The sequence below is a fragment of the Miscanthus floridulus genome, chromosome 10 (genome assembly GCF_019320115.1).
Source record: "Miscanthus floridulus cultivar M001 chromosome 10, ASM1932011v1, whole genome shotgun sequence".
NCBI classification, from domain to species: Eukaryota; Viridiplantae; Streptophyta; class Magnoliopsida; order Poales; family Poaceae; genus Miscanthus; species Miscanthus floridulus.
The window spans coordinates 87314178-87386266 of record NC_089589.1 but is presented as its reverse complement, the minus strand read 5'-3'; the positions used below and the strand labels follow the sequence as shown (position 1 = coordinate 87386266).

General features: G+C 42.9%; 2 protein-coding genes, 2 non-coding genes and 1 pseudogene across 4 annotated transcripts; 2 read left to right on the top strand and 3 right to left on the bottom strand.

Annotated features, from left to right (window-relative positions):
* Positions 1-21779: 21779 nt before the first annotated feature.
* Positions 21780-21886, bottom strand: LOC136490469 (small nucleolar RNA R71). Its single transcript, XR_010767748.1, has one exon. It is a non-coding gene; the product is annotated as a small nucleolar RNA R71 (small nucleolar RNA).
* Positions 21887-26656: 4770 nt separating this feature from the next.
* LOC136490456 (small nucleolar RNA R71) lies at positions 26657-26763 on the top strand. Its single transcript, XR_010767737.1, has one exon. It is a non-coding gene; the product is annotated as a small nucleolar RNA R71 (small nucleolar RNA).
* Positions 26764-31368: 4605 nt separating this feature from the next.
* On the top strand, positions 31369-40810 carry LOC136488993 (uncharacterized; annotated as a pseudogene).
* Positions 40811-44893: 4083 nt separating this feature from the next.
* LOC136485021 (HVA22-like protein e) lies at positions 44894-45713 on the bottom strand. The gene is made up of 3 exons (XM_066481971.1): positions 45631-45713; positions 45387-45509; positions 44894-45244 (listed from the first exon to the last, which is right to left on the bottom strand). Exons 2-3 carry the CDS (start codon positions 45488-45490, stop codon positions 44977-44979), a joined length of 372 nt encoding a protein of 123 aa, XP_066338068.1. The 5' UTR covers positions 45491-45509; positions 45631-45713; the 3' UTR covers positions 44894-44976.
* An 845-nt stretch (positions 45714-46558) lies between these two features.
* Positions 46559-47744, bottom strand: LOC136485020 (HVA22-like protein e). The gene is made up of 4 exons (XM_066481970.1): positions 47533-47744; positions 47239-47388; positions 46893-47127; positions 46559-46770 (listed from the first exon to the last, which is right to left on the bottom strand). Exons 1-4 carry the CDS (start codon positions 47577-47579, stop codon positions 46753-46755), a joined length of 450 nt encoding a protein of 149 aa, XP_066338067.1. The 5' UTR covers positions 47580-47744; the 3' UTR covers positions 46559-46752.
* Positions 47745-72089: the final 24345 nt, after the last annotated feature.

The window sequence follows — 72089 nt, the reverse complement described above, 5'->3', positions numbered from 1 at the left end:
CCAAACTGTATATTTCATATTTTTATCAAATAGTACACTTCATGATGAATCCAAAAAAATTTATATCACCTCATTTGGACACTCCTAACTCCAGATATGATTTTTTCAAGTTTGCTACGAAAATAAGGAAAACAAAAATCAAAATCCATCTAGGGAGCTACAGTTAGGTGCACCTAGTAGATACACCCACGATGACTGACAGCAGGGGCCCGTAGGTCAACCAGTCACACGTGATAGAGGAACAGAGGCAGGGGATGGCTTTGACCGGTGACAACTCACTAACAGCGAGGTCACCACTGTTAGACTCAACTTGCCCTTGCGCATCGACTGGTGGTTTTGGTTGGCCGGGAGGCTCGCCGAAGCTACCTCGCCGGTGACCAAGGCGGCTCGACAAGGGTGCACGGCGGTGGGCTCGTTGTCTCGGGTGATGGCATGGCTAGGCGAGCATGGCTATAGCTTCAGGGAACCTCAGCAGAGATCTAGGGCTAGGTCTAGGTCATGGTGGTGTGCTCTGGTCACATGCATGGCGGCACGGCGGCGCACGGCGCACGGTGGCAATGCTTGCCGTTCAGACAAGATGGCTACCAGTGGCAAGCCTCCATCTTAGGGTAAGGCACTAGAGCTCATGGCGGTGCAGAAACACAAGCTAGAGGGATAAAAGGGAGACCAGTTAGGGCTAGCCATGACAAGCTCAAGCTTGGTAGCGTACCGCAACTATGGCGATGATGGTGATGGCATAATGTGGCCTTACCCGTGCTCAAACAATGGCATTAGCAGTTCGGGGAGGTGGAGAAGGTGGTGGTGAAGCTATGGGCGAGGTGAATTGGGTGGTGGTGCTGCATGGATAGCGTGCGAGCAATGCAGAGGTGCAGCGGTGATGGTACGGTGCTTTGCTTTGCTTCAGCAAGCATGAGAGAGGCAGAGCGAGGGTGAGAGAGTGAGAATGGGAGGGAGCAGCGGCGTCACCTCCCTCTTCACTCCCCTTTGGCCTGACTGGTGGGCCCACCACCGGCATACAGCCACTAGGTGGCGGCCATGGCCTGCGAGTGGTCGGCCATCGAACCCGACCGATTTGAATCATGAAGCCGATTCAGTCGACTGAAACCGCCATCGTCCCTCTCCTCTATCTACTAATCTATGGTGAATTTGTGAAAACTTTAGTAATACAAAGTGTAGAGCTACATGAGTACTACAAGATTGCTTAAAGGACTTTTGTCTAATTCATCTTGGTTTTCAAAATGCAAAGCTCCAAAATGTGCTACATCGAAACTGTAATCAGCTAATGACTTAGCAAAAATTTTAAGTCCCTAAACAACATTTGATTGCTACTTTGGAGCTGTTTTTGACTATGTTAGGCATTGAATTAGCTGATGATCTTTAAATAAAGTTTGTTACCCATGTCAAGAACTACAACTTTTATTAAGGGTGTACTGCCATGCAAATACTCTATGCTATAGTTCAACTTTGATCAAATTAGGATCATGAAAAATGACATCATGAGTAAACTAGGACTTAGAAGCAAAATTGGCCCATATCAAGAATACAAACATTGTTCCATTTACCATCCTAGATATGTCTAAGGTGTTTTTGTGACCCCACAACCATGTATTACATTGGTCACACCTAATCACAAGCATATGTAAGTATATAAGCAACATCACATGTGATAAAGACAAGGTGAATGAAATGAAACTTCATATGCTCATGCTCATGAATACTTGGATGATGCTTGTGCTCATGAAATGCAAGTGCCAAATGCATGCTTAACACTAGGGTGTTACAACTGAGGCCAATAATGTTTAAGCTGCACATGTTGCTACTAATGCCAATGATGATCACTACCACTTGTTCACTAACATTCTACTTGTGAAAACTGAGCAAGCTCCATTAACAGCTGAAATTGTAATAGTTATAGCTCCATTAACTGCAACACTAGTTTGAATTATATATATCTATATGGTGCTTATCGGGGCAGAAAGTGACCAACACGTAAATATTTGTAGTTTTGTTGTATGTTGTGATCGGAGGTGGCCTAGCACTCAATGACACAGGGTTTATACTAGTTCAGGTTGCATGCCCTACGTCTAGTTTGAGTCGGTCAGTGACTTTATTCCTGAGCCCAGGTGCTTGAAGTTTGCAGTGGGGTTACAAACGACAAGGAGAAAGATGGGGGTACAAGAGGTCTGGTCGGACTCTGGTCTGAAGGGCCAAGAGTGATGGGAGCCTCGCTATGTGCTAAGTGTTCGAGCGTGTGCTCGGTATAACTTTAGAGTGTCTAAAGTTATAGAGGGTGAATCAACATAAGTGAACCGATCAATCTCTCTATTAGGAGAGAGCGCATCCCCTTTTATAGATGAAGGCGATGGCCTAATAAGTGAGAGGGAGAGAGTACGTATGCTGCTAAGTCTTACTGCCCATGCCGGCGGGTACAAGATGATGGTAGGTGCCCACAATACTATTTAATGTCAGATGCACATGGGAGGTGCTAGGGGGAGATGCGGCTGGGATAGAGCCAGAACACCCATCGGTGGCCCATGAAACCGAGGTGGTGGAGATCCCCTCCGACAATGAAGCAGATGATGAGGTGGAGCCACCGGTGTTGTCATGGGAGCTGGCGATGGTCTGATCGGAGACTAGGCCCTCCAATGGGCTAGTGGAGATTGACCTAGTGTGGCCCTACCCTGAGGACCCAGTGAGGGTTCGGTTCATCCTTCGGGATTCGTAAGAGTGTCAGCTCTGGGACATCCTTGGGGGGAGAGGACACGCCACGGAGTTTGATCTTGCCAAGCTATCGGTGAAGCTTGAGGATGCCCAGGAGCGGGTTAAGTCCGTCTAGCGGTTGGTCAAGGTCGACCTATGCCACGCCACGGAGGTGAGTTTCCTGCGCTTATCCTTGACCCCTTGGTCTCTCATTGGTTGCCTCAGCATGCTCTCTTCTTGTTTTTACAGGGTCTGCAGGAGATGTTGTGCCACAAGTCCTATATCCTTCGGATCGAGCATGCCTGGATGGCTAAGTTTGAGCGCCAGTTGAAGTCTGCCTGCCACGAGTCCTAGGACCAGGCGGTGGAGGTGACCGAGGTGCGGGTGGTGGAGTAGCTTGCGGCAGAGCTGGTGACCGCCGCCGAGCAGGGGCTTGAGGCGGTGAAGGCCCACCATGCGGAGACTGAGGTGATGCTTTGGAAGTCTCTGGCAGACACTAAGGTGGTGCTCTGAGGTACCCTGGAGACCTTGGAGATGGAGCGGAGCACCCTAGCGTCAGAGCAGAAGGCCCGGTCAGAGGCTGACCAAGAAGTGCTCGCGCTTCGAGGCCAGGTGATGGGGACGGAGGAGGCGAATGCCCAGCTGTGTGAGCAGGTGATCGAGCAGGCAGAGGGACTCTTAATCCTTGAGAACTCCCACCTCGGTACATACCTTTTCTGTTTTTCATCGTGTTGGTTTCTTCCTTTAGCTTGCTTCTGAGCTTGTCACCCTTCTTCCAAAGCTGGGCAGAAAGGTGGAGTCATTAGAGTGGGACCTGGAGATGGTCAAGGCGATGTTTGGCCATAATGCAGAGGCACTGGCCAAGTCCCTTGAAGAACGATGTGCTCTCAAGGGGGAACTTGACCAGGTCTGCAATGTTGCCTAGCTTGTCATCTCGGAGGTCTTTGGGTCGGCACCAAGTACCAGTGCACCTGCTATCCGGCTGGTGGATGTTCCGGATGAGGTCCGGGCCCTCGTCACTGATGGGCTATGCTACAGAGCATCAGGGGTGTTGACTTCAGTGGCAATGTTCCACTTGGACCTAGACTTTGCCACCATCTATAGTGGGTATGCTAATGGCTTGAGCATGGAGGACATCTAATCGCTCGGGGAGAGCTTGCTGCCACACATAAGGTTGGTGGCCGAGCAAGTCTCCGCGCAGTGGGTGATGGATGTTCGCCATGTGGACATGGCTAGAAGCACACGTCAGGAGGACGTTGCCTAGCCTACAGATGGCATGGAGCCTGGGTCAGAAGTGGACATCACCCTACCTTCAACCGAGCTAAATGTCATCTAGCCGAGGAGCGAGCAGCCCGTGCCTTCGCCGGTCGCACCGACAATAGATGCCGCTAGGCAGCCGTAATAGCTTGTAAAGTATAAGTAGTTTAGCAGATGAAAAAGTTAAGTTCGTGGGGGAGCCCCCATGTAAACATTCTTGTGTACTCAATGAATACAATCAGTTTCTTTTTTTTGTGATGGTATCACTCAGTTCAGGGAAGCTTGTCCCATTCGTTCCTTAGTTTTACCTTAGCATAATTTTTTTTATTCTTTCTTTTTTGCACTTGCCCATTCATCCGATAGGCTGCAACCTTAGGAGCCCAGGCACGGCCCGTGAGGCTCAGCTGCTCGTAACCGTAGGTAGAGGCGGTGTGCGATCAGTCAGAATATTTAAAGCAAAGCTATGTAAGGTAATTTAAAGGAACAAACTACCCTTTTGTTTGGGTAGGAAGGAGTTTTACCATATGTTAGTAAATGAAAAGACAGGTGGTAGTGCACCCCATGGAGACCCCGAGTGACCTAGGCCGAAAGTGTTCAGGTTGGCGCGCTTTTATAGGAGCAAACGTTAAGTAAACAATGGTAAGACTGAATTTTTAGAGGGGAGAAATGACATAGCTGTTTGTTGTTCCAAGTATTGGTGAGAATGTTGCCATTGTTGTCTTTCAGTGAGTAGGCATCCGGTCGAATCACCTCGGTCACTATGTAGGGGGACCTTCAGTCATCTAGATCCTTGTCCGCTATGCCCCCTTTCTTGGTTGCTGCTTCTTTGCCTTTTCCTTCCTTTGGCCTGCCGGCCTATCGCAGAAGGCGCTTAAGGAGCTCATAGTCCTTGTAGTGTTGTTTGATGGGGTAGGAGTGGTTGGTGCATGGGCTCTCCATGAGCCCATTGAAGTGTGGGGGCTTCCTGCCCATGTGATAAGCCGTGGCGACCAACGTAGAGTTGGCCAGTCGGCGATGATTTTTCTTGTTCTTTTTGCCCGTCTGCGTGGATGGGCCCTCGTCCTGATCCTCATGCTTGTCCTTGCCTTTGTCCCGGACTCCATTGAAGCACTGAGGGAATGGTGCTCTCTGGATGCATCAGCTAAAGGCCTGTGGTCCCAGGCCATCCGGGCTAGGACTCTGGGCGTCTAGCCAGCGACCGCGCCTAGGGCGCATTTCACCACTCCCCATGATGGTTCAGCCAAGGTCTGTGTCACCTACCATCCTTGCCGCTCGATGGGTGTCACCATCATGCTAGGACTAATGCCGGTTGTTGATGATGTTGTGAGCATCTTGGTTTGCCCTGAGCCACTTGCGCATAGGGGACCGGTGTGAAGTGGGCACCAGGTTAGGCTAGGGCGCAGATGCGGCCTCCTATGCTATGCTCGACGACTATAGCAGTGGGTAGGTGGAGCAATTCGTCTGGCGTGTCCCCACTCCCCTAGTAGGGAGAGAGGCCACGAGTTAGTGTCGCGATGTGGAGCTCTTTGTCTGTTGAATGGTGGCGGTTTCCACCAGTGTCCAAAGGTTCCAGTGGATCACCTATTCCTAGGGGTCATTCAGCTTAGGAAGGTCGCGTAGAAGCATTGCCGCAGAGGTGATGTTTTGGTCTACCTGAGCAAATTGTGGGGATCGTTCCCCCCATCCATGATGTTGCGCTAGACCTAGCAGGCACGATCCCAAGCGCCGCTCACCGGTTTATGCGCATGGGGCATAGTGTGGTGTGCCGAGCATGCCAGCACGGGTGGTGGCTGGTTCTGTCGCCATTGTCGTAGCTCCTCGCCGTGCTCTTTGCTGAGTGTGAGGGTCCTGCATGAGGGTCCGAAGGGGTGTGAATCTGCAAGGACTCTGCTTCCACCGGCGGCTGTCCTAGAGCGTCTGCCATAGCACACTCCTAGGATGGATGGTGGCTAGGCACCATGTCACCAATGCTGGAGCCGTCACTCTCAACATCATCATCCATGAGGTTGAGGAAACAGGTGGGGGCATAGCTCGCCATCCCCATGAATTCAGACAAGAGAGGGGGTGGCGCTGGCATCCTTCGAATCCCCAAACATACGCATCCATGGGGGACGTGAGGCTATAGGGGAACCGGTCGCATGGCGGTCACAGCAGGGACAACGGGGTCCCTCTATATAATCGGCGGAGGATAGTAAATAGCGAGTAAATAACAGTATGCACATTACTCACAGCAGGGTTTGAGCAGAGAGTTTGCTCAGAATGAAGCATAGGCGCCTTGTTGTTGAAGTCATTGTGCATCCCAGAGCCAATGGAGGGTGCCCCCTCGACGGGCACTGGGATGGTTGCCTCCTCGTGGAGGTGTAGTACGCCGAGCCGGTCGGTGACAAAGTCCAGGCTTCCAAAGAGGAAGGCCTAGGATGGATCGAAGACAGTTGGGACCCACATCCCAATAGGTGGGAGTGTGGGAAACTCTAATGAGCCGAAGTGAGTCATATTGCTTGAGCCCGCCATGGCGAAGGTGGCAGAAAAGTGGACCATCTGATGACCAAAAAGTGTTGAACGTACAACGTCTTCCCCACGGACGGTGCCAACTATTGGTGTAGAAAGTGGCCAACATGTAAATATTTGTAGTTTCATTGTATGTTGTGATCGGAGGTGGCCTAGCACTCAATGACATAGGGTTTATACTGGTTTAGGCAATGTGCCCTACGTCTAGTTTGAGTCGGTCGGTGACTTTATTCCTGAGCCTAGGTGCTCAAAGTTTGCAGTGGGGTTACAAACGAGAAGGAGAAAGATGGAGGGTACAAGAGGTTCGGTCGGACTCTGGTCTAAAGGGCCAAGAGTGATGGGAGCCCCGCTATGTGCTAAGTGTTCGAGCGTGTGCTCGGTATAACTTTAGAGTGTCTAAAGTTATAGAGGGTGAATCAATGTAAGTGAACTGATCGATCTCTCTATTGGGAGAGATTGCATCCCCTTTTATAGATGAAGGGGATGGCCTTACAAGTGATAGGGAGAGAGTACGTATGCTGCTAAGTCTTGCTGCCCATGCCGGTTGGTACAAGATGATGGTAGGCGCCCACAATACTGTTTATTGTTAGATGCACGTGGGAGGTTGCATCGTCTTCTTCAGGTATGGCAGACATCGGTGCCTGCCATATTGTTGATACCCAGAGGCATGTAAGGGGTTTTACCATGTTTGTGTAGTATGGTAAATGCTGGCGCCCACAACACTGTTGATGCCTCAAAGGCACGTGGGGGAGCCTTACCATATTGGTCTGGTATGGGAGTTGATGGCGCCTACAACACTATAGGGGAAAATGTCGGTGCCTACAACACTACTTGCGTTCTGTCATGCTAGGGAGTTCACAGGGTACTATCCTACAGGTGTACAGGGTATGGCCCTTGCTATTGCGGTTAACTTTGAGTGTGCTGTGTTACTCTCTCTGTCTGTTTCCTGGTCCTTACCGAGCGGGCGTTCTTGGTCGGTTAGTCCCAGTCAGCTCTGAATGCGCCAGTTGGAGAAGATCAGTGAGCAGGGGTTTGGTGCATCCCCAGTCGGAGGCACGGGTCGAAGTCGGAAGTGGTGTTTAGCTAGGCCTTCTGGTCAGAGAGACCATCTAGAGGTGGGCTAGTGTTGAAAGCGAGTGTTGTTCTTTCTTCGTGAGGCCTTCTAGTCTGAGAGGTGGGCTAGAGTTAGAAGCGGACGCCGTTCCTCCTCGGCCAGGCCTTCTGGTTAGAGATTGGATTGTCCTTCTAGCCTATCATTTAGGTGTTTTTGGGCTGGCCCATGAGTTGCACGATGCTCGCAATGTTTGTCTGTTGGGCTGAGCCTTTGTTGGGAAGCTGATCCATAAAGGACCCTAGGTTTATGAACCTAACAGTGCTACTCTAAATTTAGATGAGGTCATACCATAAAAATTGTTAATGATTATTAAAGTTGCACTTTGTTATGAGTTGTGGACTTCATAGATGGATCTTTGTTGGATTATTTTCCTCTTCAATGATGTCATTACTGAGGAAGCTCTCATCGTTCTGTACACTGACAAAATGGAGGAGGCCCCCAACAAGAGGAACGCACTGGCCAGTCTCACGGAGGATGTCATTTTAGAGATCCTCCACCACCTCCTCACCCACTCCTTGTTTGGCTGCAAATGTCTGTCGTTCCTATAAATGCCTCATCTCGGACCCCGACAACCATAAGAATCTGCCCCAGACAATAGCCAGCTTCTTCTATTACAGTGAGAACAACAATCAACATTTCACCAGCGTCCCTGGTGTATGCACCCCTCCTTGGAAATCTAGCCCTCAACATTAACAATGTAGCTATCTCAGATTGCTGTAGTGGCCTCATCCTATGCTAGTACCTTGGGGCTAATGGATACCGCTATGTCATCTGCAATCCAATGACCGAGAAGTTTAATATACTACCACCTAATACCCATGATGTTGGCCATTCTATTGGTGAGGTTCACTTGGGGTTTGATCCAATAGGCTCCTCGCACTTCCATATGATGTCGACACTATGTGCGTAGGTGTAGAAATTTACTCATCTGAACTGCAGCATGGATCTATAAGAAATCTGAATGGGGCAAGCATACTGATGTGACATTTTACAGATCACCAAGTGTGTTTCTTAATGGTTGTCTGCACATTATGGGACACTCTAGGGGGGTACTCTATGATACTTGTTGTGGATATGGAGGGAAACACATGGAGGAAAATTGATAGGCCTAATGGTCTTCAACACTCCATGCATGAAGCTCAGGGTCACTTGTGTGTATGTACTGTTGCTGGTCCCAATGATTTCAAGCTTTCAATCTAGATCCTTGAAGACTATGGTACTAATAATTGGACATTGAAGCATATGCTCAGCATGTGGATCCTGTTTGGAAGGATTAATATTAGATTTGGTTACATGGATTGTGTTGAAAACTACACAGTGATGACAGTTCACCCATAATGGAATTTGATTTTGTTTGCTAGGGAGGATGGAACAATCATCGCATATGACATGGACCACATAAGAGTTCATGTCATCCATGCCCATGTCTTTTGGTATGCTAGATGTAGCATTAAAAAATAGTTTATCTATAAACCATTCTATCTTCTTTATGTTCCCTTGTTCTTGGATTCATTAGCAGAGTAGTAAATAAAGCTGCATTTGATGTATCTTTCTGTCATGTATTTTGAATGGACTAATGTTGTTTGCTTGTCTATGGACATGTTAATTTCCTCAATGATAGATGTTGTCATTATTTTAGCTAAACTAGTGTGCCATCTTTGTTTTGTTTGCAAATTAAATTATTTGTTTGGTGCACACATGTTTACCGTGGTGTTACCGCTCCCGTCGCCGTTTCATCCGTTAATTAAGTTGTAGTAGAATACTTATATTGATTTCTGATGTCATGGGTACATGGGGTATGCTGATGAGGGCACTCCAAAATACACAAAAATGACACTTCAAAAACACTACAATACACCCGCCATATTGTACTACTAGGCTATGCTACTATTAAGTTAGCTAAACTTAAAATTGTAAACGACACAGTAACAAGCATCATAGAAAAATGAGGAAAACTATGGTGGATACTATTATACGCGTTCAAATGTACATAGGTCGGACTTTCTTACATGTGCAATAACATTTCAACATTAATGGCTCCTCTGCTCTACATTAGACAGAGGCGAAACATGCTACTCACTGCAAGGTTCTTAAAAGTTCAACAAAGATTAACAAAGACACCAAGGCAACAAAAAATAAATAGAAACCAAATGACCTGAGCTACTCCATGCTCAACAAATTGTAACTACGAGACTTGCTCTTAGTGCTGATATTGCAATGGTTGTCACATGTACATTCTTCAGATTTGTTTCCTTAGGGAGCCACATAGCTATTAAAATTTCCTATGCACGCAAGAAAGTCCGAGCATTATAAATTTGACCAGGCCAGATACATCTCACATTATACAGAGAAACCTATTTTATACGAGTACTTTTGTTGAATCCCTAAAACAAATTAACTTGAAACAAAACAATAGAAAATCAAAAGCAAAAACAATATTCTAGACTTGCTCAGATGAACTCCTCACTTCATGGTTCTTTCAAGTTCAATGCTCCTCGGTTATGGAGACTCAACTCACTGTTCATCATCGTAGTTAATAAATGAAACTTGAGTTGGATTTGAGAAAGAGTTTGATATGAAGTTCATGATCTCACTACGGATCATGGTAGATTAATATATGGTATTTATGATGAATTAAATGTTGAAAGAATCTTGTTATAGAGCTTTTACGCAAGAGAACTGTGTTTTTGCTAAAGCCTTACCTTGAATCCCTGAGCCTGCATTTCTGAGTCTTATCAGATTTTATTCTGGTTAAGTCTTGCTGAGTACTTTTGTACTTAGGGTTTGTTAAACCCTTGTTGCAGGTGAGTCTCATGCGTAGGTCTGCTTTGGATCATGTTTCATGACTGTTGTTCAAATCGATGATGATAAGTAATTGTGTGACCCTTGGGCAGGGTACTTAAATTGTGTGTTTTGTTTTATGTTACTAATGCCACTCCACTACTATGGTTTGTAATAATAATCATACTTAGTTTGTGAAACAACTATTTTGTAACTAAGTTATTATAAGACTTCTGCTATTTTACTCTGATGTATATTAATGAATAAACGGTTGTAATACTGCAATGACTCTGTAATGGGATCCTGCTCGGAAAATCGTGGATGATTCGGGGTTCTTCGAGGACACCCGATAGTCTTCTTAAGTTACTGGGAACATATGCATAGCCATCAGAGGTCATTGGACAGTGATAGGTGCATATGGGCCCTATAATTTAGGAGGTTCTGCCATAGAGTGGTATCAGAGCACCATTACAAAGTTTTTGTAGTATTGTTTTACAAAAACTTCAAAATGGTTTGGGGCAAATAGATTTAATCTGTTAATTTGGCCCAAATTGCTTCTGACTTATCTTAATTCATTCTCGCCATTCCTAATTTGATTAAAAAGGTTTTATTTGGTGGAGTAGTAATCTTATTATGCCCTATATAACAAGAACTATTGTTTATGTACAATATGAGTTTTGATGTTTAAGTTTCGTAAGGCCGATTCATGCATCTTGATTAATCCACTTGTTACTTACTTTCCCTCTAAGTCTGGGTTGAGTAGTGAGTCTGGGTTGAGTTGTGTAATCCATCCTTGCTGCTTTTGAGACTTTTATCAGATCATCTTACTGTTTTGAAATCTTGCTTTCTACAGTATGGCTCGTACCAAGATAACGCCCTGTAAGTCCGTTGGACCCAAAGGAGTTCCTCGTCACTAGCTTGCCCCTAGGAGTGATGGTGCTAGCAGTAGCAGCTTTAGACCTGATCCCCAGGCTAAGATATAGAGGCTTTTAGCAGAATTAGCATAGGCTACTAGAGATAGAACCTTGGATGCCATCCAGGTGGGCAAGTTGAAGGATCAATTGAGGTGTCGCACCACTACTCATAAGAACTGTGAGCGTATGTTAGTTCGTATGGTGGAAGGAAGAAATGAAGCTTGGCATAGAGAAGATGTAGCTAGAGCCCGAGCTCATGAGTTAGAGTTCTATGTAGAAGACTTAAAAGAATATTATACCAATCTGCGTGAAGAAGTCCATAGGCTGAACAATCTCCTGAATCCAAATCATGAGCCCTAGGCAGATGTAATGGACCCAGGTGTCATCATAGCAGATAATGATGAACCAGAAGAGGAAGAAGAAGATCCAGAAGAAGTAGTGATGGTCAACAAAAGTGATAATGAAGGTGGAAATATTTCGGGAATGGATACTGATCCAAGGTTTGATGTGATCGAGGAGAAGAGTAGAGTTGTAATATAGCGAGTTCTAGTCTAGTTGGGTAGTCTTGCTTAAGTGAAGGCTTGTGTATAAATAAGTGAGCCCAGTGTAATGTGTTTGTAGCAAGCTCTTTTAACAGTTCAATAAATGTTTATGAATAAAGTTTGGTTTATCATGAACAGATGTGTCATACTTGGGGTTCGAATGTTCCTGGTTCTTCGCAAGACGAGGATGGTATTCCTAATCCACCACCAGTTCCACCAAATTTGGCTGATGCTATCGCAGCACTAGTCAATGTGACTGTAGATAATGCTCGATTGCTTCGGGAGTTAGCTCAAAGCAATCAGAATATGATGCAAGGGAACCATGGTCGTAATCATCACAGGCAAGAAGCTACATATGTTGACTTCACGGGTACACGACCACTAGTATTTACCAAGGCTGATGAGCCACTTGAAGCTGATGATTGGCTTCATACCATGGAGCAGAAGTTTGACCTCATTCCATGCACTGAGTTTCAAAAGCCTATTTTTGTGGCCCAACAGCTTAGAGGTGCAGCAGGTGCTTGGTGGGCAAACTTGTGGCTATGCAACCAGTAGGTATTCAGTTAACTTGGGTCGAGTTCTACACTACTTTCCGTGCCCATTATATTCCGGAGGGAGTTATGGCCATGAAGCTTGATGAGTTTCTTGCTTTAAAGCAAGGTGATCAAACAGTCATGTAGTATGTGGGCAAGTTCAATCACCTTTCACAGTATGCACATGAGCATGTTAACACCGATGCCAAGAAAAAGAAGTGGTTCATGCATGGCCTAAATACCAAACTTTAGACCATGATGACTATCTGCACCAATGTCACATATCATGAGGCGGTCAACATTGCTATTGCATCCAAGGAGAAATATCGGCAACATAAGGAGATTAAAAAGAAAAAGAGTGTGCCATCTGGGTTTTTCAGTGGCAATCAAAAGAGATAGAAGATAATCTATCATCTAGTGAATCACTATCGTCCTCCTTATCACCTGCCGCAGTTCCAAGCCGGTCAACAACCAAATGTTCGTCCTGCCATGACTCATCCAAACTCACAACAGTCAAATGTTCCTGGTGTTCGTGCTCCAACACCCCAAGGCCACCATTACCCATGTTTCAATTATGGGAGGTCAGGTCATTTCTCGAGGGAATGTCCGTATCCTAAGCAGTATAATCCAAATTTCCAGAAGGCTCCTAGAAATCAACAACAGGGTCAAGCTTAGGACAAGAACAACAACCAAAATGCTCAGAAGGGCAAAAATGAAAAGAAGACGGGGCATGTTTTCTATATTCAAGCTGGGGAGATTCTAGAAGGGGAACCTATGATGCTGGGTATGTTTCCTATCGCCGATCATCCTGCAGTTATGCTTTTTGATTCTGGTGCATCTCATACATTCATCAATAGAACCTTTGTCATAAAGCATGAAATTCTAATTGGGGAAACAAAGGAAAGTTTCTATATACAGTCGTCCGGGGGATGTCTGTGTACTAAGAAAATGATGTACCAGGTACCTATAAACCTAGGTGGGCACATTTTTCCCACCACCATGATTATTCTAAAGGATCAGGACATAGATGTGATCGTGGGAATGAACTGGATGTGTCAGCATAAAGCTTTTGTAGATACTCTGAATAGGACAATAAGGGTGAGTTTGCCAGATAGTAATTCTCAGCTTCTTATCCAACTTCCAATCTTAAAGAGATTAGTGGAAAAAGTTTGTGCACCTTCTGTCAAGGAGATTAGAGATATCCCTGTAGTTGGTGAATTTCTAGGTGTTTTTCCTAAAGATTTACCCGGTCTACCACCTGATAGGGATGTTCAGTTTAACATCGATCTAAAACCCAGAACAACTCTGATCTCTAGGAGAGCTTATAGGATGCCTCCTAAGGAATTAGTCGAGTTGAAGACTCAGTTGTAAGAGTTGATTAATAAAGGGTTTATCCAACCTAGTTCATCACCTTGGGGATGTCCTGCAATTTTTGTGAAAAAGAAAGATGAGACCCTAAGATTGTGTGTTGATTATCATCCATTGAATGAAGTGACCATTAAGAATAAATATCCCTTACCTCGGATAGATTTACTTTTTGATCAACTGGCTGGAGCCAAAGTTTTCTCCAAGATTGATTTGAGGTCAGGTTACCATCAAATCAAAATTAAGCCTAAAGATATTCCCAAAATGGCATTTACCACCAGATATGGATTATATGAGTACCAGGTAATGTCTTTTGGTTTGACGAATGCCCCAGCTCATTTCATGTATCTGATGAATTCATTATTCATGCCTGAGCTAGACAAGTTTGTAGTGGTGTTTATTAATGACTCTTAGTATATTCTAAGAACAAGAAAGAATATGCGGAACATCTCAGAATTGTTCTGACCCGCCTAAGAGAACATCAGTTGTATGCCAAGTTCAGTAAGTGTGACATTTGGCTAAATTAAGTATAGTTCTTAGGGCATGTTTTGTCCGCTGAAGGAGTTGCAGTAGATCCAAGCAAAGTTAAGGATATACTAGATTGGAAACCACCAACCACTGTTCATCAAGTTCGAAGTTTTCTGGGAATGGCAGGTTATTACCGTCATTTTATTCTAGATTTCTCTAGAATATCCAAGTCCATCATGGGATTGTTGAAGAACCAAGCCAAGTTTGCCTAGTCACCTGAATGGGAAGAAGCTTTCTAGACTTTGAAGAGATTGTTAACCACTGCACCAGTGTTAGCACAGCCAGATATCGAGAAGTCGTTTGACATTTATTGTGATGCTTCTAAAATTGGTATTGGATGTGTACTAATGCAAGAAGGCCGAGTCATTTCCTATGCTTCTAGACAACTTAAGCGACATGAAGAACATTATCCAACCCATGATCTGGAGTTAGCTGCAGTTGTCCATGCTTTGAAGATTTGGCGGCATTACCCGCTTGGTAATACTTGCCATATTTATACAGATCACAAGAGTTTAAAGTATATCTTTACTTAATCGGAATTGAATATGCGACAAAGAAGATGGTTAGAATTGATTAAAGATTATGACTTGGAGGTGCATTACCATCCTGGTAAGGCAAATGTGGTTGCAGATGCACTTAGTCGTAAGAGTCATTGTAATTGCCTGACAGTAAAAACAATGGATCTGACTTTATGTCAAGAGATGGAAAAGTTGAATATAGAGGTAATTCAATAAGGTAGTTTGACCAATATAACTGTTGAATCAACTATTCGAGACCAGATAATTGCCGCTCAGAAAGAAAACATGGGTATAACCCATATCAAAGAAAGAGTCAGGAAGGGAAAAGCAGCATGCTTCGGGATAGATGATGCAGGTGTGCTATGGTTTAAGAATCGCCTAGTGGTACCAAAGGTTCCTGAGTTGCGATAGTCAATTCTTGAAGATGCACATACAACCAAGTTATCTATTCATCCGAGAAGTAATAAAATGTACCATGACTTGAAACAGAGATTTTGGTGGACCAAAATAAAGATAGAGATTGCTCGGTATATAGCCAAGTGTGATACTTGTCAAAAAGTAAAACCTATACATTTGAGGTCCGTTGGAGAGTTACAGCCATTGCCTATTCCAGCTTGGAAGTGGGAGGATATTAGTATGGACTTTATCGTCAGTCTACCCAAGACATCTAAAGGTTTTGACTCAATATGGGTTATTGTAGATCGACTAACTAAGTCAGCATATTTTCTTCCAGTCTAGAGTATATATCCTACTATCCAATATGCCAAGATATATTTAGCAAGAATCGTGAGTTTACATGGGGTACCAAAGACCATTGTGTCGGATAGAGGTACATAGTTTGTCTCCAACTTTTGGAAACAATTGCATGCTTCGTTGGGTACCAAACTTCTGTATAGTACCGCTTATCATCCACAGACTAATGGACAGACTGAAAGAGTGAATCAAGTACTTGAAGATTTGTTAAGGTGTTGCGTCCTTAACTATTCCAATAAGTGGGATGAATGTTTGCCTTTGGCTGAGTTCTCATACAACAATAGTTATCAAGAGAGCATTAAGATGGCTCCTTTTGAAGCACTCTATGGTCGTAGATGCAGAACATCACTAAATTGGTCTGAACCCAGGGAAAGATGGTTCTTTAGAGTTGACCTGGTGAAAGAAACAGAAGAGAAGGTTAGGTAGATACAAAGTAATTTGAAGGTAGCTCAGTCTCGACAAAAGAGTTATGCAGATAAACGACGCAGACCTTTGGTGTTTAACAAAGGAGATTTTGTATATCTGAAGGTGTCACCAATGAAGGGGGTTACCCATTTTGGTGTTAAAGGCAAGTTGGCACCTCGTTATATTGGACCATTTCAAATTCTGGAGAGGTGTGGAAAGGTGGCATATTGTTTGAAGTTACCAGAACATGTCTCAGCTGTACATGATGTGTTCCATGTTTCCCAATTAAAGAAATGTCTTCGAGTGCCTGATTAGAATGTTGAGGTGGAAGGAGTGGAACTTGAACCTGATTTGACCTATTCTGAATATCCTATCTGGGTTCTGGATCAGAAAGACCATGTCACACAAAGGAGAACAATCAAGTTCTACAAGATACAATGGAATCAACATTCCAAAGAAGAAGCTACTTGGGAATCCAAAGATTTCTTGCTAGAACAGTTTCTAGAATTTCTTACATCAATATAGAATAATGTGAGTTATGCTTTGTCGTTACAAATCGTGTTTTGTAAAGAGACCTTAGCTATTTTATGGATAGGTTTTGTATGTGTTCGCTCGACACATTTCCTTTTCCATTACTTACCCTCGGACTTTAAATCTTGGGACGAGATTTCTTTTAGGGGGAAGGATTGTAACACCTCTGGTGTTTAAACCCTAAAACATGCCATGTCATCATATGCATTGCACATCATTCATGTGTTAGTGAAAACTTTGATATGCATCCACTAAAACAAGTTTATTTTTATGATGATATGTGTTGAATTGTATGGTTTGAATCAAGTTCAAAATCTTTGTATTGATTTGGAATTTCCGAAAACCCTAATTTTCTGTATTTAAATTCTACCCTGAAAACCTAATTCAAAATCTAAGCACATTTTGTGGTTAAGCTTAAAAACAAAAGTGTAGAGCTTGTCAATGTGTACAAAGTTGGTTTTTGGAGTTTTCAAAGTTGTTATGAAAAATTTGAAGTAATTTGAAAAGGCGATAAGTTCTTAAAGTGTCCCCTATTGATTTTAAATTTACATTTTAAAATATAGACAAAATTTGGGTATGGTTGTTAAAGCAAAGTTGTAGAACTTTGAATTTGTAACAACTTTTATTTTTAGAGATTTTTGAGTTACTATATAAATTTGGGAGTAATTTGGGAAATTAGATGAGTGGCAATTCGGTAATTTCTGTGAACAGTGTCTTCAGGCGACACCTCACAGTCGGTGAGCTTCCTCGGCGTTCCAGTCGCACCCGTGGCCTTCTTCAGCGTCGCGCTAGCGTGGAGAAGCTGATGTGCATCGTCTTCGTGTGCCTTGACCACGTTATAAAGGCCGAGACGCCGTCGTCGTCGTTCTTTCTTCTTCCTCTGCTTTTCCCTTCGCCACCGCCCAACTCCGACGAGCCCGTGCCATCGTCGTAGCGCCTTTCCAGTCGTAGCAAAGCTTGCCACAGCTTTGTCTACTCCTTGCGAACCTAGCCGACCCATCCTAGTCGCCTGATTTTGCCGGGACACGCTGCGCGCCATCGTTCTTCCTCGTGGCCAGCAGCATCGCCGTCAACCTCGATTCACCGTGGCCAGCGCTCTATGGTCTGTCCCTGCCCTTGCTAAGCATACCTTTAGCTTCACCATGTTGCTCTAGTGCTATGTGGCCCTTTGATTGCTCCATTCATCCACCGCAGCCACCGGAGGACCATCGTCGACGTCAGCTTCGCCGCCGTGTCTGCTGTGATCGTCGACCCGCTTCTCCGTTGCTCCTCCGGTCCATCTTTCAGCTCAAGCGTGTTCGGGGTGAGCTCCTGAGACTTCCCAAGCATTTTGTTTAACTGCTACCGTCCTCCTTTTGCTGGCATGCCGCAGCCGTGCCATCGTGGCCTCCATGGCTGGCGTCAAGCTCGAACCCCACTGTAATTGATCTAGCTAGTACATTCAATCGATGCGTTGTGATGTGGGGAATGTGTTGGTTCCTTCGCCGTGGCCGAAGACCTCACCGGTGGCGAGTTACCAGCGGTCAAACACGCGGTCATCGCTGCTGTGGCGGGAGAATGGTGCTAACAGGTGGGACCCCGCTGTCAGTGTCGGTTTGATTTGAAAATGGATTTTCTATTTTGCAGAAATGGATGAATAGTGTAAGTATGTGTTATTTTTGTGTAGAATTAAATAGAGCTCCAAAAATTATGAAAATTTTTGTGTGACCTCTCTGTGATGTAAAATATTTAGATAAAATATTAAATGTTGATTTTCAGTATATTTTAAATGTAATAAAAATTGCTCTAATTAATTAATAAATGGGTTTCCATGATTTTTCTAGGCTTTATTATTTATCCAAAAATTATGAAAATTGTTTTTCCACTTAGTTATTATATGGTGAGTCTTCACAAAAATTTTGAGCTCATTTGGAAGAAATTGATTTATTTCATAATTTGGAATTAAATAATTAATTCATAAGAGCAAATAGTAAACCTTAATGACTTAGGTTTTGTTTGAATTTTGGATTGAGTGATGACCTTGGGTCATTAGTATAAAATAATTCTTGATACTTAAAGTAATTGTTTGAATTTATGAAAATGTTTAGTTAGTTGTTGGTTTGCAACTATACCGCGAAGGAAAGTTGTATTCAAGTTATTAATTTTTGCATCCATCGTCAAGCATCATGTTTTATATCTCGCTTCATATTAAACATGGCATTGTTACTATGTGTAGTAAATGAAAGCGAGAATGTGGTAGTCAATCAAGTTGTTGAGGAAGTTAATCCGTCTGTTGAGGTCGGATTTGATACCTGTGGAACGTCTACGGAACCTGATTATTTCCATAACCAAGGCAAGCCCCAGATGCATTTAAACCTACCTTGTGTTTTACAAATTTATATCGCTTTTTCTTTTCTATACTGCATTAAGTGATTAGGAGTTGAGTGGAAACCTAATTGGTGCATTACCAATCTTGTTTTTCCATATCAACCTTGTTACCCGTTTCAATCCAAGAATGCCTATTTATGCTTAGCCATGCTTATAACGATAAAAGTCAGGTGATTACCGGTCACCTGTGAGATATAAATGGTTTCTTGGATACGACTGGTTATTTATGTTATCATGAGATATGAGCATGTGGAGTAATAAATCTAGACCGGGTGGACTCGGTGTATGGGAGCCACAAGACATGGAGGTCTTGTGAGTGGGTTCTTTCTGCCTGTGTCGATTAAGACACGTTTGTTGTTGAATTGCATGAGGTGAGACTTTGTAGTACCGATCACATACTCTGGTAAGCCTTAACTTGGCTATTCTATTATGACAATGGCTACTCGCGCACTGGGAGTGGAGAGATGGCGAGAGTAGCGTGTACCCACGTGGCAATGGGCTAGAATGGTGGAGTACTATATTCTCGGGTGGTGCGGACCCGTTCTTGTTTTAGAGGATCTGAGGGTGGGTTGGTATATGTAGGTCAGAGACCTGCATATGTCGTGTGGTTGGGAATCCCCAGCTAGGTTATAATCGGTTTGAATCATCGTTGCTCCTCGGTTATGGAGACTCAACTCACTGTTCATCATCGTAGTTAATAAATGAAACTTGAGTTGGATTTGAGAAAGAGTTTGATATGAAGTTCATGATCTCATTACGGATCATGGCAGATTCATATATGGTATTTATGATGAATTAAATGTTGAAAGAATCTTGTTATAGAGCTTTTACGCAAAAGAATTATGTTTTTGCTAAAGCCTTACCTTGAATCCCTGAGCCTGCATTCCTGAGTCTTATCAGTTTTTATTCCGGTTAAGTCTTGTTGAGTACTTTTGTACTTAGGGTTCATTAAACCCTTGTTGTAGGTGAGTCTCATGCATGGGTCTGCTTTGGACCATGTTGCATGACTGTTGTTCAAATCGATGATGATAAGTAACTGTGTGACCCTTGGGCAGGGTACTTAAATTGCGTGTTTTGTTTTATGTTACTAATGCCACTCCACTACTATGGTTTGTAATAATAATCGTACTTAGTTTGTAAAACAACTATTTTGTAACTATGTTATTGTAAGACTTCCGCTATTTTACTCTAATGTATATTAATGAATAAGCTATTGTAATACTGTAATGACTTTGTAATGGGATCCTGCTCGGAAAATTGTGGACGATTCAGGGTTCTTTGAGGACACCCGATAGTCTTCTTAAGTTACCGGGAACATATGCATAGTCGTCAGAGGTCATTGGACAATGACAGGTGCATATGGGCCCTATAATTTAGGAGGTTCTACCATAGGTTTCTAGAGATTAGAGATTAGAGCTCTAGTTCTTCAAGTTTCTAGTATAGATTAGCTAGCAAGTTTCAACAAGAGTGTGGGCTATTGCTTAGGATTATGAATCTACCATCTGGAGACTGGTATAGCCATTGTATCTCTATATTTATGACTTTGTGCTACTTTAATATTATTGTGTTGCTATTTATTATGTTCCTAGTTTGCTCAAGTTGTATGCTTGATATAGTTATGATTAATGATGAGTTTATGCACATGTTCGCAAAGCGCTTAGTTCATTATGCGCGTGAGTTAAGTGGTTGACACTATATAAGCATGGTGCTTAGATATTGTTTGCTTGCGGATGCCCTCTATACTCTGGGTCATGTGGTAGATCGCGGATGTGACACTCCCATTAAGTCCTTTGTAGTCCACTCCTCGTTTGTAGAGCACGTAGAATGTGATTGAGAAGGTAGACAAGCTCTATTCTTAATCTTCCATAGTAATGTTCCTTATGCATAGATCCAACGTTAGTTATACTATAGATGAGAGTGTATATATTAGGGTGTACAAAAGACTTAGTAGATAAGTAATGACTTAGGAATCTTTTGCTCTTAACGAATCTCCTGCTTAGCTATACTATATTTTATGAGTCTCTATTTCTATCTATGGGATAACACTATTACCTTACACTTATCATTTATTTACCCTTTAATTTACCCCTGCAATAGCAGGAGAGTGATTATTATCATAAGTATGCATATTTGTCAATATCTCTATGACAACACCACTCCATAAGCTCCTCACTATGGTAAAAATGTAAATAGCGATACCTAGTATACTCCCGGGTGAAATGCTATAATGGTACATTATCTGTGCACTTGCGGATACTTTAATATATACAATTTTCTCTAAAGTTTACAAGTGTCATTAATAATTACCAACCACACATTTCTGGCATTATACTAGGGATGACAACCTAGTAACAAGTGATGCTAAGAAACGCCAACAAGTATTTCTGGTGCCGTTGCCGGGTAGGGGCACATGGCTAAGAGAATTGACCAAATAAATACTTATTGATAAAATCATAACCTCTGCCTTAGTAGGCTTACCCTTGTTTGTCTTTGTTCATATCTTATACAGGGTATTGCAGACTTGGTTGTGATTCACCAACAATTTCCAATTAGAATCAACCAAATCAAGAGGAAGCTCAACACCAGTTCCTGAAGTCATGGCTGAGAAGACTCTGCATGAATTCTCTACTCCAAGCACTGAGAACATCAGCACTGGACCAACACTCAAAACCAATAACCTTGAGTTTGAGCTCAAGCCAAGCCTCATCAGCATGGTGCAGGCTACTCCATTCAGTGGAAAGGCATATGAAGATGCTAGTGCTCACCTTCAAATTTTTCTAGAGATTAGCAGCATAGTTGTCATCAAGGACATTGCTCAAGACATCATACAACTCCACCTATTTCCATTCTCACTAGTGGGAAGAGCAAAGCAATGGTTCTACATCAACAAAGATCACATCAACACATGGGCAAGAGGTTCAAAGGCCTTTCTAGAAAAGTTCTTCCCTATAGGCAAGACAAATGCCTTAAGACGAAAGATTTCAAACGTCCAACAGCAGAAAGGAGAAACCATTCTAGAAGCATGGGAACGTTTTCAAGAATACATTTTAGGTTGTCCTCATCATGAGATGGAAGTTGGTTGCTCATGCAAAGTTTCTACCATGGATTAACTCAGAAAGCTCATGAATAACTCGATGCCACTGCTGGAGGATCATTTTTGTCACTCACCCCTGGAAAAGGTAAAATTCTTTTAGAAAAGATAGCCTCTAATCAAGGCTGGTCATCATGCAACATACAATCGTGTAATAAGAGTGAAGAAGTACTAGAAGAGGTGTGTGCACTGTCAACTAAGATGAACACACCGTTGAATTGGCTTGAACAGCGAGCCAATTATAAGAAAGATCGTCAGACTATTCAAGATGCATTTAATGCTTAAAATGTATGTGGAGAATATTTGGGGGTAGAATTCCCTAAATATCAAGAGGATGAAAACATCGTCAACAACTCTTCTCCACAACAATAGAGACAATGGTGGAATAGACAACAATGGTCGACTTACCAATGTAAGTACCCATGTAATTACTCTAATACCCCAAAGCAACCATCCTTGAGAGACCTGATCTTAGAATAAGCTAGGATTAACGAGAATATTTCTAAGAAGCTTGCTTTTAATGATAAGGTCCTAGAAAGCATAAATACTAAAATGGATAGTTTTTCTTCTACTATAAAAGACCAACTTAGCTATAATAAAAAGATAGAATCACCATTAGCCCAGTTGGTTGCTGCTCTGCCTGTTGCTACTAACCTTGAGAAGGTAAACGCCATAACTACAAGAGGTGGCAAGTCTACTCATGATCCACCATATCCAACAAGGACAGAAATTGGAGAACCAAAATAGATGAGCAGTTTGAGACATCCTCAACAACAAAAGACCACTGCCTTCCATCAAGGAAATCAAGTTAACGGAGGAGTGTAGTGTGTCCATCCTAAATACTTCACCTGTCAAGAAGAAGGATCCAGGATGTCCCACTATCGATTGTTCGATCAGAAGCTAAAACTTTGAGAATGCGTTGTGCGATCTTAGAGCAAGTGTCAGTGTCATGCCCAAAAAGGTCTTCGACAAGCTCAACTATTCAATACTCCTCCGTCGACAGACCACCACTGATTGATGACATTTTGTTGATAGGTGATTGCACGCCATGATGAAATCATGAACAACCATGGGCACACCAAGACATCCCTAAGTCATTGGTGATGAAGCTTTCATGCAAATTCCAATGAGGTTCCTTCCTCGACTATCAAGATGGCTGGCATATCACTAACAAACAACGAAGAAGAACTCTCTGCCACGCTATTAGAGGATAAAGACAACCAAGGAACAACTTGAGTTTGCATCTCCAATGGACCCCAAGTCATCAACCAAGAATCAACAAAAATCAAGAAAGGTTGATAGAAGAAGAGCATGCAATAGTCTGTATCCTCATCAGATGGTGCAAAGACAAAGCTTAATGTAAGGAAAGGTCTTGCTCAATGGACCATGAGCTCTCACCAATAGGTGAATCGGACGTACCTCCTTCAGTTAGTTCTATCACTAATCATCTGAGTAAAAAAGGAAGGATAAAAACATAAGGTATGTTCAACCAAACATGATGCAACATTGAATCACATTCATATGAGAGTTCTATCATCCAAACTTGGTTTTGCACTCTGCAAAATTTAGGTCTGGGGGATGGAGTTCTTTAAAATATCTCAAAACATGTTGCTAATTTGTCTTGGTTATCTCTACCTTTATGCCATGCTTAAACTGCTAAATCACAAGTAAAAATTTAAATAATCATACTCCTTTGGTTCACCATACATATTCTTGTTTCTACTTGAATGAATCTCTTTAGTCTTTCAAACTTTCTTGTTCTATTATAAGTATGCTTCAGAATATTATTCGAACATAATTGTTAAATCAAAACATACTTGTATAGAATTTAGTTGTATATGTGGACTAACCCTTGCAGGCAAATATTCAAATTTTATTGGGAATGTTAGGAGATCATTCGTAGAAACAAATCAAGGTTTGAGGTATTCTTCAAAACAATTTTGCACATCTTTGCCTGAACCTTGTTGAAAATGTGAAGTAGTGATGAATAACAAAGGCATATTATTTAAAACATGGGATACATATTGACATTTAACTCCATGGCAACACTATCATTACTTTGAATCATTTGTATACTCCTTCGGGTATGTATTGTCTACTAATCCCATACAGAGAAGAAATAATGAGAGGAGCTAAAGGTTCGATCAAAATACCAAGAAAGAACAAAAGACGGCATGATGAAAGAGTGAGAAAGGAGTGCAACATATGAGACTAGATGCTCATGAACAACTCAAGATGCAAGGAAGGAAAGGACCACCGAAAGTTGTTGTTGGCATTTCTTAGCATCACTTGTTACTAGGTTGCCATCCCTACCATAATCCCATAAATGCGTGGTTGGTAATTATTAATGACACTTATAAACTTCAGAAAAAAATTGTATATATTAAAGTATCCGCAAGCGCATAGATAATAAACTATTGTAGCATTTCACCCGGGAGTATACCAGGTATCGTTATTTATATTTTTACCATAGGGAGTAACTTATGGAGTGGTGTTGGCATAGAGATATTGACAAATATGCATACTTATGATAATAATAACTCTCATGCTATTGGAGGGTAAGTCAAAGGGCAAATAAATGATAAGTGTAAGGTAATAGTGGTATTCCAGAGATAGAAATAGAGACTCAAAAAAAATATAATATAGAGCAAAAGATTCCTAAGTCATTACTTATCTACTCAGTCTTTTGTACACCCTAATATATACACTATCATCTATAGTATAACTAACTTTGTATCTATGCATAAGGAACATTACTAAGGAAGATCAAGAACAGAGCTTGTCTACCTTCGCAATCACATTCTACGTGGTCTACAAAACTTGCAGAATCTACACCTAATATGGATTGTGAATGAAATCCTAGAAGTTCACTAAAGTTCTTCCAAGGGATAGAAAATTCCTGCCCAAAAAAACCTAAATGAAACTTCTAAGTCGGTAGGTTGCAATGTACATAGGAATTCAATGGTTAGAAGCTTGCACCCTTGCTCATCAATATCCCAGGCATTTTCCCATCCTACGGTCTTAAAGATAAGATCAAATTCAGAATTCATACATGTGGACTGGAGCAAGGCTAGATCATAGGACAGAGTAAGGACAAAATCTTGGTTCTTCAACATCTTGTATATGTCCTTCTCTCAGTCTCCTCAGAGCTTCAGCTGCTTTTCTTGGAGTAGAACATTCTTCTCTGTAGGGGCAACTCAGGATGACTGTCCAACAGCGGGGGATGGAGGATTGATATCCATGTCGGCACTCGCCTAGGATGATGAACTCCTTGTTGAATGAAACGAGGTCACCCGCTTGATCTTGCCTAGCAGCTTGCTCATCTTCCTCCCAGCGAGGGTTTAGGATTTTGAGTCCTCTGAACCAGACTTCTCCGTTCGGGTTTATTCTTCAGGTGCATCTGTCGGTCCCAGAGATAGAGACCTTAACGGTTGCACTTGTTTTTCATGCCACTCCAAATTAGAGTATTGTTCCGGTCTTGGCTTGAAGGCGAATCGCTCTTCCTTCCCATAGATATGGAATTTCATTTCTCTGGCTCCGACATCAATGTGAGCATTTGTAGTGCTCAAAAAGGGTCTCCCAAGAATGAGGGTTGTCTTCATGCCTTCCTGCATGTCAAGTACTACAAAATCTATGGGAACGAAAAAGTTTTGTATTTTTACCAGAATATTTTCGGCGATTCCCGCAGGATAGCGGACCGATTGGTCGGCTAGTTACAAGCACATTGATGTTGGTGTGAGTGTTGAATAGTTGAGCTTGTCGAAGACCTTTTTGGGCATGACACTAACACTTTCTCCAAGATCGCACAACGCATTCTCGAAGTTTTAGCTTCCGATCGAACAATCGATAGTGGGACATCCTGGATCCTTCTTCTTGATAGGTGAAGTATTTAGGATGGACACACTACACTCCTCCATTAACCTGATTACCTCGATGGAAGGCAGTGGTCTTTTGTTGTTGAGGATGTCTCAAACTGCTCATCTATTTTGGTTCTCCAATTTCTGTCCTTGTTGGATATGGTGGATCATGAGTAGACTTGCCACCTCTTGTAGTTATGGCGTTTACCTTCTCAAGGTTAGTAGCAACAGACAGAGCAGCAACCAACTGGGCTAATGGTGATTCTATCTTTTTATTATAGCTAAGTTGGTCTTTTATAGCAGAAGAAAAACTATCCATTTTAGTATTTATGCTTTCTAGGACCTTATCATTAAAAGCAAGCTTCTTAGAAATATTCTCGTTAATCCTAGCTTATTCTAAGATTAGGTCTCTCAAGGATGGTTGCTTTGGGGTATTAGAGTAATTACATGGGTACTTACGTTGGTAAGTCGACCATTGTTGTCTATTCCACCGTTGTCTCTGTTGTTGTGGAGAAGAGTTGTTGACGATGTTTTCATCCTCTTGATATTCAGGAAATTCTACCCCCAAATATTCTCCACATACATTTTGAGCATTAAATGCATCTTGAATAGTCTAACGATCTTTCTTGTAATTGGCTCGCTGTTCAAGCCAATTCAACGGTGTGTCCATCTTAGTTGACAGTGCACACACCTCTTCTAGTACTTCTTCACTCTTATTACATGATTGTATGTTGCATGATGACCAGCCTTGATTAGAGGCTATCTTTTCTAAAAGAATTTTACCTTTTCTAGGGGTGAGTGACAAAAATGATCCTCCGGCAGTGGCATCGAGTTATTCATGAGCTTTCTGAGTTAATCCATGGTAGAAACCTTGCATGAGCAACCAACTTCCATCTCATGATGAGGACAACCTGAAATGTATTCTTGAAAACGTTCCCATGCTTCTAGAATGGTTTCTCCTTTCTGCTGTTGGACGTTTGAAATCTTTCATCTTAAGGCATTTGTCTTGCCTATAGGGAAGAACTTTTCTAGAAAGGCCTTTGAACCTCTTGCCCATGTGTTGATGTGATCTTTGTTGATGTAGAACCATTGCTTCGCTCTTCCCACTAGTGAGAATGGAAATAGGTGGAGTTGTATGATGTCTTGAGCAATGTCCTTGATGACAACTATGCTGCTAATCTCTAGAAAAATTTGAAGGTGAGCACTAGCATCTTTATATGCCTTTCCACTAAATGGAGTAGCCTGCACCATGCTGATGAGGCTTGGCTTGAGCTCAAACTCAAGGTTATTGGTTTTGAGTGTTGGTCCAGTGCGGATGTTCTCAGTGCTTGGAGTAGAGAATTCATGCAGAGTCTTCTCAGCCATGACTTCAGGAACTAGTGTTGAGCTTCCTCTTGATTTGGTTGATTCTAATTGGAAATTGTTGGTGAATCACAACCAAGTCTGCAATACCCTGTATAAGATATGAACAAAGACAAACAAGGGTAAGCCTACTAAGGCAGAGGTTATGATTTTATCAATAAGTATTTATTTGGTCAATTCTCTTAGCCATGTGCCCCTACCCGGCAACAGCACTAGAAATACTTGTTGGCGTTTCTTAGCATCACTTGTTACTAGGTTGTCATCCCTAGCATAATGCCAGAAATGTGTGGTTGGTAATTATTAATGACACTTGTAAACTTTAGAGAAAATTGTATATATTAAAGTATCCGCAAGCGCACAGATAATGTACCATTATAGCATTTCACTTGGGAGTATACCAGGTATCGTTATTTACATTTTTACCATAGTGAGGAGCTTATGGAGTGGTGTTGTCATAGAGATATTAACAAATATGCATACTTATGATAATAATCACTCTCCTGCTATTGCAGGGGTAAATTAAAGGGTAAATAAATGATAAGTGTAAGGTAATAGTGTTATCCCATAGATAGAAATAGAGACTCATAAAATATAGTATAGCTAAGCAGGAGATTCGTTAAGAGCAAAAGATTCCTAAGTCATTACTTATCTACTAAGTCTTTTGTACACCCTAATATATACACTCTCATCTATAGTATAACTAACGTTGGATCTATGCATAAGGAACATTACTATGGAAGATCAAGAATAGAGCTTGTCTACCTTCTCAATCACGTTCTACATGCTCTACAAACGAGGAGTGGACTACAAAGGACTCAATGGGAGTGTCACATCCGCGATCTACCACATGACCCAGAGTATAGAGGGCATCCGCAAGCAAACAATATCTAAGCACCATGCTTATATAGTGTCAACCACTTAACTCACGCGCATAATGAGCTAAGCGCTTCGCGAACATGTGCATAAACTCATCATTAATCATAACTATATCAAGCATACAACTTGAGCAAACTAGGAACATAATAAATAGCAACACAATAATATTAAAGTAGCACAAAGTCATAAATATAGAGATACAATGGCTATACCAGTCTCCAGATGGTAGATTCATAATCCTAAGCAATAGCCCACACTCTTGTTGAAACTTGCTAGCTAATCTATACTAGAAACTTGAAGAACTAGAGCTCTAATCTCTAATCTCTGGAAACCCTAGTTTTCTATCTAGCCCTGACTTATGTTCTGATGACTTGATTCTTCGTGGAGGAGGGGCTGGATTATATAGCCCTGAGGACACAACGTGAGCACTTGGATCAAATGGACTTAAGCAACGGCTTAGATGCATCCTAGGAGGCGGTGGGAAACTGACATAGCGATAAGACTGATAGGTGGGCCCCTAGTGGGCCGGGCGACCCCACTTGGTAGCCTCTCGACCTTTGCTTCGGCACGGAGTCCTCCTGAGTCTTCTGGAACCTTTTGGAGTTGGCTTCACGTTGGAATTCTAATTTTTCCTTTGACATGTAGATCCCCCTTGATGGTTTTCTCATTAAACCCTGCTGAAAACATAGATTCACCAAAACTTATGGAAATTGTTAGTTTAAACCCCTAAATCTATGTTGGTGATCATTTTCATGCATTATCTCGGGTTATGTTGATGTTTATAATGGTTGGTAACTACCGTCAATAGTCGTCTACCCTTCATCACATGGTGTCATCATGCTCCAATGATGAAGGTAACATCTTAAGGTAAATGGTCATTATTTAAAAAGCTTCCCTTTGATCTTAGTATTCACATAAATGACGAAACAAACATGTCTCAGTTACAACTTTGCTTGATTCTACCTGATTAACTCAACATGTCTTGTTCCTTAATGATGAGGACATCAACTCCAATGATACATCCACGCCGACACGAGTACCAGTTTCTGATCCTATTACTCGTGCCCGTGCTCATCACATTAATCATCAAGTAAGTTCACTCTTGAGTTCCTGTCCATCATATTTAGACCATGGAGACGCGTGCACTCTTGTTTTGGTTAGGAACCAAGGAGAGGACCGAAAGGGACAAGGATTCACGGAGGCTGAATTCGGACTCCAGGATAGCTCCAACTTGTGATGGTCACCACGGTCGCATACGGACTCGGATTGGGGCGTTCAGGTACTTCATGGAATCCTAATGAAGTCTATTTTCATATGGATCCAGAATCAAGTCCATATCTATTTTGAGGTGGCCACAATGACTAAATTCTGACTAAGGGCTTGTCTGTCCAAGGTGCTACGTCACCTTAGTTTGGTCCAATGGGCCATATATCAAGTTGGGTCCATTAGGGACGCATCCTAGGGTTGGAGAACGACCCCAACACCTTGGTGGTCGTCCTTCCACCTTCATATACTCCTTAGCCGCCACCAAGAATAGTTGGGTTTTGTTTAGATCAAGTTTAGCTTTCACTACTTGCTTGTAAGCGCGCGTGCTAGATCAGCCGCCTATCTTCTTGTCTTCGAAACCCCACCTTGATTAAGATTGAGTTTGAAACTTTCATCTACATCTAGTAATTCAATACTTGCTATACTTGTTCTTGCTAGTTCTTCGATTGCTTGCAGGATGAGTGCCCTAGTGGCCGGGTGACGCGCTCCACAAGATCGCGGCAGCCATTGGAGGTGGTGTATCGGTTGCTAAGGCATAGCTTGGAAGGCTGTAGTCGGGCCGTGAACATCGTCTCCATCCATCAATCGAGTTATCCCATACCTCTCATCGAAAGATCGGGAACAAACCCTAGCAGGATCATATCAGTTGGTATCGGAGCAAGGTTTATTGGTGAGAGTCTTCCAATCCTTCGTTCTAATTTTTCCTATAGTCCAGAAAAACCAAAAAAAATATAGTAGATTAGTTTTACCCGCGATCCTATAAACCCATTGAGCCTTTGCTAGCACTGCTTAGTTAGGGCTTATTGAGTCGTCGGCTACATCGGTTGGGTCGAGTTGCTAGTCTTAGTTTTTGTCCTTTAGAGTTTCGAGTTCTTGTCATATTCTAGTCACGGCTGTGTGCTAACATATAAACCTTCTGTTGGCTGAATCCAAATACATCCTTGTGTTCAAGACCGAGTAGGAATCTGAGTTGGAGACCGAATCCCACGTGGTGTTGAGTTCGAGTTGGAATCGATTTTTAGTCCGAATTGACAACTGCCTGGTTGCTATTGTGAGTCCAAATCTGAGTACATCTTTGTGCAGCAGTAGTCCTACTTATACTCAAACTCTCCATGTCCTGGATATACGTTTTGGCTTGGTTTTACTCTAGAGAGAGAGAGAGAGAGAAAGTTTGTGTGGTGTGTGACTCCTGTGAAGTCTTTTTGTTTATATAATCAGTTTTGAGGATCCACTGAAAAAAAGAAAAAAAGAGAAAGAAAAAAACAACAGGAAAAAAAGAAAAAGAAAAAAAGGGGGGTTGTTCGTTGTGCTTCTCCATTGTTTCCGGTGGTGTGTTGTGACCTCCTTTGTGCCTAGGCTCGCGTCTCTAGCATGGTCTAGGCTAGGACCAGCACAGTACCACCATTGAACGATTATTCAGCTTGCTTTTATGACTAACATGGTGCTAGTACTTCCTTGCTTCAGCCCACCTATAGCTCCACATATTTCGACTACAGCTTGATAGATGTTGTTGTTATGGCACCGATACACTTCATTCCATGGTTGCAGACTTGTTGGTTGCCGTTCCCTCCTGTTGAGCAAGGTAAGAATTGGTAAGAGCTTTTGTAACAGGTTGAGAGTGAGCGCCTTGCAGTAGCTACATCCTAATAGCTGTAGGGCTTTTATTTCTTCACCTGTTTTCTTGTTTCCCTTGTCTTTTAAACCATGTTAGGATCAGAGGATGTTAACAAGAGGCCACAATCTCCTCGCACCAAGGGCATCATTCAACATTTTACAAGGCAAGTGTAGCTGCATACAGAAGGACTTGATCAAGACTTATAGGTGACCAATGACAAGATTGGGCAATTGGAGGCCACCCAACTTGCCTCCACCACCAAGCTTATAGGATTGGAGGCATCTGTTGCCCGTATGGACAGAAGCCTTGCTACTCTTCTGAAGCATTTTGATGACTTCCACACGAAAGACAAAGAGCAGCATAATGAAGACAACAAGGACGAAAAGTGACTCGAAGATAATTATGATGATGATTATACTGCTGATACTGAACATGATGCTCATGACACTCGTGACCAGCGTCGCCTACGCCATAATCATAGAGGTATGGATGGTCACCGCCGACGTGAGGTACCCAATAATAATGATGCTTTTAGTAAGATAAAATTTAAGATACCTCCTTTTGATGGTAAATATGATCCTGATGCATACATTACTTGGGAAATTGCCGTTGATCAAAAGTTTGCATGTCATGAATTTCATGAGAATACACGTGTTAGGGCTGCTACTAGTGAGTATACTAATTTTGCTACTGTTTGGTGGATAGAACATGGCAAGAAAAATCCTAATAACATACCACGAACTTGGAATGCTTTGAAACGAATCATGAGGGCCAGATTTGTCCCTTCTTACTATGCACGTGATTTGTTAAATAAATTGCAACAACTGAGGCAGGGTGCTAAAAGTGTAGAAGAATATTATCAAGAATTGCAAATGGGTATGTTGCGTTGTAATTTAGATGAGGATGAGGAGCCTGCTATGGCAAGATTTTTGGGTGGGTTAAATCATGAAATCCGGGACATCCTTGATTATAAAGAATACACTAACGTAACCTGTCTATTTCATCTTGCTTGTAAAGCTGAAAGGGAAGTGCAGGGGCGATGTGCCAGTGCCAAGAATAATATTTCTGCAGGGAAAACTAATTCATGGTAGCCCAGCATGACTACTACTCCAACTACACGTGCTCCTATGCCAACATCCAGCGACAAACCTCGTGCTACTTCCGCAAATTCAGCGGCGAAGACGACCCAGAAGCCCTGCAAGTGCTTCATCCATGGCATCTATAGGTAGAACAAGAGACGTTCAGTGTCACCGGTGTAAGGGATATGGACATGTGATGCGTGACTGTCCAAGCAAGCGTGTTATGGTCGTCAAAGATGATGGTGAGTATTCCTCTGCTAGTGATTTTGATGAAGATACACTTGCTTTGCTTGCTGCTGACCATGTAGGAAGTGAGGAACAACCAGAAGAGCAGATTGGTGCAGAGGATGCAGATCATTATGAGAGCCTCATTATGCAGCGTGTGCTTAGTGCACAAATGGAGAAGGCGGAACAAAATCAGCGGCATACATTGTTCCAAACAAAGTGTGTCATTAAAGAGCGTTCGTGCCATTTGATAATTGATGGAGGTAGCTGCAACAACTTAGCTAGCAGCGATATGGTGGAGAAGCTTGCACTTACAACCAAACCGCATCCACATCCATATCACATTCGATGGCTCAACAATAGTGGTAAGGTTAAGGTAACGAGATTGGTGCGAATTCATTTTGCTATTGGATCATATCATGATGTTGTTGAGTGTGATGTTGTGCCTATGGAAGCTTGTCATATTCTGCTAGGTAGACTATGGCAATTTGATACAGATTGTATGCATCATGGTAGATCAAATATGTATTCTCTCATACACCATGATAAGAAAATTGTTTTGCTTCCTATGTCTCCTGAAGCTATTGTGCGTGATGATGTTGCTAAAGCTAAGAAAACTAAATCTAAGATCGATAAAAATGTCAAATCTATTAGTAGTAACAAAGATGAGATAAGATTGAAAGGACATTGCTTGCTTGCTACTAAATCTGATATTAATAAACTAGTTGCTTCCACTTCTGTTGCCTATGCTTTGGTATGCAAGGGTGCTTTGATTTTAGTTCACGATATGCAGCATTCTTTGCCCCCAGCTGTTGCTAACATTTTATAGGAGTTTTTGGATGTTTTTCCAAGTGAGATACCAGCGGGGCTGCCACCAATATGAGGGATTGAGCACCAAATTGATCTTATTCCTGGTGCATCTTTGCCAAACCGTGTGCCATATAGGACTAATCTGGAAGAAACGAAGGAAATTCAGCGACAAGTGCAAGAACTACTCGACAAAGGTTATGTGCGTGAGTCCCTTAGTCCTTGTGCTATTCCTATCATTTTAGTGCCAAAGAAAGATGGAACATGGCGTATGTGTGTTGATTGTAGAGCTATTAATAATATCACCATTCGATATCGACACCCTATTCCACGATTGGATGATATGCTTGATGAACTGAGTGGTGCTAATGTGTTTTCCAAAGTTGATTTGTGAAGTGGGTACCACCAGATTCGTATGAAATTGGGAGATGAATGGAAAACTGCTTTCAAAACTAAATTTGGTTTATATGAGTGGTTAGTCATGCCTTTTGGGTTAACTAATGCACCTAGTACCTTCATGAGGTTGATGAACGAGGTCCTACGTGCTTTCATTGGAAAATTTGTTGTAGTCTACTTTGATGATATATTGATTTACAACAAATCTATGGATGAACATCTTGATCACTTACGTGCTGTTTTTAATGCTTTATGAGATGCACGTTTATTTGGTAACCTTGAGAAGTGCACCTTTTGCACCGATCGAGTGTCTTTTCTTGGCTATGTTGTGACTCCATAGGGAATTGAGGTTGATCAAGCCAAGGTAGAAGCTATACAGGGATGGCCTGTACCAAAGACTATCACACAAGTGCGGAGTTTCCTAGGACTTGCTGGTTTCTATCGCTGATTTGTGAAGGACTTCAGTACCATTGCTGCACCTTTGAATGAGCTTACAAAGAAGGGAGTGCCTTTTAGTTGGGGCAACGTATAAGAGAACTCCTTCAATATGCTAAAAGATAAGTTGACACATGCACCTCTCCTCCAACTTCCTGATTTTAATAAGACTTTTGAGTTTGAATATGATGCTAGCGAAATTAGACTGGGTGGTGTTTTGTTACAAGAAGGCAAACCTATTGTGTATTTTAGTGAAACATTGAGCGGGCCTGTTCTAACTTATTCTACATATGATAAGGAATTGTATGCTCTTGTTCGCATATTAGAAACATGGCAGCATTACTTGTGGCCCAAAGAGTTTGTTATTCATTCTGATCATGAGTCTTTGAAGCATATTCGTAGTCAAGGGAAATTGAACCATAGACTTATTGAATCTTTTCCTTATGTTATTAAGCACAAGAAACAGAAAGAGAATATTATTATTGATGCTTTGTCTAGGAGATATACCTTGCTGAATCAACTTGATTACAAAATCTTTGGATTAGAAACAATTAAGGACCAATACGATAATGATGCTGATTTTAAAGATGTGTTGCTGCATTGTAAAGATGGGAAAGGTTGGAACAAATTCATCTTTAGTGATGGGTTTGTGTTTAGAGCTAACAAGCTATGCATTCCAGCTAGCTCTGTTCGTTTGTTGTTGCTGCAGGAAGCGCATGGAGGTGGCTTGATGGGGCATTTTGGAGCTAAGAAAATGGAGGACATACTTGCTGGTCATTTCTTTTGGCCAAAGATGAGAAGAGATGTGGAGAGGTTTGTTGCTCGTTGCACGACATGTCAAAAGGCTAAGTCATGGTTAAATCCACACGGTTTGTATTTGCCTCTACCTGTTCCTAGTGCCCCTTGGGAAGATATTTCTATGGATTTTGTGTTGGGTTTGCCAAGGACTAGGAAGGGATGTGATAGTGTGTTTGTGGTTGTTGATAGATTTTCTAAGATGGCCCATTTCATACCCTGTCATAAAATGGATGATGCTACTCATATTGCTAATTTGTTCTTTCGAGAAATTGTTCGTTTGCATGGTGTGCCCAACACAATTGTTTCTGATCGTGATGCTAAATTTCTTAGTCATTTTTGGAAGACTTTATGGGGAAAACTGGGGACTAAGCTTTTGTTTTCTACTACATGTCATCCCCAAACCGATGGTCAAACTGAAGTTGTCAATAGAACTTTGTCTACTATGTTAAGGGCTGTTTTAAAGAAGAACATTAAGATGTGGGAAGATTGTTTGCCTCATATTGAATTTGCTTATAATTGTTCGCTGCATTCTACTACAAAGATGTGCCCATTTTAGATTGTCTATGGTTTCTTGCCTCGTGCTCCTATTGATTTGATGCCTTTGCCATCTTCTGAAAAACTAAATTTTGATGCTACTAAGCGTGCTGAATTAATGTTAAAACTGCATGAAACAACTAAAGAAAACATAGAGCATATGAATGCTAAATATAAATTTGCTGGTGATAAAGGTAGAAAGGAACTAATATTTGAACCTGGAGATTTAGTTTGGTTGCACTTGAGAAAGGATAGGTTTCCTGAATTGAGAAAGTCTAAATTGATGCCTAGGGCTGCTGGACCATTTAAAGTGTTAGAGAAAATTAATGATAATGCATATAAGCTCGATCTGCCTACAAATTTTAGGGTTAGTCCCACATTTAACATTGCAGATTTGAAGCCATATATGGGAGAAGAAGAAGAGCTTGAGTCGAGGACGACTCAAATGCAAGAAGGGGAGGATGATGAGGACATCAACACCAATGATACATCCACGCCGACACGAGTACCAGTTTCTGGTCCTATTACTCGCGCCCATGCTCATCACATTAATCATCAAGTAAGTTCACTCTTGAGTTCTTGTCCATCATATTTAGACCATAGAGACGCGTGCACTCTTGTTTTGGTTAGGAACCAGGGAGAGGACCGAAAGGGACAAGGATTCGCGGAGGCTGAATTTGGACTCCAGGACAGCTCCAACTTGTGATGGTCACCACGGTTGCATACAGACTCGGATTGGGGCGTTCAGGTACTTCATGGAATCCTAATGAAGTCTATTTTCATATGGATCCGGAATCAAGTCCATATCTATTTTGAGGTGGCTGCAATGACTGAATTCTGACTGAGAGCTTATTTGTCCAAGGTGCTGCGTCACCTTAGTTTGGTCCAATGGGCCATGTATCAAGTTGGGTCCATTAGGGACGCGTCCTAGGGTTGGAGAACGACCCCAACACCTTGGTGGTCATCCTTCCACCTTCATATACTCCTTAGCCACCACCAAGAATAGTTGAGTTTTGTTTAGATCAAGTTTAGCTCTCACTACTTGCTTGTAAGCGCGCATGCTGGATCAGCCGCCCGTCTTCTTGTCTTCGGAACCCCACCTTGATTAAGATTAAGTTTGAAACTTTCATCTACATCTAGTAATTCAATACTTGCTATACTTGTTCTTGCTAGTTCTTCGATTGCTTACAGGACGAGTGCCCTAGTGGCCGGGTGACGCACTCCACAAGATTGCAGCAGCCATTGGAGGTGGTGTATCGGTTGCTAAGGCGCAGCTTGGAAGGCTGTAGTCGGGCCATGAACGTCGTCTCCATCCATCAATCGAGTTATCCCACACCTCTCATCGAAAGATCGGGAACAAACCCTAGCGGGATCATATCACTTAAGCTTGTTCATAGCACCACTTTCTTGATCTCATAATCTTAACCAAATGAGCTAAAATATTGCATATCTTATCTTTGAAAGATGATAGTCATAATCATGTAAAGTTTGATACATTTTGTAAAGATGGACAATCCTTCTATAGGTTAAGCAACTCCACTCTTTTTGACAAATGCATTCAAATATCACAATCATCCTTCTAATCATATCATCCATGTTATAAGAATGAACAATGCACATAACATCAACATTAACATGATTCGATGTGCCTAGGTTTGGTTCTGTTGGTGTTTTCCCACCAATAGAGCCCATGCACTTGATCTCTACCTTGTCTTTATGAGCAGAACACACTTCGAGCAAACTATGAGGGAGTTGATCCCCCAAATTCTATAAATAAAAGTTCTGAACTAACAATAATGATGCACACAAGATGTCGCCAGTTTCTATTAATAATGGTTGACTTCGAAATGCTAAACAAGGAGGAGGAACAAGTCAAGAAAGGATGCACTTGTCAAACCTAAATCAAACTCAAAACCAAGACGGGTTTGTCAAAATAAGGTGGCACCACCATTGAAAGCGCCACTACTAGAGGCGCCACCTCAAGAATCCTCATCTTCAAGAGTGAACCGAGGGAGGACACATGTCTTTCTCTGGCCGAGGGTATCATGACTCTTAGGAGGCCTTCCACCGCTTCAACAACAGACTCGCAACCATTGAACAAACAAATGATGCCATACAAGGTATGTTACATAATCATACACAATGGTAGGTAAGCATGGGACAAGAGATGGCTAGCCTCCAGCAACAACAGCAGCAACAAAATCAAAATTGGGAGGCTTTGTTCTAGCACCTCCACATTCGGCCACCTCGTTGAGCAACCACGGCAACAACCAGCTTGGGGGAGAAGGCATCCCCCATGTATCTAGATAAATATTTCTTTTCCTTTCATTATTCTTAGTTTGCTTTTTATATATTTTAAAATAGAAATGATGAATAGTTTCTCTGTTGTAATTCCTTTCAAGTACCTAGTTTTCAGTCTAGAATTCTCCCGAGTTTTGAATAAGATTGTTTTGATATAAGGATTTACTCTAAACTTGAAACAGGTGGGTAGCATATGCTTGATCTAAGTCTAGGTAATTAATGGATATGATATGAGAAGGTCTGAGGTGCTATTTATCTTGTTCCAAGTAACACTAAAGTTTTAGAGATTTATCTTTTGAAAAACACAAAAATGCTACATGATGAGTTCCTGTATGAGAAAGCTTGAATTCCCACCAGAGCCATACATGTTATTTATGCTAGAAAAACTTCCACATATATGCTGCTTGTAATAGCATTGAGTTTTGTCAAGCTTTGTTGACCCTTACGAGAGATTTGTCATGCTCTTAAAATCAAGATCATGTACACACCACCCAAATATGCATTACTCCTACACTGGGGGTAAGAGCAAAAACATGCCTTCCATCTAGATCCACCCAAAAATGTTCTATTCCTACACTAGGAGTGAACACAAAAACATGTCTGCTAGGTTTTCACTCAAAATAAATGCTCCAAGTTCTTGTTGCTATCTCTCTAAAGTTTTGTCGCAGAAAAGAGAAATGGGGCTATGCAAAAGTTATTCATAAAAAAAGAAGAAAAAAAGGAGTTGAAAAAAATGGACAAGTGTCCGAGATATTTAAAACAATGGGTACTTAGATGTCCACCTGAAAAAAAAGATAGATGAATAAGATGGCCCCTATTCTCCAGCAAATATTTTCAAGTTTTCAAAAGAGAGAGATAAGTTTCCACGGAGCAAAGTAGAATTAGGTTAGCCACCATATATTCCACACACATGTACATCTTGATTTGATTTGTATGACTTAGCTTTCTTTGGATCTGTTGTTTGACTTTACAATATATGCATTGCAAGTATGCCCTACCTTTCTCCCTACCTATGAACTCCACATAAAGCTTTAATGGTAGGAAGAGAAAAGGCATAACATTATAATTGCCTTGGTGAGGATCCACAAATACCACATATATCGAGAGACTTAAGAGTGTCATACAATGGAATCTCTGAGTTTTATTTTAAAAACTTATAAAAACTCTAGAACAATGGTGGAACAAAGAACTTGAGACATAGTGCTTGACTTGATCGTTCTGTCTTTCAATTGCTCAAGACCCAAGTGAAGGCTAAGAAGCCCTATGGTTAAGGTAATATGAGTAAGTTTTAAAGTTAGATCAGTTTATTCTAATCCAGAGGAAAATTCTTGATTGAACACTTGTGTACTTTTGAGGCGTGGAAGCATTGTAGCACCTCCTAATCCATTGCTAAGTTTAGCTTTGCTCAAGGACTGGCAAAGGTTAAGTGTGAGGGAGCTTGTTGATAGTCATTAACATCAATCATAAACCATCAACATATCCTGCATTTGTACTTAATTCCATCACCAAACATAGGTCTAGGGGTTTAAACTAATAAATTCCACAAGTTTTGGTGAATCTGTGTTTGCAGGAGGATTTAATTAGAAAATCGGCAAGGTGGACCTATTCGTCAGAGCAAATCATGTTTATCTGCGATGAAACTAACATTGGAAGACTCTAGAACCATCCAGAAGGCAACCCACCAAAGATCGAGCTGAGGCACTGACAGTGGGGCTAGCTAGCCTATGGGCCTTACCTGTCAGGCTCTCCTTCATTTGTTGGTTCTCCGCCGCCTCTTAGATTGCATCTATGCTCTCCTTTTAACTTGGTTTGATCTGAGGGTCCAGAATTGATGCTACCCCATATATATAGCAGCCCCTACCCCCCTCCATGGAGCCATCTTGAAACCCTAATTCATATCTCTGATTCAGATCAAGACACACCAAGAGGAATAGGTCTAGAACTTTCTAATGTAGTAGATTAGTAGCTCGGGAGTAAGGGTAGAGTTGGGCTCATGCTCAAGTTCTAGATCTAGTCTTCGAGGCTCGGCAATCTTCACTTCTACATCTTGTATGACTTATTATCAATTCATCATATTCCTATCTACATGCTATGCTTACTTTTAATATGTATCTTGCTTAGTTAAGGTTATCATTACTTTTGTGTGCGGGTTCATAGAGTGCTTAGCCTGCTAGTTTACCATGGTTGGGCTAAGTAGCCAGCCGTGTGTAAGCATGGTGCTTATACGATGCTTTGCCTATGAGTACACCCTGTTCTCTGGTTGTATAGTAGCAATGGGAGGTGACAGTCCCATCTAGCCTTCGTAGTCCATACCAAATCGAGCAGGTTCTTAAATTATAGGACCATAGTCGCGTTAGTAGAGTTATCCTTTTACGGTGCTCTACTGTCTAAGTGGCATCCCGAAGTGCACAAGAGTAGAGTTAGTCTTAGCTATACTTGGGTGTATATATATACTTTGACCATGTAATAAGAATATCAAAGGAATCTACCTCACTCGTTGTTCTCCTGAGTTAACTAGTTTACAATATCTTAGTGATCTATCCCCTGAGTGTCATTATGCTCAATTCCTATCATTACCTTAACCCCTTGCTCTAGCTATGATGGTATGTTGACTGATAGATACTCCTTTGATATTCACTAATCTTTACTCCATTGTTTCCCTATGGTAAAATATAAATAATGATACCTGGAATACTCCTGGTAAAATGCAATAATGTTATTCTGTGCGCTTGCGGAATCCTTCATATTCTATTTGTGTTAATAAATACCAACAACCGTCATTTGAGGCTCAACAACCTATGATATAAAAATGACTCAAATCAACCATATGGGAAAGCCACCACACCTAGACATCACAAGCTATGATTATTGGAAGAGGAAGATGTGTGCACACTGGAAATCAATCAATAGAAAGATATGGGAAGTTGTGGAGAAGGACTTTGCGGTGCTTGATCCATCAAGTCCAACTGCAAGAGAAGAAGAGAAGCTTCAATACAATGACATTGCTATTAACCTCTTGTATGAAGCTTTGGATTCGAAGGTGTTTGAGCAAATCAAAGATCTTGAGAGAGCTCATGATGTGTGGACAAGATTGGAGGAGTCATATGATGGCATCAAGGCGGTGAATGGTGCCAAGCTATATATGCTCAATGACAAGTACACATCATTCAAGATGAAGGAAGATGAAACAATACTGGAGATGTTATATAGGCTCCAAACAACTATCAATGATTTGAAGAGTTTGGGTGAGAAAGTTGAAGACAAGGACTTCTCTTATAGGTTCTTGAGATGGCAACCACCGAGGCTTGATACGTTGGTGACTATTCTTGTGAGAGATGGATTGGATACTTAAGCTATTCAACCACCTCTAGCCATTTAGGACCTTTCACCATGCTTGGCCTTGTGAAAACCAACCAAACTGGTTCAGAAACGGCTAGGCCAGTTTGGAAATGGCAAGGCCGATTTTCCTGCCTATTCCAAACCAATTTGTTTCCAAATCGGGTTTGGATCTATTTTCAATGTGGGAAACTTTGAGATTGTGTTTTAGACTTGTTTTCTACAAGACTAAGACCAGTCCCCTCTATATAAATGAGAGGATCATGGCCAATTGAGCAATCTAACTTCAATCATAAAAAACACAACAACTACCCTTTTGCCCTAACTTCCTCTTTACCTTGTTGTTTGTCACATCTCTCATGAGATTTGGTGGCGTTCTAGGTGTCCTCGAAAAGGATCATATATCATAGGAGTTCTGGTAAGCATGCTACTCTAAGTTGAAACTTGATGAGATTACACCAAACTATGTCATTAATAATATCATCGCCCATGAGCTTCGCATGTGCATTAAAAATAACTCTTCTTCACCACCATCACCGAGTGTCAAGATCTTGGCCACCACAAGCAACCACTAGTACAAGAACAAACTACGACAGAAAGAACCAAACTCATGTGAAGAAGAGGAGAGAGATGACGATGAAGAAGAAAGCTCATCAAGTGAAGAGTGCACCCCCAAGAATCATCCACGCACATGCCAACAAGATAAGCATGTGTGCATCATTTTGAGGATGGGGGTACGCAACAAGCCTTGACCATCTCCATGTCTACATAGAGAGGACCAAGAAGAAGGAGAAGGACATGAAAAAAGGAGCAAAGAAGGAAGCAAAAGTATGTTGTAACATAAAGGGATCAAGAGTGGAACCTTATGACGATAAGAACCCTAGCTCACCCACATCGTCATGTTACTCATTATGTTCCTCATTATAAAACATCCTCATTATTTATGCAATTTTTATTAATCATGCATTGCATCACTACATGTCGTCTAGGTACAATAGTTGTTGAACGCAAGTGAAGGAGCTAGAAGATGGAGTGATCTGTGGTCAATTCCCAAAGATGGAGGTGTACAGTGAGCATATCCTAACGATTAAAGAAAACTAACTTAATAAGTATTAAGCAAGTTATCCAGGCAAGCTCATAGCATCCTAACTCCTATATATTTTAAATGCTTTACATGCGTCCTTATGTTATATATATTGTGCATTGAAGTTTATAGGAGTTGTTTAACAAAGTTGTTGCATGATCTACTTTGTCCATATGATATGATATTTTATCCTAGAACTAGCATATGTAGGATTCTCTAATTGCTTTACCATGTTAGGGATGCGATAGAAGATGAGTGATGGGATGTCACTCGTGAGATATAGGATATGTTATGTTGGAAAATGATGATGACCATGATTTTGATAAACTGAGACCGGGTGAGAATAAGTTAACGATTTATTGACCAATGACTTCCTAATTTGTTTTGTCCCACCTATGTTGAGTAAAGACCATTTGTGGTCTGAACCATTGGTCAAGTGGAACATACTAGACACATACTGAGGATATGGGACACAGGAAGCCTATGTACCTTGTTTTCCAACTGATCTCGAATTGTCAACCACACTTCTGAGGGGAGGCAATGGCAGGCTACTAGTTAGAACTCTTGAGACAAGCAAGGCTTTGATACCATGGGGACTATGCCTTACTATGTGGCTAGCTCCACCATATTGCCATGCAAACTCTTGGAGTCTTATGTTATATTTAGTCAGGTAAGTCTTGCAAGAGTACAATTCAATACTTAATAGCCCGTTTGGATGTTGGTATTGAGGCCTAGAATTTGGAATTGGCATTGATAGCCCCTAGCTCCATTATTTGGATGGCCTTGGTATTGGTTTGTGGAAACGGGCTCCAATACCAGGTGACATTTGGGTCGCCTGCTCAACCTCGCGCACAATACTGAGGCCACCCCCTCTATATTCATATGAATCGGTAGCTCTGCTTTCTTCCCCACACGACGCGCCCATGAAAAAAGCCACCGGCACGGATGGCAAGTGACCCCGAGAGGATGGCGGCATCGCAGATGCCCTCCCTCTCACTCTCGTTTGGCTAGGGTCGAGACCCCCCATGGTCATGGCTCTGAGGTCCGCCTACCATGGCCGGGGTTGAGCTCCCCCCATGGTGGCTGGCGAGCTTCCCCCGTTGTGGCCGGGGTCAACCTCACCCCATGGCCACAGCGGAGCCCCCCCCCCCCCCCCCCCCCCCCCGCCCTGGTGCCATTGAGATTCGCCCCCGCTTTCCATGGACATTGTCGTCGAGCTTCCTCCACGGTCAACCTCAGCCCGACATGGGCGCCGCCATCAATCTCCCACCCAAGGTTGAGCTCTGCCTGCCATGGACGCCGACGACGAGTCTGTCCTAACGGCGCGTGAGAGAGTTTCAATTGCATGCTTTTGCATCCAAACAGGAATCAGATATGAGCTACTTGCTAGGATTCCAAAATCTAATTCAATAGTCATCCAAACAATAATATTTGAATTGTGGCTATTTCAATACTATGGCTGCTTTGGCATTGAACCCAATTCAATTCCAACCCTCTCAATTATCTACATCCATACAGACCCTAAGGTTTATTCTCGATCTAATGTTGCAGGTGAGCTTGTTGAGTTCTATGATTGTTGTGGCAAGTTCATCTTGCTAAATAATAGCCACCAGGAGTGGGCCTTGAGTTATTGTTGTAGGCTCACTCGGTGGGCTCAATTTGGACTTGTGCTTGCCTTTTGCTACCTCTATTCAAACTGTATTGCAGTATCTATGTATAAATATTTTTGAACTATTTGATATCTAGTGCAAAAAAAAAACTCTGAACTCTGGTGTATAATACCTTCTATTAGAACATAGCTATGCATTATATAATTTCATTATAAAATTGTTGTAATGATGGGTGTGACCCATGATCATCGTTTAGTCTATAAATGTCATAACATCGAGTCTTTTCATGTGGTGACTCGATGCATTACCGGGTTAAGCTTGCTTCAAGGCGTGCTTAGCGTCATGTTGGTGCCCGAGAGCACTTGAATTGGGTTAGATCGAGCAGGTCTGTGGCATGCATGGCATGGGGAGGAGCAGCACGGCGTGGGACACAGGACACAATGGCGTAGTGGCAGCGGCGCGGCGCGGCGCGGCGCTTGTGATGATGGTTTGGCAATGTGGACTCAAGATGTCAATGAAAGTAAGGGAATTGAGAAAAAAATATTGCTTGTTTCCCTTTGTTTGAGGAAGACAGGCATGATTATTAGGGATTAAAAAATATTTTAGGAAAAGGGATTTGCTATAGCATATTTTTTATTATCTTAATAGTCATCTTTATTGCTTGTTATAGGGAAAGTAGGTTGCTTTTAGTCAATCTGGAGTTGCTCTTAATGGGCTACCAAATGACTTTGCTACTGGGTCTAAAGCATGGGCCTTCAACCAAATACAGTGTTAATGGGCCACTAGTACAATCATTCAGTTCTGTTTCTGTCCAACCAAAGTGTTTTCCCATCATTTTCTTTCTCTTCGGAGATAAAAAAAAACTAAGCAGACTATGTCCATCTTGAGAAGAAATATTGAAAAAGAAATGTTGAAATTTGTGAAGAGAAGCTGACGATGAAACCAACAGCGTGACAACCGACAAGGTATTATGTGCTCCCTCCGTCCCAAAATAAGTGACGTTTTTTATTTTCAGATATCTTATTTGACTATTCGTTTTATTTATTTTTTTATAAATATAATATATTTAGTTATGACTTATTTTATTATTAGAGATATTTTAATATTGATTTATTTATTTTATAATTTACATAAAATTTTTGAATAAGACGAACGGTCAAACAAGATGTCTAAAAATAAAAAAACATCACTTATTTTGGGACGGAGGAAGTACTCTGTTGTTTCTGCAAGTTGTGGACCCACTTGTACCTCAGCGTAGCCAAATTAATTTCAAAGTCTTTGCAAAAGGAAAAAAATAACTGTCAACGGCCATTTATTTACAAATGCGCAAAATGGTTATACATGATGCAGCCTTTTTTGCAAAGAACATCATAAGGAAACAGCAAAAAAAAGCACTTGTCCTAGGTGTCAGATAAGATATGATATCATATATAAAATAATATAACACATAAAACGGACTCAAAGTTCCTTTTTACAAGTGCATATTGATCAAAGCTTGAGCTTCTTTGGAATGATCATCGAAAGTAGCTTCCTCTTGGACTTCTCTTTTGGAGAAGTAGAAAGGATCTTGTCATCTTCGTTAGCACTAATAATAACGTTGTTGTTGCTAGTGCTGCCAGCACCTGCAGCCTGTATGGCAGTATGCTTTTTCACCTGCTCCCTCACAAACCTGTTGTAGATGAATGCTGCTCCCCTGAAGTTTGGAAGAACCAGCCAGGCCATGAACAGCAGCTTCAACTCATACCAAACAGGAATCCTGAAATTCATAGAGATGCTAATCAGACGGCCATGATTGCACATAAGTAACGGGATCCTGTTGACCTGTTCCCACTGGATGTTAGCCTCTATGTGGAATTGCAGAGAGGGAAACTGGGCAGAAATCAGAATAACAAAATTACCAGTAGATTAGGGACTGCAGGAGCATCTCCATGAGTGTGATGAATGAATACAGGATCCAGTAGGCCAGCCACTGCTCGTCGTCGAGCTTGGACGAGCTCTCCATCGCCTGCACCGATGCATATCTGTAGAGTGCAGGCCCATCCATAGGAAAGTATATCATGTATAAATTTTCCATAAAAACACACCAAATTCATGTAGTATCAGATTTTACAGATAAGAGAGTAGAAATTGCTGTGAACTTACAAGGGGTAAAGCAGAGTGACAGTTGGCCTGCAGCAACGTTGAAAGGGGAAGAGAACCAAAATTATGAAACTGAATCACCGTTGGGCGTTGGTAGAAAAGAAAAACAGGCCAAGCCAATCATAGGTGTGAAACTGAATTCGCAAATGAATAAATGAAACTGCACATCACATACCCTGCTAAGGAGTGAAGGTGAGATAGGATCGTCCACAGCTTGCCCATTTGGAGCGACGCTAACAATTAACTGCACCCTTGCCTCCTTAGTTTGCAATTGCAAGCCTGTGGTTTATTGACGGCATGACCTATGCTTGTTGTTTGGATGATGGTGATGCGTACAAAGGGGCGGCAAAAAAAACAGATGGTTGCCGGCCAAGTGAGCTTTAAGCTGTCAACAGTAGATGTGTTGACTGCATGGTTGCCAGGCAGGTGAAACATTAGGCCCCAGCCACCTTTGTTCATAAGAATTAGTTCATTTTCACATAAAAATGTTGGAAACGTAAAAAAATCCGGCAATCCAAAAGGTGTCTTAAAGGGAAGCCGCCCAACAGGTGCAAAGTAGAAATTGTCCAATTAACTGGTATACTTTCATGTTCAAACAACAGAATATGAACTCATTCAACAGCAAGGAAAGTCTGTTTTATTTCCACAAACAGTACGAATTTGCAGGCCATCCACAAGGGCTGGGCTCGATTTTTGGCCCATCGAGACAGGCCTTTAGGAAACTACAAAGTGATGTTTTATGGGATGTCTCAGAAGAGACTATAAAGTGATGTTTTAATGACTCTGTTCAGATTTGCACTTAATCATAAGATTTAGGCCCTAGCAACAGAAACGGGCCGTTTTCAGAGAGAACGGAAGCAGAGAAATTATTCAGAGTGAAAAGTCTGTCCCAGAACATTGTATATTTTGACATAAAGTTCACACATTCACATCATCAACACCGAAAGGTGGTCTCGTCTCCATTCCATGTTAAAGTTGATGTTCACACATACAGGATGGCCATACACACATCGAACAACTCTATTTCAAGAGAAGAACAAAAACAAACAACAGAAATCTAGTGGACTACACTACAGGTTGCCGGGACATGGTCCAGGGATGGGATCACTGCACCCAGCTTCATCTTCAGTAAGCTTCATCATCCTGAAACATTCAGACAGAACACACCGATGTCATCTTCAGTCAAAGAAAGGAAATACTCGTACTTTAAAATAATCGTGATCTGCAGGTGTGGCAAGAGCTGAATCTGGTGTTGCGGAGCTCACCTTCTTGGGTGTGAGGAAAGCGAGGAAATTGCTCTTGGGCTTGTCCTTGTCCTTGGACGACGGCGACACCGACGACGACTTGCCGTCGTCCTTCTTGCCGGAGCCGGCGGTGGTGAGGCCGTGCTTCCGGAGCTGCTCCCGCACGAACTTGTCGTAGATGAACGCGGCGCCCCTGAAGTTGGGGAGCACCAGCCACGCGATGAACAGCAGCTTCAGCTCGTACCAAATCGGGATCCTGAAATAAACAAACAGAGTCCATTTGAGATAAATCTTCCGGTTAAGTCTTCTCAAGAAGATTATGCCACCAAGATCACGGATGAGATTTATCAGTCAGTAAAGTGATTACCAGTAGATGAGGGACTCGAGGACCATCTCCATGAGCGTGATGAAGGAGTAGAGGATCCAGTAGGCCAGCCACTGCTCGTCGTCCAGCTTGGACGGGCTCTCCATCGCCTGCACCGACGCGTACAGGGGGTAAAGGAGCATCACCGTTGGCCTGCAGGAACAAACAAACAGCAGATGGTTTTCACACTCGATCATAACTGAATTAACAAAAGGCTGAAAACAGAAGCACGACAAAACCAAGTAAAAGAAGTGAAGAAAAAAAAAATCAGAAGCAGTGAAGATGAACTGGACATACCCTGCAAGCGAGTGGAGGTGGGTGAGGATCGTCCACAGCTTGCCCATCTTCTACAACCTTCTTCTCAGCTGGTTGTGCTGGTGGTGGTCTGGTTGTGCTGTCGCTTGCAGGTTTCACTGGAAGCTAGCTAGAGATGATAGACGGACAGGTGAGTGAGTGAGTGAGTGGAGTGAGCCAAATGTGTCTTTGCTTGTTTGGGTGAGTTTGGGTGATGTTTCAGGGAAGGGGAAGCTGAGGTTTAATATATACGGGAAATAAATACTCTAAACGAAACCACAGTGTGACAGGGATAGAGGACACTTGGCGTGGCGCTATTGGAGGTTCGCCTGCATTTGTCTCGGTATGACGGAGATGGGGACGTGCACACGTGGCAACATGGTACCGCACCGACCAAGTCAGGTACTTTATGAATTTGGGAGTTGTTTAAGACTTTGGATATCGGAAGGACAGAGAAAATAGGGAACTGCATCCGAAGATGCTTATGGTCTTGGCCCTCCAAAAGCGTTCATGACGTCAAATTTACGGTACATGTATGAAGTATTAAATGTAAACGAAATAAAAAACTAATTGCACAGTTTGCTTTAACTTTACGAGACGAATCTTTTGAGCCTAATTAGTAAATGTTTGGACAATAATTCACAGATACAAACGAAATGCAACAGTGAAGAATCGTGCACTATGCAAAGTTTGCAGGTGCCTAACTAAACGCGCCCTTGGTTCATGTGGACTTGATGGACAGAGAACATGGGAAATTGCACCTAGAGATGGTCAAGCTTCAGTTCCATCTTCCATGCGGATTCTCAAGACATCGGCTTTCAATTTGTCAAAAAAAAAACAGTCTATTTTTGTTGTTAATTTTTTTAGTGCTCTTTGCCCGCGCAATTTGGGTCATATACATGTTGCATTACTGTATCAATCCGATATAATTATTGTGAATTAATAAAATCCTTCCTTTAAAAAATATATGTTTTGTTTGAGTTTTTTTAAATAACAGAGTAAATATGGAGGTGAGCTGCGCTGATCCTATAGACAATGGTTGGTATGCTTAGATCATCTCCGACGGTCCCCGTTCCACCCCCAGTAAGAAAAAAATGTAATTTGAGGGATTTGAGAGCTTCAGCAGTACCCTAATCTCACTCCCAATGAGCAATTTTTTTTCTCAGCTAGCCGCTCAAAATCTAGCCCCCGACCCCTCAATGATGAGGGACCTGGACTCGCCCCAATACAAGTGGAAGCAAGCACTTGACGTCTTCAAGTCACCGGCGGTCTCGGAGTAGGAGGGCGGCGGAAGAGGAGCGGCAGCGGAAGAGGATGCGGCGCGGCTTGGCGATGTGCCCAACAAACGAGGTGACGGCGGAGGAGGAGAGGTGGCCGAGGATAAGCAGCATGGGAGGAGGAGCATCGGAAGGGAGGGAGTGGCGACGGAGTAGGGTGGCAGAGGAAGAGGATGCGGCGCTCAGAGAGTCGGAGATCACGGCGGGGGAACGAACGGGTGGGTAGAGAAAGAATAGAAGAAAGGGTGTGAATGACAAATTGGCCCCACATGTCAGAGGAGATATTGGGGGTGAGATTTTCTCATTTTGTTGGAGACGAAACCTTTTAAAACCCTCAAGACAAAATCATAGCTCCTCCAATAACTAGTTTTGGGTTGAGATTTTCTGCTACCGTTAGAGATGCTCCTAGAGCATCTTCCCCAAAATGAGAAAAAGCAATCCCCTATAACTGGTTAAAGGGGATCGAGAAAACATGATTTGTGGTTAAAGGGGATGACGCCCTAGCTGATCGGGGAAAAATGCATCCTCTATATTACCTTTTCTCCATTTCCACTCTCTTTTAGTCTAAACCTCATTCTGATGCCATAAAAAACTCAAATTTATGGCGGAGATCGACATGCCGATGGCGTTGGAATGGTGGAATCGGGGAAGGTCGACATAGCTGCAACGACCTGATTCCGACTAGTTCCTGGCCTCGTGATTGCCAGCCCGTAGCAAAGAAGTGCCAACAGTGCTAGATGCAATGGGAACCGACGATTGACGACAGGGAACAGAACATTGGGAGAAATGATTCGTGGCAAAAGGGAAAGGCGACCGATGGGTCTCCCCTTTCTTTAGAGGCGTGGGGGGAGTTTTTGAGGAGTTGAGAAAAAATAGAAAAAAGAGATCTGTTGGAGCTATTTTTTCATCTAATTTTCCTGGTCTTAGATCCTAACGGGGTATTTGGTTTCAGGAACTGGGTGGTGCATTATCTTCTTACTCATTTCTTTTGTATTTGGTTTGTAGAAAAAGAATAAGTTGATGAATCATCACATCATTTCTTATAAGACAATAGATAGTATAAGCACCATCTCATCATCTAGGACGGGTGATTTATTGTCCCTCTACAAAAAGCGTGTGTACAAATAATAATACTTATTTGGTTTAATTTAAAATTATGTGACTATTGAAAAGATGGGAAGTATTTTTTTTTTGTACGAAAGGAGTATACGTATAATCATGGTAAAAGATGCGTCGAACACGGAAAACCCACCGGTCGATTTCGACTTTGGGATTGCCTGTAGTTGCTCACCACGAAATCGAAATGACGATGGCACACTCGTGGTGCCACGAACCCTATCCTGGCGATTTTTTTACGTGTAATCGTCATCAGCACAGGCGCTTTATTTCGCCCTCGAAACACGCCGTCAGGCAAGCACAGAGCGGCCGGTGATGGGCCACGTGACCGTGGCACGCGACGTGACGCGTCGCCCGGAGCGGCGCACAGGCGTTGGCTCCCGGCAGGGCGGCTGGCACTGGCAGTGGCAGGGGCAGGCATAAAGATAGCTGAGACCGTGTTCGTGAAATTTGGGAATTGTATTTTTGTTTTTATTTGGTAATTAATATTTAATTATTAACTAATTAGACTTAAAATATTCGTCTCGCAATTTCCAACCAAACTGTGCAATTAGTTTTTTTTCATCTACATTAAATGCTCCATGTATGTGGCTACTGTAGCATTTTTTTAAATCGTTTTGGGAACTAAACAAGCCCCGAGTACTCGCGCGCCGCGCGCTGACCCGTACATGTCGCCTCCGCCCGCGTGACGCCGCCCACATGGCCTCTGCCCACTGCCCGGCCGACCCCGCGGAGCAGCCGAGGAAGCGGTCCACCCAACGCATGCCGTGCCTCCGTGATTACGTGGATTAGTTAGAAGGTGGAAGTCATTATCAACCTGAGTCTGAGGCACTTTCGATTCAATTTTCTACACTACAGACGAACCTGAAGGTGTTAAGAAGGTGAAGCACAAAAGCAAAAAGAAGGAAATTCTTAAAAAAGGATTGGAAAATACAGAAGCTAGCACTTGATAGTCCCCCAACAGGCACAACGAGCGAAAGGCTTGATGCCGGTAGTCCTCCACCGAGCACAAGAGCGAAAGGCTTAATGTTCGGGTTAAATACTTTAGCCTCAGTATGGCTCTCACACACACGCAAAGTGGTTTAGTGAGGGATTTTCTCTGTCCATAACTCATACAGTGTTTTGGGCATCGACTTACTTGGTACTCTATTGAGAATATGAATGGCGGTTTTTAACGCCTCCATCCATAGACTCAAAGGTAAGTGGAGTAGCTTATCATACTGCGCACCATATCCATCAGGGTACGGTTGCGTCTTTCAGCTACTCTATTCTATTGAGGTTCGCCCGGTGTTGAATACTGGGCAACTATGCCATTCTCCTGTAAAACCTTGCAAAAGGTCCAGGAAATTGGCCATATGGGGTATGCCGACCGTAGTACTCCCTTCCACGATCGGACCTGACTATCTTAATCTTTAAGTTGTGTTGGTTTTCAACTTCTGCTTTAAATATCTTAAACTTATCTAATACTTCTGTTCTTTCTTTGATTGGATAAATATAGCCATAATGGAAGTAATCATCTATGAATGTTATGAACGAATCATAACCATCCACACTCTTTACAGGGAATGGACCACAGATGTCTGTGTGAATAATCTGTAGAATTCATGTGCTTCGTTTGGCATCTTTCTTAATTTTCTTTACATACTTTCCTTTTATGCAATCTCTGCAATGTTCTAAATCTGAGAGCTCTAATGCAGGAAGAATTTTATTCTTAACTAGTCTTTCTATTCTCCCCTCGAAATATGGCCTAAACAACAGTGCCATAATTTCGACAACGCATCGTGAGCTCTCTTTCGTTTTCTGTTTACAACCACAGACGAGGATACATTCATATTGTCGCATGCAACGTTCCCATCATCGCATACAATATTCACATCATCATATAGTGATAACAAATAAAGCTCATTCTGTAAGATAGCAAGACCAACACATGCATCATTAAATGTTATCTTACATTTACCATTTCCAAAATGGCAATCATAACCATCATTGTCGAAACATGACACACTAATCAAGTTTCTCTATAATGAGAGAACATAAAGAACATCTCTAAGTATGAGTTTGAAACCATCAGCTAGCTCTAGAGAAAGATCGTCAACGGCTTCAACTTCTGCTTGGACTCTATTTGCGACTTTAACATGTCTTTCGCTTCTTTGCGTAGTCCTCGTCGAACAGAATCCCTGTAAAGAATTAGCAACATGAACAGTTGCACCTGAGTCAATCCACCAAGTAGATTTTGAATACTGTACATACAGGGATTCATTTATGAACGTAATAATGTTCTCACCTTTCTTTGCCACGATCATCTTTAGGTAATCGAGACAATCTTTCTTATAGTGTCCCATCTTCTTGCAGTGGAGACATTGATCTTTCTCTACTGTGAACTTGTTTTGCTATGGCTGATGCAGCATGGGACCCTTTCCCTTTGACTTTGAGGAGAAGTTAGCATTAGTATTCTTTTTCTTATTATTTTTCAGATAATTGATAGTGCCACCATTGGCAGCTTTCATTCTCTCCTCCTCTTGCACACACAATGCCATGAGCCTCTCCATGTCCCATTTCTCGGGCTGTATGTTATAGTTGACAACAAAAGTGTCAAACTCTTTTGGTAAGGAAGCAAAAACCAGATGGATAAGGAACTCACCCTTGAGAGCTAGATCCATTGGTTTTAGCTTAGATGCCAAATGGCTCATCCTTAGTATGTGCTCTCTTATGCCACCATTGCCTGAGTATCTCTCTGTCACTAGCTGCTTTATCAGCTAGGTAGCATATGTCTTTGAAGAGCCAGTGAACTAACTTTTTATTCTTTTGAGATACTCAGTGACAGTGTCACACTCTAGGATTGAGCCCACAATTATAGGCTCAATCGTGTTCTTTATCACAGCCAAACACTTCTTGTTGGCAGTGACCCATTTCCTAAGCTCAAGGTCATAGGACATTCTTTGGGATGCAAAATCCCTCTCTCTAGTTGCCCAGGCGGTATCAGCCTCGTTTGTCTCCCGCACCGGTGCCACAGGCTCTGTGGGACACGGTGTGGTGACTACCCAGTCCACCTCAGCGAGGATGAAAGCCAAGTTGATCTTTTTCTTCTACTCAATGTAGTTATCATCTTTTAGAGTGGGGATCTCTTTGATATAACTCATCAAGTTGTACCCGCCTGAAAACACAATTCAAATAGTGTGAGAACATAAATAATAACAATAACAATTGCATGCCTTAGTTTCAACGTTGGTCAAAATTAAAACATACAATTGTTCTCTACACTAATTCCACATCATCGTTGGGCAGAAATAGAATTAATGCAAGACAAAACATCATAATATTGCCATTAATCAACATTGGTCAGAATAATAACAATATTATGATCAATTAAAACATATCTATTTTTCAAAATTAAATTCTCCCGTTGGTTTGAATTTAATAATGAAAATAACATCTTTACATACGCAGCGGAAAATAATTCAATTTGATGAATTTTACCCACAAGAAAATCCTCTTTTCTATTTTCTTTTGAGCCAATTTCTATTTTCAATTTTTTGGAAAAAATAAAAAACGAAATGGGCTCATTCTTTACTGTTTCGGTCCAAAACCGACAAAAGCCGGCTCGGCCCACCGCTCCGCGCACGCAGGCCGCACCCAGGCCGCACCCTGGGCCTGGGCTGGCAAAGTCGTGCCCCGTGCGCTCCCGCCTGGGCCACGAGTTGGCCCGCTCTATCTCGGTCGTCCGTCCAGCATCGGACGGTCACGCGTCGACTTCGGGTGGATAAAACCCACCGACGCCGGCCTCCAACCGAAACCCTAACTCATTTTCCACTCCGCTCTCTCTCTCTTCGCCGCTCACACTTCTCTCCTCAGTGCACCACAGTGGCAACCGAGCGACGGTGACCGAGAGCAAGCAGCCGCGGCGACCGAGCGTCTAGTGCCATCGCCGGCCCCTTCGCCGGCGCGTGCGCTCCCCACGCGGGTGAGCGCGCTGCCGTCGAGAGGACTAGCGGCGACACCCTTTTCCCCTCGGTGAGGAGCTCCCGAAACCCCAAAACCCTAGATCTCCCGTCCTCTTCTCCACCTTCTTTCTCTCAGCCTCACGAGCACGCGCCCGGCGATGGTACAGTGGTGAAGATTGTCATTTCCCCTTCCCCTTTTTCTATTTGATTGCATTTCTTTCGTCTTTTCTTCTCGGTTCTATCCGATTTCTACCTTTTGTTTTCGGATCTATCCGATTTCAGGGTTGGGGGTGGGGATGGAAGTTAGGGTTAGGGTTTCGAGTTCATTGTTAGGGTATCACTGTTGTTCTTTTCCCGAATCGATTATGGGTTTTAGGGCTCGGTTTAAACATGAAAACCGAGCCCTTCTTCTTCTTTCTTTAACCCGGTTAGGGTTAGGGTTCATCCGAACCCTCTTCTTTTCTCAGATCTGAAGGGATCAAAGTTAGGGTTCAACCGAACCCTCTTTACTTAACCCAGTTAGGGTTAGGGTTCATCCGAACCCTCTTTCCTTTTCTCAGATCCAAAAGGATCTAAACTGATAAGCTAGGTCTATACTCAAACGAGGCTCTGGTACCAATGTTAGAACTGTAGGAACACTGGGATCATAGATCTAGCCATAGACTGACTCTATTCGGGATAAAAGGCGTAGTACTTCCTAATGCAAGTAGAATTAGAGAGAAGAGAGAGGTAGAAGATGGTCGTGTCAGACCTGAGACCATAGTGGAAGGAGATTCGCTTGTATCCGCCATGGGGTCGACGTCTGCGCTAAGGCAGCGACGGTCGGTGAAGATGTGTCGGAGATACGGTGCCGGTGGTGAAGATGATGACGGCGCAGTGCTCTGGCGGAGGTACTTCCCGTCACTGTCTGCGCCCCTCACTTAGATTGGGTTTAGGGTTTGTCGGTGGGGAGGTCGGCTCAGGTCAACCTCGTGATTAGAGCCGCCGGCCCCCACCTCTTTTTATAGCGCAGGGTGACAGGGGCCCTCCAGCCATGGTGGGCTGGGCGCCCCCGATCAGGGCGCAAATCAAAGGCCCAACTAGTCGTTTGGTCCAGTTCGGTTAGAGATCAATCTAACACCCCAATCTCACTCCCAATGAGCAAATTTTTTTCTCAGCTAGTCGCTCAAAATCTAGCCCTTGACCCCTCAATGATGAGGGACCTGGACTCACCCCAATACAAGTGGAAGCAAGCACTTGATGTCTTCAAGTCACCGATGGTCTCGAAGTAGGAGGGCGACGGAAGAGGAGCGGCAGCAGAAGAGGATGCGGCGTGGTTTGGCGATGTGCCCAACAAACGAGGTGACGGTGGAGGAGGAGAGGTGGCCGAGGAGAAGCAGTATGGGAGGAGGAGCATAGGAAGGGAGGGAGTGGCGACGGAGTAGGGTGACAGAGGAAGAGGATGTGGCGCTCAGAGAGTCGGAGATCACGGGGGAACGAACGGGTGGGTAGAGAAAGAATAGAAGAAAGGGTGTGAATGATAAATCGGCCCCACATGTCAAAGGAGATATTGGGGGTGCGATTTTCTCATTCTGTTGGAGACGAAACCTTTTAAAACCCTCAACACAAAATCATAGCTCCTCCAATAACTAGTTTTGGGTTGAGATTTTCTGCTACTGTTAGAGAAGCTCTTAGTGCATCTTCCCCAAATTGAGAAAAAACAATCCCCTATAACTGGTTAAAGGGGATCGAGAAAACATGATTTGTGGTTAAAGGGGATGACGCTATATTACCTTTTTCTCCATTTCCACTCTCTTTTAGTCTAAACCTCATTCTGATGCCATAAAAAACTCAAATTTATGGCGAAGATCGACATGCCGACGGTGTTGGAATGGTGGAATTGGTGTCGACAAAAGATGCTCGGCAGTCCACCGAGGGGTATCCCACGATGGTAGATTTGTCGGTGGGGATGCGCATAATCAGGAACCGGATGGTGACACAAGGCGAAGAGACAACGATTTGGTGTATTGTATTGATCTGGACGACCAAGTAGCTTGATGTAGCCTATCCGCTAGGGGACCCCTACCTCTCCTTATATACTCTGGAGGAGGTAGGGTTACAAGGTAAGTATCCTATTTGGTACTATATAATGTCTTGCGGTGCACGCCGAGCAGCGCCATGCATGCCTTGATCTTGTGGGCCGAGCTACCTCCGATGGTGCAGCCCACGTCTTGGGGGCCATACCCCCACAATCGGGGAAGGTCGACATAGCTGCAACGACCTAATTCCGACTAGTTCCTGGCCTCGTGGTTGCCAGCTCGTAGCAAAGAAGTGCCAACAGTGCTAGATGCAATGGGAACCGACGAGTGACAACAGGGAACAGAACATTGGGAGAAATGATTCGTGGCAAAAGGAAAAGGTGACCAATGGGTCTCCCCTTTCTTTAGAGGCGTGGGGGGAGTTTTTGAGGAATTTAGAAAAAATAGAAAAAATAGATCTGTTGGAGCTATTTTTTTCATCTAATTTTCCTGGTCTTAGATCCTAACGGGGTATTTGGTTTTAGGAACTGGGTGGTGCATTATCTTCTTACTCATTTCTTTTTTATTTGGTTTGTAGAAAAAGAATACGTGGTTGATGAATCATCACATCATTTCTTATAAGACAATAGATAGTATAAGCACCATCTCATCATCTAGGACGGGTGATTTATTGTCCCTCTACAAAAAACGTGTGTACAAATGGACAAAGTATTATAATTTTTTATATACTAATCTAATAATACTTATTTAATATCCTAATCCTAAATATTAAAAATTCTTTATATAATTAATCTAATAATACTTATTTGGTTTAATTTAAAATTATGTGACTATTGAAAAGATGGGAAGTTTTTTTTTTTTGTACGAAAGGAGTATACGTATAATCATGGTAAAAGATGCGTCGAACACGGAAAACCCACCGGTCGATTTCGACTATGGGATTGCCTGTAGCTGCTCACCACGAAATCGAAATGACGATGGCACAGTCGTGGTGCCACGAACCCTATCCTGGCGATTATTTTACGTGTAATCATCATCAGCACAGGCGCTTTATTTCGCCCTCGAAACACGCCGTCAGTCAAGCACAGAGCGGCCGGTGATGGGCCAGGTGACCGTGGCACGCGACGTGACGCGTCGCCCGGAGCCTTGGCTCCCGGCAGGGCGGCTGGCAGTGGCAGGGGCAGGCGTAAAGATACCTGAGTACTCGCGCGCCGCGCGCTGACCCGTACATGTCGCCTCCGCCCGCGGCTGCCCGGCCGCCCGCGTGACCTAACGCTTGCCGTGCCTCCGTGATTACGTGGATTAGTTAGAAGGTGGAAGTCATTATCAACCTGAGTCTGAGGCACTTTCGATTCAATTTTCTACACTACAGACGAACCTGAAGGTGTTAAGAAGGTGAAGCACAAAAGGGTCACGGTCGCGGTGGGTCATTCTACGCACGATCTCTGGGGTGGGGGTCGGCATCTCCGGTCACATCGTGGCATAATGGCGTCCACTGACAAGCAGTTGTGCACCACGGAACGCGGTCACGCAAGTTGAAGTGATCTGGAAAGAGTGGGGATGTGTGCAGCTTACTAGGTTCACGCCGCTGCTTGGGCGACCGTTGCTCCACCTTCCCTCCGATCGCTTCACCTGCTCTGTGTGATTTCCAAGGTGGTTAGTAAGTGAAAGTGAATACGCGTGCGCCCGAGGTATCCATCATGACTGGTTCCTATGGCTATGAATTGGGAGATCTGATGCAGTGGGGGATTTGTCTCGTTCTTCAGCGCTTCCCCGTCGCTTCTTCCCTCTTACCTTCGTGTGCTCGTGGCTTCATTTCCTTTCGACATGATGGATCATGGCGAGTATCCACGGAAAGATGTGCTGGGGGCTGGTGGTCCGACATCGCGTCTCCAAGTTTTGCTGCACGAACAGGGGTGAGTGTTTAAATAATGTTTTGAGTTTGATGCTGACCTAAGTTGACCGTGAGCCCTCCTCAGGGCTAACTCCCATGCTACTTCAGGATGCACTGCTGGCGTTGCCCTAGTTGAGGCCCTATCGGTGGTGGGGTTGAGTTCATCTTCGTTGTCTCTGGGCAGCCATCGAGAGTTTTGTCGTCTCATCCACGAGGCAGATGAAGCTCACCGGCGGTTTTCCATGGCTGCCCTTGAGGCGAGGCGGCTGGTGCTTGACCTTGACGTCGCTAAGGTTGCTCTCGCCTCCTCGGAGGGTGAGTTTGCTGCCACATAGGCGGCGACCATCGATGCCTAGGCCCGCATCGCAAGTAAGGGTTTCCCTCATCTTGACGTCCGGATGGATGTCTGCAGCCTTTGACCTTCATGTCATCTTGTTGCTAGCATTGGAGGTACGGCTGGTGGCTTCTCGCCATGAAGAGGAGGCGGCTTGCCTCCGAGGGTTTATTGTAGCGGAGGATTGCGAGCGGGTGGTGGTGGTAGGGATATGTCAAGGGGCTGGCATTGCCCTTGCTACAATGCACCTATGGACTAGGGTGAACCTCCATGAGGTGGTGCATGGGTTCCCAGGGCACGTTGAAAGGTCCTAATATGGCTAGAGGGGGGTGAATAGCCTATTTAAAAATCTATAAATCAACTAGAGCAATTTGATTAGTATGTCAAATAGCGAAATGCAAACTTGCTCTAGCTCTACAAGGGTTGCAAGCCACCTATCCAACAATTCTAGTTGTAATGATTACTAGACACACAACTTGCAAAGTTACTACTCACTAAGAGCTCTCAATCTTCCTACTCTAAAGAGCTCCACTAGATGAACTTAATGAAACAAAATAAGCTCTCAATTCTAATTACACTAAAGAGCTTGCAACAACTAGTTTACAAGAATGTAAATGAGTGAGTAGGGTGATTATACCGCCGTGTAAAGGAATGAACCAATCACAAGATGAAGATTAAGCCAATCACTGGGAGAATACAAATGACAAGAGACAACTGATTTTCTCCCGAGGTTCACGTGCTTGCCAACACGCTACGTCCCCGTTGTGTCGACCAACACTTGGTGGTTCAGCGGCTAAGAGGTGTTTCACAAACCTCGTCCACACGATTGGACACCGCAAGAACCTACTCACAAGTGAGGTAACTCAATAACACGAGCAATTTACTAGAGTTACCTTTCGACACTCCACCGGGGAAGGTACAACTCCCCTCACAATCACCGAAGGCGGCCACGAACAATCACCAACTCGTGTCAATCCTCCACCGCTGTACCAAGCCGTCTAGGTGGTGGCAACCACCAAGAGTAACAAGCGAAATCCGCAGCGCAACACAAATACTAAGTGCCTCTGGATGCAATCACTCAAGCAATGCACTTGGATTCTCTCCCAATCTCACAAAGATGATGGATCAATGCTAGAGATGAGTGGGAGTGCTTTGGCTAGGCTCACAAGATTGCTATGTCAATGAAAATGTGCAAGAGAGTGAGCTTGAGCTGGCCATGGGGCTTAAATAGAAGCCCCCACGAAATAGAGCCGTTGTACCCCTTTACTAGGTATTGATCGGGGTGACCGGACGCTCCGGTACTACTGACCGGACGCAAGGGTCAGTGCCCGGTCGCCCGATGGCGGCCACGTGTCATCCTGCGTTCAACAAGAGTCGTCTGATCTCAACGGTTAACAGTTAACCGGACGCTCTGGCACAAGTGACCGGACGCTGAACCCCCAGCGTCCTGTCGTTTACAGTAAGGTTTTAAAACCAGTTTTCTTCGACCGGACTCGTCCGGTGGCACTTGATCGGACACATCCAGCGACCGGTCAGTCACCCTGATTACTGTGCAGCTACGTCACCTCTCATCGGACACTGCCTTCCAGCGTCCGGTCAGTCAGAGGCCCAGCGTCCGGTCACATGACCAACGCCAGGGTATCACTGCCACGCTTGACCGGACGCGCCGGTCTCCCTGAGACCAGCGTCCGGTCAGTTGTAAAACAGCAAGACTGGCCCTCTATCATCTCTATCTCCTTCACCCTTGCTCAAATGTGCCAACCACCAAGTGTATCACCTTGTGCACATGTGTTAGCATATTTTCACAAACATTTTCAAGGATGTTAGCACTTCACTAGATCCTAAATGCATATGCAATGAACTCAAATGATTTGGGAAATTGATGCTTATCAATGAGATGCTGCTGCCGACTCTTGTAACTCTTCAATTTCATGCCACAACCCTCCACCAAACACTCATACTGTTATGAAAAGTTGCAGGTATCAAGATACACGGTGATTTGTGAGACTAAAAAGCACTTCTGTAAATTTGCAGAGAAAACAATGCTAATGTTATATAAAAAGCTTATAAGCAGTATTAGGAAACTATGGTGACTGATTCTGATTTTAATATTACAGGTGATTTGAGCTGATCAGTCTACGTTCTAAAAAGACGCTATACTTGAAATCCTCATCTGTAAGTTTCTCTACAATTTGCGAATATGTAAAAGTAATCCATTTGTGTAACTGATAAACAAACATATGACCATTACCATTGGAAAACCACGGGCAACTTTTGCTTGGAAATACGAGTCGTGTGTCTCAGAAACATGGATGCTCAGCAACCTCGAAGTTGGATAAACTCGTGAACATACAGAGCATGAAGCAGTATGGCGAGTGACATAGTGGTCCTCAAACTCCTCCAGACAACCTAGATGGGCACCACAACCGGCAATTGGGCAAAACACTGTGCTGCAAGAGTTTTTAAACACATGAGAAAATGAATAGGAAAAAATGTAATATGAGAAAGTACTCACTGCAGTGCATAGAACACAACATCTTGATGTTAGGAGAGTTTATTCCTTGTCTTGCATGAGAATCCTTTTGGCCTTGAAACTGGTGACAAACATGCCTCATCAATCTATCCTAAGGGCCTCTGGTTAACTTGAAATAGACTTTTCCTTCAGTGTTACAGTAGGCAACTGTCTTGAAGGTGAGCAGACAATGTCTGGTTCTAGTTATACAGAAGGCACTCCCATATTCTTCTGTGTTGGACCAACCTATGTGACAAGTGACAGGGAACTCAGGGAGTCGGAAGCTCCTTTGGCGAAAAGAAGCATAATACAATGAGTCAATGAGAGCGTTCATGTAGAGTACACCTCAAAGGAGCGTCCATGTAGCTTTAGAACCCAAAGACAAAAACTCAAGGCAGTGCGAAATAAAGATAATATGCTGATGTAGAGACTAAATCCTTGAGTAAGAGAACAAGCTGTATTTGATAGACGCCAAGCATTCTAGAAGGGAAGAAAACGATGCACACTGGTAGAGAACGGAGCTTTACTCCCGGTGGGGAACCCCCTCTAGTCCCGGTTTTTCATCCGGGAGCAAGCATCTGGGACTAAAGGAAGGTCCTTTAGTCCCGGGTCAGGAACCGGGACTAAAGGGGGACCTTTAGTCCTGGTGGGTAACACCAACCAGGACTAAAGGTTATTTTTTCTTTTTTCTTTTCTTTTCATTTTTTTGTTTTCTTTTCAAAATAGGTTTTTCGAAGTCGTATTGTACGCTGCTAACTATACATTTATACACGCGTATAATATGTTTCGGTTCAAGCACAATGAACGTATTAAATCACACAATTCAAGCATAGAAATATATATATATATATATATATATATATATATATGCATCATATATATATTTACATGCATGCATATGTGTATTTTACATTATATTATTTCATGTGCATATATTACAAAAGATTGCATTACAGTTGTTGTGATATAACAAGTTTCCTATCATCCTCTAGCTTGGCTTCCATGGCAGTGTTGGGTCGAATTAGAACTCGCCCTTGGAATCGATGACCTGGTCATTAAAAAATCTGGCTAGACTCTTGAATTGCTTTGATTTGGTCTTACCGTATGACCTTTTCCTCTAACCATTGAGCCTATAGGTTTGAATTAAAGGAAAATAAATTAATATATGTATATGTGTGTGTGTGTGTGTATATATATATATATATATATATATATATATATATATATAAAGACATAGTAACACAATCAATAATAATAATTAAATGAATATATAGTGTATTTTAACGTACTTTGAGTCCCTCTATAGGAGTTCTTTGGGAGACCACCTTGATAAACTTGCAAACATAGTAACCACAGTAGTTGTTCCCCTATTCCTGCCTCAGATACCACTTTAAGAGAAAAAGATTTGTCATCCAATCTGGTGATCCGGTGAAAGCTATATGTTTAATTAATAAAGATGATGCGATTTAGGGGACTTACTTTCAAAGGGATTATATTCAGTGGCGCTTTGCATTTTCCCATGTGTTGCTTCTCAATAAAGGTTTTCCAAACACTGTCCAATAAAAAATTTGCCACGTCATCAGATATAGTTAATCATCATGTTTGTGTGTATATATAGTTGCTAGAGATACCGAAATTACCTCTGGATAATATCTATCATATCTTGGTAGTCTTGTTGTGGTTTTCTCATCGAGTCATAGATTATCAAGTGACTTTTCACCAGATCGATGTCCATCAATATCCAGTGATTGCTGCATGTGTTTATAGGATATAACGCATAACACTCATTAATTAACTAGAATCAACATATGAGCCATTAAGGATGATCGACATTATTAACACTCACTTAAAGTTGTAGGGAAAGAGTATATCCTTCTTGTGGCGTTGGTTCACTAAGAAGTTCATGAGGTTACTCTCTGACTCAGACTTTCAATTAAGCTTTGGAGTAACTGGGTCTTTGAATACTATATGGGGATCAACAAAACCAATTTCATTGCAACCTTCCTTTCTGAGCTCTGTCATTGTAAATCTGCATATATATAGTACTTGTTAGGATAATTTATATGCATATACACACATATGATGAGTTTAATAATAGATCGAAAAAATTATTACTTACAGGCAATAGCAGCTAATGATAACTTTGTCCAGAGAGGTCAGGTGGCATAGTTGATGAAATTCTACAAAGTCAACATACATAACATCATCGCCATAGAACCAATGTTCGTCTCTAATTCTGACACCAACGCAGAAGTCTCCATCGGTAGACGCCTGCATGTACCACTTGTTTAGCAAGTACATTTGCGTCCCCAGATCACATAAGGCTTGAGGGTTGTATAGACTCTGGCCTAGTACAAATTTTTTCTTCCAAATATCAACCTCCGCCGCACTCTCAATGTTTCCATCACCAAACATCTGGTAAAGGTCGAGATCAGTCTCTTCAATAAATTCACCATGGTGATCCAAATCGACATCCGGAGGTATGTTTGCCTGATGCATTAATCCTAAATTCAAACCATATTCATTACCAACAACTAGCGGGGGGACTGATTGGTGTGATTGTTGTTCGAGTTGTGCAACTCCTTTCCCTACCCGCTTCTTTTTCTGTGCCGCCTCAATTGACTTGGTGAGAGTGCGGTCATAGTCCGTTAACGTTGATTTTGACGGCTTACGAGATTCCCGCTGTTGTTGCTGGTAAGAAGCCACCTTTTTTCTTAGAATATCTGGAGCTACGAAGAAGTACGGTTTCTCCGGGTTTCTCCTTGCTTCTTGATCCTTTTTAATTTTGTCATAGAATCTGGACATATCTTTTTTATATGCATCAGTTACTTCTTTCTTCTCTTCAGATATTATTTTGGGAATAGCCCTTGGTTTCACGGTGGCTTTCTTTGCCGGCGGGGACTGATTCTTCGTTTGCGGGGCTGGCCTCTTGCTAGTACTTGGCTTCTTGGTAGGCGGGGGCGGGGGAGGCATTGGAGACCTCCTTGGAGGTGGTGGTAGCGGCGTTGGAGACCTCCTTGGAGGTGGCGACTGCGGCGTTGGAGACCTCCTTGGAGATGGTGTGGATGCAGCCTCGCCTTCCAACACATTGTCATCGTACAGAGCACTATGATGATCTGGCGATTGAACAATTGGATTTAGGTTGGGGGAGGATCTGCTACAAAAAAAGGAATGACATATTATTATGAGCAGATTGTTAATTATTTAAGCCAATATAAATTAATGATGTAGTGTTTTCATCCACACCTATGGTGAGGTAGTTCAAGAGGAGGTGGAGGCGACATCCCAGGAATGATGATGTAGCGCTTGCGCCATAGAATGAATGTCTTCTCTGCTTCTCCTAGAGTCTTCTCACCATCACCTCTAGGAATGTCAAGAGGCAAATCACTAAAACCTTTTTCAGCTTTATCTACCGAGATGGTAGCATATCCTTCTTGAATTATATTCCCATGAATCCTTGGTGTCTTGGTTCGGTCGATAGGATTAACAAGACCGATAGCCACCTTGATTGTGGAATTCCCCTTCGGAATGTGTAGCTCACACGATGTACAAGGTTTAGTGACATCATCCACAGGGAAGCGTAGTCCTGTGTCCCCTTGATTTGGTATCTCTGTGGAAGCACAGCTGCTTTTCATCTGAACAGATTGGCTAATGTTGATTCCTGGCTCTGATGCCTGCTTGCTTGCACTCACTGCTATTTGCACTTGCCTTCTGATTTCCTCCTGCATTCTCGCTTCAAGGTTTTTTTTCCCGCTCCTGTGCTTCATGCATCGCTTCCTCCAACCTCTGGAGCCGCTGTGCCTCTTCTTCCTTCTTTCTCTGGCGGCTTCTGTAGGAAGGTCTGTCCTGAGGGAATCCATGCTCCCACAAGACACTTCCTTTGCCTCTATTTTGGCCACCATGTTCAATAGTCCCGATGGCATATGTCAGTTCATCCTTCTCTTTGTTGGGCCTGAACGCACCACTAGCAGTAGCTCCCTAAGCATAAAACAATCTTTCTACTGCTTCTTGCAGTCTTGCGCCATAAACGCACTTCCCTGTCTCCTGGTCCAGTGTTCCCCCATGAGCGAAAAACCAATTCTTTGCACGCTCTCCCCACTCGAGTGATTCTAGTGTGATACCCTTGGCAAGAAGGTCTGCTTCCATTTTGTTCCACTTCTTAATGGCAGTCGGGTAGCCACCTGATCCCAAGTTATGGTGGTATGTCTTTTGTTGGGCATTACGTTGGTTCTTTATCACCCAACTCACACCCTCTTCCGACGTCTTGTACTGTACAAACTCATCCCAATAGGGCCTCTGCTTTGAGATCGGGCTTAGGACAGTAAAATCTGGTGCTATGTTCTTCTTGACATACGTCGTGTATAGGTGTTTCTTCCAAGTCTGAAACTGGGTGGCCATCTTCTTCATTGCCCAATCCCTAACTCGCTCCTTCAATTCATCACCATCTATTATATCATCATAACCATCTGTTTGGAGCGTGAAATGTTCCAAGACATCATTCCAAATTAACGTCTTGTCACGATCGGAGACAAAACTGATATGAGGAGCATTGGTCTTCTTCTTCCATTCGTGGGTACTGATCGGGAGCTGGTCCCATACAAGGTAACCACAGTGGTGCACGAATTTTATTTTATTTGCCCCCCCCCCCGGTTCACCTGTATCCACATTGAACTCCGAGATGATGAAGTGGCCCTCCAATGGCTTTTTGGGACCTCAAACATTTTTACTCTTCGTTGTAGTTGTTGATGTCGATCCAGAGGGCTACAAAACATAAACATTATTTTTAATGTCATGAGCACACATAAGACATATGATAATATATATAGCTAATAATAAAAAATATATACTTGGCCAATATGTTGTTGCTCATTTTGTTCAAGAGCTAAGTCCTGACTCCCGTCATCTGCATCCTCTTGCACGTTATTTTTAGCACCATCATCGTCGGCAACTTGAGTGTCAGTGTTGATCAAATTCATCATCAACTCCTCCTCATCCATGTTTCTCGGGTCGGCCATCTAGCTTCAAAAAACAAAACCAATATATAGTACGTCAAATCTTTGCTTACATGCGTAAAATCTATGAACAATATGCATTATTAAATCTTGCCCCTCGGTCACGGACGCAATTCGCCACACTAGGGCGAACTGCGTCGGTACTAGGGCGAATTAGGGCTATACATAAACGGCCAAGGGCAAATTGTGTCGGTGACTAGGGCGAACCACGTTAGTGACATCAACAACGTGGTTCGCCCTAGTCACCGACGCAATTTGCCCTAGTGTGATTGTTTAGCATTAACGATAACGATAATACGAATGTTGATCGACTAGGCTGCGAGAGAGGGCAGTCTGACGAGAGTGGTGGTGCTCCACTCCGCCGTATATATGTTTGTACACATGGGTGAACGAGGGCGGCGGTGCTCCGCCGTATAAACCCTAAACCCTAGGGCGAACGAGGGCGGCGGTGCTCCGCCATATAAACCCTAGGGCAAACGAGGGCGGCGGTGCTCCGCTGTATACATAGAAACGCATGGCGCTTATATACTAGGGGCCGTATACATATGCCAGCCACCAGCCGGGAGTACTCGGTCGAAATGGTTCACTAATTTGTATAATGTTGGTAAGCCAGAATAATTCCCAGCTCCATTCCTGACTAATTGAAGGGGCCCTAACTTGTGGTCCAACTATCCAGTATTCCATGCCGTTAGACCCCAACTGTAAGTTGTTGTACCAGTTATGTACTGTAACAATATATAATAACTCAAGCAGCCCAGCTGGGTCACATAAGATAACTCCGATTCCATTTCGCTAGCTCTTTAAGTAGATGCCTCGCATTTTGAGATGCCATCGAACTACCTTCCATTTTAAATTGCAACAAACTTCCACCTTTGATCTTTCCATTTATAAAATAAAATTTTAACAACACACATACACGTACGAATTAATTAGCCATGAAACTTATACCTAGGATCGATGTCAGATCTGCAGCTAGCTAGCTAAGCACACCTTCCCCTCATTGTTCAAGATCGGCCGACATACAGCGCCGCCACGGCATTGTTCAAGATCGCCAAATCACGAACAAACTTACGAACCACCAAGCACGCACATACGACGGTCGTAGAGAATCATTGCCATCGTAGAACGTACGTACGTACCTCGGGAATGGAGGAGAGGAAGCCGCGCACGTTGGTGGCCTCGTCGTCGCGCTGTGTCAACGCGCTGGAGGGTACGGTGTGGCCCGCGCGTCTGGCCGGGGCGGGCAGCAGCTGGCACCGCGAGGTCATCGGCGCGAGGGTGGCGTGGGGACCGCGGACACACGTGAGGCGGTGGCGACGACCGGTGTCGGGCGGTGTGGCGGCGGCGTCCTCGGTGTGGCGGGCCGGGTGGCGTGGGCGCAGGGGGAGAGGAATCGGCGAAGAACGCAAGGAAGAAGATGGCACTGGTATATATATATATATATATATATGCCACACCCCTTTACTCCCAGTGCCATCCCCCCACCGGGAGTAAAGGTCCTTTGCTCCAGGTGTGTGTTACCAACCGGGAGTAAAGGTGTTACCAACCGGGAGTAAAGGTATACCTTTACTCCCGGTTGGTAACACACACCGGGAGCAAAGGTTTACCTTTGCTCCCGGTTGGTAATACGCACCGGGAGTTAATGTTTTTTTGGTGGGCCACGAAACTGCAGCCCACCTTTACTCCCGGGTGGGCTTCCCACCCGGGAGTAAAGGTGGGCTGCAGTTTCGTTTCCCGCCTATTTTAAGCAAAAAATTTTAATAGAAATGCAATAGTCTTGTTAAATACATAGTAAATTAAATAAAAGGCATAAAATTATTTTGTTAAAAATATGGATTTTCTTTTTCTTTATTGCACATAGGAAAAATCTATAACCTAACTTTTTTTATTTTTTGTTATAATTATAAAACATAATGTAACTAATATTTATTATTTCATTAATGCAAAAATGTAGTGTTTAATTAAAATTATTAAAACTATTTGTTTTGGACAGAAAATTTGTTTTTACATCATTTTAACGTTAATATTTTAATTTTTCATCACTCAATATCCTAATTTAACTTTTCGAGAGAGAAATCCCACCAAATCAAACATTGATTTAATTTGAAACACGACATAATAAACATCTAAATTCACAATTATTACATAATATCTCAAACACACACTACATTAAATCACTATATCATCAAGTGGGCACAGCAGTGAACTACTTCTTTACGTATGTCCCTTGGTTATGATCGCGTCATAACCATGGAGTGTCCTCATCATTTACCAAGATGCTAGGGTCTTTGTTCACTTTGAAGGGCGGAATTCGGTCATCCTTTTCATAATCTTCTGACATGTCCGACTTGTCCTCAATTCCCACGATGACTCTTTTCCCTGAAAGAACTATGTGGCGCTTTGGCTCTTTGGTTGAGTTATTATCGTTTTTCCCTCTTTTTGGTTTGGTAGACATATCATTGACATAGAACACCCGATTCACATCCTTGGCAAGGACGAATGGTTCGTCTTTGTACCCAATATTACTAAGGTCTACTGTTGTCATTCCATACTCGTTGTCTACGGTTACCCCGCCTCCAGTCACCTTGACCCATTGGCACTTGAACAATGGGATCTTCAAAGTAGGTGCATATTCTAGTTCCCATATTTCATCTATGTGTCCATAATATGTCTGCTTATTCCCATTCTGGTCTGTGGCATCTATGCGGACACCACTGTTTTGGTTGGTACTCCTTTTATCTTGGGCTACTGTATAGAATATGTTCCCATTTATCTCGTACCCTTTGTATGTGACGATATGCCATGATGGTTGCATAGCCAATAAATACAGTTGCTCATGGATGCTCTCATCACCTTGACATTTTTTTCGCAACCAACCACCGAAAGTTTCCATGTGCTTACGCGTAATCTAAGCTTCAGTCTTCCCTGGAAACTCGGATCATAAGAGATCCTTGTGTGTCTCAATATACGGATCTACCAAAGAGGAGTTCTATAGAACTGTGTAGTGCACTTTATTGAAATAATCATCATCCATACCAATATATGTTTTTCTCCCTAGTGTCCTCTTTCCGCTTAGTCTCCCCTCATGTCTCAATTTAGGAACACCAATCGAGTCAAGGTCAGGAATAAAGTCAACACAGAACTCAATGACCTCTTCTGTTCCATAGCCCTTGGCGATGCTTCCTTCTGGGCGAGCACGGTTGTGAACATATTTCTTCAGGACTCCCATAAATCTCTCTAAGGGGAACATGTTGTGTAGGAACACAGGACCGAGAATGAAAATCTCCTTGACTAGGTGAACTAGGAGGTGTGTCATTATATCAAAGAAGGAAGGAGGGAACGCCAACTCAAAGCTAACGAGACATTGAACCACATCATTTTGTAGTTTAGCTAGATCAGTTGGATTAATTGCCTTCTGAGAAATTGCATTGAGGAATGAACATAGCTTCACGGTGGCTAGACGTACATTTGGAGGTAGAATTCCTCTTAATGCAACTAGAAGTAATTGCGTCATGAGAACGTGATAGTCATGGGACTTTAAGTTACAGAATTTCTTCTCTGGCACATTTATAATACCCTTTATATTCGAGGAGAATCCAGATGGTACCTTGATGTTGTTTAAGCATTCAAACATGATTTCCTTCTCCTCTTTGCTTAGAGTGTAGCTGGCAGGATGTAAGTAATGGCGTCCATCATCTGTCTTCTCTGGATGCAGGTTGTCTCTTTCTCTCAAACAACGTAGGTCCTATCGTGCTTCAAATGTGTCCTTAGGCTTTCCATACACACCCATGAAGCCTAGCAGGTTCACACAAAGATTCTTCATCAGGTGCATCACGTCGATCGAGCTGCGGACCTCTAGGACTTGCCAATAGGGTAGGTCCCAAAATATAGACTTCTTCCATATGGGTGCGTGACCGTTAGCGTCGTTCGGAATAGGTTGGCTGCCATGTCCTTTTCCAAAGATGACTTTCACATCATTGACCATATCGAGTACATCCTCACTGGTTCGGTTGCGAGGCTTGGTCAGGTGGTCTGCCTTCCCTTTAAAATGCTTACCTTTCTTTCTTACGGGGTGATTTGTAGGAAGAAATCGACAATGGCCAAGGTACATGAACTTTCGACATTTTTTTAAGAATACACCTCTAATATCACCGAAGCAGTGTGTGCATGCATTATATCCCTTGTTTGACTGTCCTGAAAAATTACTTATAGCAGGCCAATCATTGATTGTTACGAACAACAATGCTCGTAGATCAAAGTGTTCCTGTTTGTACTCATCCCACACACGTACACCTTCTTTATTCCACAAAATGAGAAGTTCATCAATAAGTGGTCTCAGGTACACATCGATGTCATTGCTAGGTTGCTTTGGGCCTTGGATGAGCATATGCATCATAATGAACTTCCACTTCATGCATAACCAAGGAGGAATGTTGTAGATACTTAGAGTAACAGGCCAAGTGCTATGACTACTGTTCTGCTCTCCAAAAGGATTGATATCATCTGTACTTAAAGCAAATCTTAAGTTTCTTGCGTCATTTGCAAACTCCGGGAATTTTCTGTCGATTGCTCTCCACTGGGACCCATCAGCAGGGTGTCTCAACATATTGTCTACCTTACGGTCTTCTTTGTGCCATCGCAACAATTTTGCATGTTCTTTGTTTCTGAACAGACGTTTCAAGCGTGGTATTATAGAAGCATACCACATAACCTTGGCAGGGATTTTCTTCCATGGACATTCGCCCTCAACATCACCAGGGTCATCTCGCCTGATCTTATACCGCGATGCATGGCATACCGGGCATGCATCCAATTTCTCATACTCTTTGCCACGGTACAGGATGCAGTCATTAGGACATGCATGTATCTTCTCGATTTCTAGCCCCATAGGACAGACAACTTGTTTTGCTTCGTAGGTAGTGGTGGGCAATTCATTGTCCTTCGGAAGCATCTTCTTTTGGATTTTTAGTAACTCTCCAAATCCCTTATTAGATACACCATTCTTTGCCTTTCATTGCAGCAATTCTAGTGTGGTTCCCAACTTTTTCTGCCCTGCATCACAAGTTGGGTACAACAATTTCTTGTGATCTTCTAGCATCCGCTCGAACTTGATCTTCTCCTTTTTACTTTCACATTCTCTTTGTGCGTCACGAATGACCTGACAAAGATCATCAGCCGGCTCATCTTCTGCGGCTACCTCTTCTTCATTTTCTCCCATTGTAGTATCATTGAAGCACGCACCATCGGGAATAATATCATTGTCGTCCCATTGTTCTTCTTCACCTTCTTCCATTACAACGTCGGTTTCTCCGTGCTTCGTCCAACAAATATAGTTTGGCATGAAACCTGACTTAAAAAAGTGTGAATGAAGAGTCCTTGAGCAAGGATATTCCACCGTATTCTTACATATGGCATATGGGCAGCACAAGAAACCGTCGTGTTTGTTTGCCTTGGCCGCACGTAACAAAGAATGCACGCCGTCAATGAACTCTTGGGAGCGGCGATCAGCATTGTACATCCAATGCTGGCTCATCTGCATTACATGACATAAATACCATATTAAAACCTAGATCATAATTAATTATTTATACAACATGCGTGCCACCACAAAAGGTACAAATTTATGAAAGCATCGCTACAATGTAGACAATCCCAACTACCACTAAAAGAACTAAAGCTAAAATACATTTCAGGAGCACAAGGATTTCACGACCAATCTCAACTAAAACAGACAGATCCCCCGATTGTGCAACATCTTTGGGCTTCTTCGGCTGAATCACTACCTCATTGGCCACCGTATCTGCCTGTTGTGCAAGATATTTTTGCATGAGTTCAACATACTCTTCCTCCCAGTAGAAGCCTGAACATCGTCCACTGCCATCCCACTGAAATTAAAATAAAAAATTAGAACTTTAATCACAACCATCATGAAAATAGGTATAAACTAACCATAATTATTAAATACGATAAAATAACTCACATTGCGATCCGGACAGAAGATACGATCCTTGTTGGGACCCTCCGTCTTCACTCGGTACTCCATCACAATCTTCGTCTCATCACGACACTTGTCGCATGGAATGAGAGGGAGGCCCGGCCTAAGTCACTTTGAAAACCCATGAGAGGCCGAGGACCCGAAAGCAGTTGCCATCTACTCTCTATACTCATTTTTTAATACACTATAAATTTCTCATTTTATAAACAAATAAAATTAAGAAACTATAAAATTATCTATATCTCTAAACAATAATATTTTTAATGGTCATTGTGTTCTCGTCTTTTACTGCGGCAGGTAAGTAATTCACATGATATTTCCGCAAATTAACAGAAGAATGGGAGTGTACACACATAACAATCGATTATCGTTTATATTTATATATATACTACGTTTGGGTACGGTGATTGACAGACTACTGCGACGATATCGGGACGTATGAATAAATAACCATCCGT

Excerpts from the sequence above, each read along its gene's own strand:
- LOC136485020 (XM_066481970.1), bottom strand. The coding sequence starts at position 47,579 with ATGGGCAAGCTGTGGACGATCCTCACCCACCTCCACTCGCTTGCAGG. Across the intron at positions 47,389-47,532 it reads CACCTCCACTCGCTTGCAGG|GCCAACGGTGATGCTCCTTT; the intron begins GTATGTCCAGTT and ends TTGTTCCTGCAG. Across the intron at positions 47,128-47,238 it reads CTCGAGTCCCTCATCTACTG|GATCCCGATTTGGTACGAGC; the intron begins GTAATCACTTTA and ends TGTTTATTTCAG.
- LOC136485021 (XM_066481971.1), bottom strand. The coding sequence starts at position 45,490 with ATGGAGAGCTCGTCCAAGCTCGACGACGAGCAGTGGCTGGCCTACTGG. Across the intron at positions 45,245-45,386 it reads CTGCAGTCCCTAATCTACTG|GATTCCTGTTTGGTATGAGT; the intron begins GTAATTTTGTTA and ends TATGAATTTCAG.